Here is a 72,089-nt window from a genome sequence, read left to right as displayed (position 1 = left end):
ACCACTGCACCCAGGACCTTCAAACTTCACGTGCTGATAGTACTTATTGAGTATACCACCCCTACTGACTTTGGGGTCACCAGGTCAAAGGTCAAGGTCACAGGGGCCAACGTTAACTTTTTGCATGAAGGCACTTTACTCACGAACCACTGCACCCAGGACCTTCAAACTTCACATGCTGATAGTACTTATTGAGTACACCACCCGTACTGACTTTGGGCTCACCAGGTCAAAGGTCAAGGTCACAGGGGCCAATGTTAACTTTTTGCATGAAGGCACTTTACTCGTGAACCACTGCACCTAGGACCTTCAAACTTCACATGCTGATAGTACTTATTGAGTACACCACCCCTACTGACTTTGGGGTCACCAGGTCCAAGGTCAAGGTCACAGGGGCCAACATTAACTTTTTGCATGAAGGCACTTTACTCGTGAACCACTGCACCCAGGACCTTCAAACTTCATTTGCTGATAGTACTTACTGAGTACACCACCCCTACTGACTTTGGGGTCACCAGGTCAAAGGTCAAGGTCACAGGGACCAACGTTAACTTTTTGCATGAAGGTACTTTACTCGCGAACCACTGCACCCAGGACCTTCAAACTTCACATGCTGATACTACTTATTGAGTACACCACCCCTACTGACTTTGGGGTCACCAGGTCAAAGGTCAAGGTCACAGGGGCCAACGTTAACTTTTTGCATGAAGGCACTTTACTCTCGAACCACTGCACCCAGGACCTTTAAACTTCACATGCTGATAGTACTTATTGAGTACACTACTCGTACTGACTTTGGGGTCACCAGGTCAAAGGTCAAGGTGCTGCGGGGGGCATTTGTCACCATTAGTGACAGCTCTTGTTTTTTGGATTTTTTTTTTTTTTTTTTTTTTTTTTTTTTTTTTAAGATTACCTTCCCTTAGTTGTTACTATAAATAACTTATATTGTAACTTTTTTTATAATTGACCGTAGGGAAAAAACAAGACCACTTTTCTGTGGTACAACATAGATGTTACTTTCAAATTTTAGGTGTATTTTAAGATATCTCTACCTGATAAGAGTTTTTTTGTGGACTTAGAAAAACAAAAGACTTACGATGATTTAAGTAAACAACCACAAAATTAAAATTCCATTTGCAAATACAGGTGCTAGAGTAAAGAAATTTGCTGTGACGGGCGTATATTGTGACATTCTGGCACTCTTGTTTTTATTTGAAATATTTTAAAAATTGCTTTAAAGGTATTCTATTTCTAGACAACTTATGCATTCCGTCTTTAACCTCTCGTTGTATTGCATTGTTACAGTAATTCATTTCCATAGAAAAATGTAAAAGAGGTACTTAAGAAATTACAACATGTATTGAGAGTCTGACTACTAAGTAATTAAATGTAAATTCAGGGTAATTTTTTGTGTAATCACTGTTTCATTATGACACATTTGGTGGGATTTTGTATATGATTTGATAATAAAAGAATTAATTACCAATAATTGTTAGCTAGATGAAAGATCAAGACAGAAGTAAAAGTGGTAGTTGAAGCAAGGGCCATTAAGTTAATAGTCCTTAACCATGTTATTGTTAACGCTTAAAACAAAAGTAACCTCAATATTTTGTTTGACACAAATGTTTTTCTTTAGTAGTTGACCCAGGTTTTTTTTAGGCAGTCTGCAGTGCACAATCAGGCACAGATCTCTATATATAATACATATTTTATGAAATCTGTGTGCAACCAGTTTTGATATGTATCTTACGACTTACTTTTGTTTTGAGCCTTATGAAAATCATCAAATTAGGATTAAGAAGCAAAGGTAATGGCGCCTTCTATTCTTTTTCCCCCTTGGAAGACTGTATTTCTCAGTGTAAGTGTTCACGTAGGATATTTCTAATTATGAGCCTGTCACTCATACTCATAGGTGAAGTCAGGTTGCAATTGGTTTGTGCAAAAAAACAACAACAACAAAAAAAAAAAAAAAAAAAATCACACATAGAAGTATTACATGTACAGGTTGAGAATAATATTGAAAAGAGAAGAATTAACTTTCACATGTTGGTCAGTTGGTTGAAGTGAACTTTGAGGTTGTAGGTCTAATATAGGAAAGGCACAAGGTATAACTACTAAGATAAGACACAATTTCTAAAACCATTCCTTAACAACTGATTATACTCCCAGAAATAAGTATATGGTGGCTATGTTGGAGTCATGCCAGGCCATTGGCCAGTCCAGCCTTGTGTCATGTCAGCTCTGTATTGTCTAAACCACTTGAAAGATTTTCATAAAACTAGCATCGATTGTTTACCTCACCAAGACTACTTGCATAGCGCAAAACCAAGGTTACTAAGGTCCAAGGTCAAGGCCAGACTTGGAGGGCAAATATCAAATAGCTTAACTTCCAGTCTGCCCCATATATCTTTTCAACTGTCTGAAAGATTTTCACAAAGCTAGCATCATTGGCAAACATCTTTAAGAATACATGCAGAGCGCACAACCTAGGTCACAAGGTTCTAGGTCAAGGTCACACTTAGACGTCAAAGTTCTGATAGCTTAACTTTGTGTCTGTTCCATATTGTCCAAACTGCTAAAGCTTTTCATACAAGCGATGTTAGTTATTTACAACATCTAGATGACCTACAGAGTCCATGATGCAACTAAGTTTAAGGTCAAGGTCACACATAGAGGTTAAAATCAAATAGCTTAAATTGTATACATTTTATATCTCCTGATTAAATTCCAATTTAGCAACAGTTGTAAACCTCATTTAGAAGACATGCAGAGCGTAAAACCCAGCATTAGGTTCAAGGTCAAGGTCACACTTAGAGGTAAAAACTCAGATAGCTTATAAGTATATCTCTGCTCCATATCTTTTGAACTGCTGGAAGAACTTTCATCAAACTAGCATCAGTTGCCTATGTCATCAAGACAACCTGCAAAGTGCACAAACAAGGTCACTAGGGTCAAGGTCAACTTTACACTCGAAACATCATGTTCACAACATGTTATCTTCCCTGTATCAAAGTGGGCTCTGGGGGTATTAGTTACCTTAGTAATTGCTCTAGTTATGTGTGAAAGTTACCAGTTACTGTCAGAGAATTGGTTAATACTGGTCCTTAAAGAACCCCAGAACACTAAATACTAAGTAAATAGGTTAAATGTTCATGGTAAACAGCTAGAACTTTTGGTCCTGACAATCCACCTTTACTACATATATACCTACTCATCAGGATATATGGTGACTGACATTTTATAAGTTCTGTACTTTGTTTTGGTGAAGTTTTCGTTTTGAAGAATATTACTTCTTACAGTGAATTTCTCTCTGTGGACCTCCATATGACCTGTTGCTGACCAATGAGATAAACAGAATTTATGAGTCGTAAAATAATAGTTTTTATAATAGTTTTTAAATGTTCTCACCCACCTATCTTTGAAAGCACTATAACCAATCAAGTGAAATTACCATTGACTGTAATACTGTACAGCCTGTTCCAACATTGTTACTGTTGAAAGTAAATCAAATGAACCAATTTTGCCAGTACAGCCTCTTGCTTCCGATATTGTATTTTTCTAGTGGACTTGTTCCTTATGAAGTAGCAGTTACCATGGTTACTATTGTCAGGACACTGTGACAACTGTGAATGACAATTTAGTCACAGACTTTAATGCCGGGAAAATAAACAGAATCATTAATGTCTTGTGACTTGAAGTATTGGGAAAAAATAATATACTTAAAAGGTAGTGTTTAAACCGGAAACTATAAAACTCTGAAGAAAGCTCTTTTTTGAAAAGTCAGACTGCGGTGTAATTACAGATAATACCATTTGTTTAGAGTCTTTTAATGGTTCAGAATCAAACAGTGAGCTGCACCATGAGAAAACCAACATATTGCAATTGCGACCAGCATGGATCCAGACCAGCCTGCGCATCCCTGCACTGCCAGTCTGGTCAAAATCCATGCTGTTCGCTTTCAAAACCGTTAGCGCGCAGTCTAGTCAGGATCCATGCTGGTCGCAAATGCACTATGTTGGTTTTCTCATGGCATGGCTCAGCCTGTTTTCAAGACTTTTTAGGCCAAGTCCTTATGTCAATATTAACAAAAAGGAACATAAAATTGGGAAAGTGATTATTCAAATACGATTCTTTTGTTATGTTTTTAAAACTATACTAGATTGTATGCAGTGTTTTTAGAAGCTCTTAACTAATACACTATCTAATTCTTTAGTTGTAGTGAAAGTAGTTTAAAACTTTTGGAGTTAACCTTTTAATGTAGAAGTATAAGTTTGGAAATTATGATGAGTGAAGGTAAAGTTTGAAATTTAGGTATCGTTTAGTGAAGTTGATTGGTCATTTTTATTTATACAATTTTAGCTCTATAACTTTGTTGTTTAAAGATGAATTTCGAAAAATGTCTGCATGATATGACAATGTGTCACAAGACCCTTAAGTCCGTCCCACTTACTTCTTGAATTATCTCTCTTTATTGAGTGTCCTACCATCCTGGGCAGCAGGACATGATGATTTGTCATGGGAAAAACCATAACTGAACTCTTCTGTTTTGAGTTATCTCCCTTTATTAAATGCTCTTGCCCATGTCATAACTCTGAAACTACTTAAAGGAATGTAAGGAAACTATCAGACATTTATACTGGAAACGCAATTTACTTTGACCATAATCTACCCATCTTACCTTTTAAAATATCTCCCTTTATTTTATGTCTGGTTTGTAACATTGTTTTTTCATTGATGAACTTGACCAAACATTTACCCAGATATTGCATATCAGTTACCACTTCCTTCCAAATGAAGCAGTTTGAGGGTCATGCACGTTTTCAGTTGTAGTCTGTTGTTTGAAAAAATTTGCATAATTTTGAATTTAAGTTTTTTTTCTACAATTTCAGGAATAAAGATGGAGAGTCCCTATGCATGCAATATTTGAGTTCAAGAGACTGGAAACAGCGAAAGTGTGAGCTTCATTCAGAATGTCTGATTCTGAGCATACCAGTCTCATGCCTGAAACACAGGGAACCGGAGCTGGTCAAGGGGGAACCAGTCGCAAGAAGCCACCACCTCCTGATTGGGGAAAGTATGGATTGAGCCAGGAACCAGCAAAAGTTCCATACAGTGCAAATGTTGACACTGGAGGGTACCAGCACACAGATCTGGGAAATAAAAATGAACTCTTCCAGGAAGATCAGGTAATAGATGTAACTGCAGGGTAACAGTGATTGATTGGATTGTCATAAATATCATAATTATGCATAACTATGCAGGAGGTCTTGGGTTCAATTCCAAATTCATGACAAATGATATCAGTAGCTCCCTTGCTTGGCACTCAGCAGTAAAAGGGAAACTGGCTTCTTTTCTCTCATACCCTCGTAGCGATGGATTCCATCAGGAATGAGGTCGCCAGAGTGATTAATATAAGTTGTAGAACTTACTTCGAAATTGACCAAAAAAAAATTAGTATAAACTAAGAGATTTCTATGAAGTGTACATTTTGAAGAATATGTTACATTTCACAAAAAACGGGGAATGACAAAGTAGAACTCTGAAAAAAAAAATTTTAGTAACCTGTGTTTTGTAATACGGTAGTGACTACTACCAATATTTATGGACAGCAAAGTGGACAGATTCTAGTCAAATAATGTCTAGATTAATTGTAAATTTGTGTTCAAGTAAACTTAGTTTCAAATGGTACTTACCTCTAAATGCATGTTAGAGAAAAGATTTCAATAAGATTTTAAGGATCTTACATGCCTGCCTGTTAAAAACAGGGTTTCCTCTTCCAAAGGGACAGTGGGGAGTCAAGAACATTTTCACACTGTCCCGAGTGTTTGGAAAACATCTGTCCTTCACAGGCAGACATGTTAATGGTAAATCTTTTTTCATGCTGTACTAAATATATTAAATTGTAAATTGTGAGGACAAGTAGATTTTGATAGTTTCTTGACATCATGCATAATTATAGTTGACATCACAATATGATGGTGATAATCATATTACTTAAGTTAACATATTTTTTAAAAAGTGTTTCCCTAGAACCCTCCTCCCCCCCATCCACCCCCTGCATTAATCAGAAAATTATATAGAAACAAAGAAGGTGAGTTATAAGCCATGTTTTATCAGTTAAAGATCCGTATTTTTTGAGAAGAATATATAGAAAAGATGGATGATTGTATAGTCATAACATGTGTTCTATCATGTAACAGCAAGCAGATCTATGCTTAAATAAGCAAATTTACAGTTCTGTGTTGATGCTATTTCAGAATCTAACACAGAAGATGTGGTGGAAAGCGCATTTCTTCATCAGTGAGCCAGTATTATTTGGCACATGGGACGGGGTGTTCACATCGTGCATGATCAACTTGTTGGGTGTCGTCATCTTCCTTAGAATGGGCTGGATTGTGGTAATTAATTAGTTTTTGGTTAAGAAATTTAATATCCCAAACAGTGATTTTATCTTGGAATAAAACCGTCATTTGAAGATCAGATGCTTAGAAATCATATTGTAAGGCTGCATCTGAAGAACAGTGATTTTATTTTAGAAAAAAAATCACTGTTCAAGATATATTATTTTTGTTTCTAACAAGACATCCTCCAATGTCCAATGTCATATTCATTTTCAGTTTGTGTTTATGACGTTTTATGTTATAATATACAATTATTTTATTGCATAACGTCACATTTTCGGCTTCCATTGTTAAAAATATTAGGAGAACAAATTTAGTCACGTTAGAATATCAATTATTTATTATCAGTTTTATTGAATAGAACAAAGCAAGTATCTCCAAAATATTCCTGTTTTAGATGTAAATTGTTTGAACTCGAGTTTTATTGTTTATACCAAACGTTTTCTCTTTCAAGGTATTTTGAAAAACCATCAAAACATAAGTAGAAAATTAAAATAGTCTTTCTTGTTATAAAAGGTAAAACATGTTAGTTTGAGAAATGAAATCTTGGCCATAGTTTGCTGCGTACATAATAATTTACAGAATTTAATTTTGAAATTCATGGAAATCATAAAATAAGATATGATAAGGTAAGGTAAGATAAGGTTAGGTAAGTTTTATTTGTATCATGTAAGATATTGTCTACATGATTTTATTTTGAAACATTCTTTTAGTCTAAGATTCTACATTGCAATGCTTTTTACTTAACAGGGAAATGCTGGGATCAGCTTAACCATCCTGACAATCATTCTGGCTGTACTTGTGGTTCTTATAGTGGCCCTGAGTGGTATAGGGGTGTGTGAGAGGTGTAAGGTGGAGAGTGGAGGGGTATACTTTCTCATATCTCATGTGCTGGGGTCCAGAATAGGGGGCAGTGTTGGAGTGGTCTACTGTTTTGCTCAGGTAGTTTTATATTATTTATATTAAAAGATATAATAAGTGTAAAAACATAAAATTTTCCTTAATATATACCTAACTATAGTCACAAAATTACTAAGACAGAATCCAATAAACGAGGTCATTAACAGGAAGTTTGAATAGTTACTGGTTGTTGGACCTCCATGGACATCTGACATCAGTTTTGATACCATTGTACTCTGTGTTTTTGTATTAAAAAGTTTGTTAACATTGATTTTTTTATACAATTTAATGAGTTGAACAATTAGTACTCATTATATTATTGTGTTTTTTTTGTGTATAATATAGTACTCGTTGAATGGCTATTACTGTATTACATGCCTTACATGGTTAGTAGCAGTTTTAAGCATATATTGGCACTCAGGCTATGCTGTCATTCAAATTCAGGTGTACACTCAACAAAATTCCTAATCGGTCAATTTTTATCAGATTACTATTTTGTTAATAATGCAAGTATTTACACGAAATTTCACATACAGACATTTAAATAGATACTGCAGCTAATTAATTATCAAAATATAATTTTGACCGACTAATCGCCAAAGTAACCGCTTTAGGCGTTTTGGCCAATTTAGCATATTTTGCACGTGCATGGCATGTGCACCAATATGCACGTGTTAATGAACACTTTTGGCATTACTGACGAAAGTCCTACCAGAAAAACACATATCATCGATAAATTGACACCAGAGCAACGCGCCTGGTCTGTCGGAATTATACAACAAAATTCAAAATTGGTCATTTCAACGAATTGTACTTTGGTTAAATTTAGAAAAAAGTGCACGGATGGTAGATAACCAATGGGCGAAGGTTCTTGTAAAAGGAAATAAGGTTACAAAGGAAATAACTATCAAAGTAACAGTTACAAACAAATAACATCAAAATTCTATTGAAATTGTAAAAACAATAACACACATGCCGTAAATGTGTCGCAGCAAGCAACATTCCGACAGCTCGATCCCATTGCTCTTGTGTCAATTTCACCATAATAAGTGTTTTTCTAGTTAGACTTTCGTCAGTTATGCCAAAATTGTAAACGAACACGTACATGTTGGTGCACATGCACTGCACGTGCAAGATATCCAAAATTAGGCAAAACGCCTAATGCGGTTACTTTGGCCATGAGTCACCAAAAATAAATTAATAATTAGCTGCAATACCTATTCAAATGTCGGCATGTGAAATTTCGTGTAAATACATGCATTATTGACAATTAGTAGAGCAGCAAAACCTAATAAATGGCTTAGTTAATGAGTAACCTAGCCACAAAAAGTTACAAAACATGTCATATACCAAAATGTTTGGCAGGGTCTGAAGTTTATCGGACTGCCGGCATAAATTGCGAATTTTTGGTGCGGACCGAGAAATCCAAGATGGCGTCCAAGATGGCCGCCATTTTAAGAGTTTATAGGTAAATTTAAAAATAAGGATGTAAATAATTTATGAAGAAAAACCATGTAACTTAGCTGTATACAAATATTTAAACTAACAATGTGTAAAAACATATTATATTTTTGAGGTCACTCAAGGTCAGTTTAAGGCCGTAGGCAAGGTCAAAAGGTCAAAAATGTCTAAAATTACTATTTTATCTGCAATTGTTTTACATTCTCTCCAAATTCTATGACATAACTGGCCATTTTTCATTTTAGAACAAGTTTGTGTGCATGACAATTTCGTTTGTAATATTTTTAGAGGAGTACATTTGGCTAACATGGTTACCATGGTGAAACAAAATTGGTTCTAATATATCTGTTAATATGATCTAGTTGGTGGAATCACATACAAATGTGAAAAAAAAACAAACACATTTTACAAACTGCTTTTAATTGTTTGTAGTGAAAGGTTCTTTTATATGTTATATTGTTGGGAGTGATTGAGGTCATTCAAGGATAGTTGGTCAAAATAACAAAACAGGATACATAAAAAAACACTTTTTAATATACCATTGTCACAGGGTGAGATAAATGTGCAGTCAATCCGAGGCTCGAACCCGGGACCCACCACTTACAGGGCGAGAGCTCTACCGACCGAGCTAACCGGCTACCTGAAACATCTTCTCCCCTAACGTGACCAAGTTCGTACCTTGACATACATCCCCACAAATTGGAAATTCGTCCTCGAATTCCGGAGGTATATAATATTGCAAGCGTCGTAAGACTGACCAAGCAAGCATGCCACGGTCCAATGTTGGGCGCCATATGTCACAGGGTGAGATAAATATGCAGTCAGTCTGGGGCTCGAACCCGGGACCCCCCGCTTACAGGGCGAGTGCTCTACCAACCGAGCTAACAGGCTGCTGGAAACATCTTCTCCCCTAACGTGACCAAGTACCGTGACAATTTCACACGTTTTCATTTTTTTTCAAATGGTACAAATTTTCATTTCAGAATAAACCTATGGTTTTACAATTTCATTTGCAATCTTAATTAAGATATATTTGCAATATACTCAAATGTTTAAAATATGTTATAGTTTAGGTTTATCAAGATAATTTTTAAGGTCCTACATATAAAGGTTAAAATGTTAAAATAACCATGATATCATTTTTAACTATACAAAATGACATTTATATCATTTTTTTATCTATTAAATTGTTTCGATTCCAAAAAGACATATTCGTATTTATTACCTACATTAACAAATAAACTTATTCTAATATGAATTCAGTGACAAGATCAATATTAATACCTGTATTTAAATCATCTTTTCTTTGTAGTTATAAAATACTTAAACAGCACTTGCATGAACATCTTAATTACAGTCGCTGCATGTTTCATATTGAAGCTTTATCTAAGTTCCAACGCTTAAAATTGACGTAAACATTTTTTTTCTGAATTTTGAAAAACTACTGCCAGTAGCGAGACAAAAAATAAGCTAACCAAGGACTGGGTTTATGCGAGATATAAAGAAATAAAGCTGTTTTGTAACGTAACTCTGAAAATATTTCTACGCTATTTTCTATCTCTGTGGTAATGCCAAAGTTTCTTTCAGACATTAGTTATGGGTCTAACATCAGATATAAAGTGAGAATGTGAAATAACTACAATTAAAAGATAAAAACATTGCTTACAATGCAGTGTTTTTTTTAATTTAATTTTTCTATTTTTCAAACAACATGTTGTTTTTCCTTTAAGAAAGTATAGCAGGAAAATACTCCAAATGGGGATGTGGGGCAATTTCAATTTTGTGTGGTTTGACTTGAGTGTATGGATGCAGATGGTAGGTGTATATTCCAGCTATGTCATGTATGGATGGATAAGAGTTTTATATGGTAGAGTTTTGACATTTTCACTGGCTGTTGTGATGTTCTTTTATGAAGCCTAAAGTTAAATTTGCATTAGAAGCTATTCTAATTATAAGTCAATGTTTTCTAACAACTATTTGACATTTGGCTTTAAAACTTTGAACGCTTGTTTATATATATTAGTCTCTACCTGTAGGCAAGAGTACATAACTCTGTCAAGTAATTTGGCTGAATTATGACTCCTTTTGGATTTTAAAATTGGTTCAGACTTCGTACAAGTCCATGTTTTGTAAAAGCTATTTGAAATGTGGCTTTTAAACTTTGAACACTTGTTTATTATAACAGTATCTACCAGTAAGCAAGAGTAAGTAACTCTGTCAAGTATTTTGGCTGAATTATGGCCCGTTTTGATCTTTGAAATTGGTTCAGACTACGTATAAGTCTATGTTTTGCATCATCTATTTGACATATGGGTTTGAAACTTTGAACACTTGTTTATTATATTAGTCTCTATCTGTAGGCAAGAGTACTTAACTCTATTACGTATTTTGGCTGAATTATTCCCCTTTTTGGATTTGAATATTGGTTCGGTTTTCGTACATCGTACATGTTTCGTCGAAACTATTTGTATTTGACATGTGGCTTTGAAACTTTGAACACTTGCTTTTCATCATGATTTCCATCTTTAGGCAATAGTTCAACTATTTTGGCTGAATTATGACCCTTTATGGACTTGGAAATCAGTTAAATTTTTCATACCGGTCCATATTTTGTCAAACATGTTTGTCAAATGGCATTGACCACTTGTTTACCATCATAGCTACAAATGTAGGCAAGACTACATAACTAGGATAAGTACTGTAGCTCAGTTATGGCCCTTTTTGACACAGAAATTAGTTAACTTTTGCAAACCATTCCATATTTTGTCTAAACTTTTTAATATATAGCTTTGGTGGATTCATGTACAAGTTTTTGAAAAGAACAAATGTTACAAACTTATTTCTATTGTGTGAAGTAAGAGAATCTATTGAGTAGGAATGCCACAGGCCACTCGAGAAATTGTAGGCAAACGCCTTTAGAAGAAGTTTGAGTGGTTTACCTTTTCAAAAACTAAACTTAGGTCTAGCAAGATCAAGTTAGTTTGTTTATAAATCGTTATGTTTCTAGTCATTTCATCTGTTAAATTAAATACAATCAGCTGAGTCAGACAAGACTTTATCATGAAAGCCATGTTGGAGGTCATGTGGAATGTTGTGTTACGTAAGGTGAGCTAAAGCTTAACCAAAACATAGGCATAAGCCAATAGTCTGCCAAGTTACTTGGGTCTCCCTCTTTGAGCAGCGGGACTAATCTGCTAGGCTAGTAACCAAAGGAGATAGGTTTGGAAAATTATTACCAGAACATCAACAATTTCTACCCAAAGCGCCTAAGGACAACTGGGTGAATACAGTCTTATTCTGAAGCTTTGTCTGATTTAAGGTTAGCTAGCACTTTTAGACCATGCAATTCTCCCAATTAGGATTTAAGAAATATTGGGATACTGGCAATGTTACAATAGAAAGATATAGACCCTCTGTTTTTGAAAACCTTTTCTTGTTTGAAAGTTTATGGTGATTTGTTGGCCAATACAAATTGAAACTTGGTATCTAATAAATTTGCTTTAATGTCTGATTTCATGGTTCCTGCAAATTTAAGTTAGATGTAAATATCTACCAGAGTTTAACTATAAATATATAATAAGTTTATATAGAAAAAGTGGCAATTTGAAGGTGAAAAACCATTAGCAGTGTCATTTTCCAGTGACTTTCAAAACATTTTGTGCTGGTGGCATCCGTTACCACAAAAGATCTGCCTTTGTACAACCATTTTACATGTGTAGATGTTAAAGCCGACGGAAATTGATAGATATCAAAAAGATTTGAAGATAATGTTTATTCTGAGATAAAATATTAACTAACTGTACAAAGAAATACTTCCTTTGGATTGGAAACGTTCTTTTATAATATGTGGTTAAAATGCTAAAGGAAGCGTTATATCTGCAATATTTTGTAATATATTTTAATGATTAAGACATTTGAAGAAGACATGATAACAATAACAATCGGATGTAGATTATTTACCATACCAATTACAAAATCAAATGTTGCACACGTAACTAAAGTAATTATGTAATTTCTGTTATACAATTTCCAACTTTGAAATGGAACATCTGTCAATATTGTTGTTAACTCAGGCGTGTGACGTCACTAATGACAGCCGTGGTGTTAAAACGTATTACATGTATATACTTAGTATGAATAGTACCAAATTTACGTTAAAAGTTTACAAAAACTTTTTGGTACATTTGTCGATAACATGATATTGTCAATAAACATATTAGGTGTGCGTTCTGCTCTAAGTTGCAGTGGTTTATGGTGAAGGTATCAACCGCTCAACCCGGGGTCTCTGAGTACAAGCCCTACTGAGGTCATGACCATGCAAACTCATATGGCATCGGTACTAGTTTTTCCAGGAGACGGACTCCAGATTGGTTCAAACTTTCATCATAATCAAGCTGAAAAAAGGACATCCTAATGGCACATCTAGTTTTACAATGGCCCTCGGGTCATTATAGCCAGAACGCCCACCAAAACCATATATTAACTTCGTGATCTGGACGTCTACAATTGTCTTCTACACAGCCAACCAAGCAAAATATGTATCATTATATATGTTTAAACAAATATACAATCTTTAATATGAAAATTCGTGCAATTTAAAATATTGAAAATGTGTATAGGGTTTAGGTGATTTTAGGCTATTTTCACCCTTTGACTTTGAATATGACCTTGAAAATGGCCGTGACCGGTTTCCACTAACTAGATCTAAACTAGTGGCTATATTGAAACGCATTTGGTTTCACCATGGTAACTGTTTGTCATACACACAAGCCTAGTCTGATATATGAAAAATAAAAAGTAATGATATTCATTTTGGAGTCTCAGAATGAAGAAAAGTTGCAGCTGAAACGGTGATTTTAGACCGTATTTGACCTTGTGTATGACCATGAAATGACTATTGGTGATATAACATTTATTTTAAACTTTATTTAGTTCGAATACCTGTATGCCATTAGGCCACATGTGTTTTCTTCATTGATATTTAATAGCCTTACTTTTGACGCGACCTAAAAGGACCGTAATAGCAGTCATTTTAAAACACTGCAATGACATTGAACATGGACCAGAATATTTTGTATGTTAAAAACTGTCTTTCAGAAAAAAACAGGTTTTCTGTTACATGCGTTTTCTTCATAAGTATATCTAAATCTGCCTAATAGAGATAAAATTCCGGCCATAGTAAAGAACATTTAGGTATTACTATAGTTACTAGATCTATCCTCTCAATTTGTCAGTGAAAAAGTCATTTTGGTCTATTTTGACCTTGACCTTGACCTTGAAATGACATTGACCAGTACCAAAATTATATCACTTCTTTTTACTACACACAACAGAAGTAAATTTGTAACATTTGTTCTTTTCAAAAACTTGTACATGAATCCACCAAATAGATCTGAAATAATGGCTATATTGAAACGTTTTTAGTTCAGCTATGGTAACCATAGTAACCAAATTGTACTCCTGTAAAATAGTGCAAATGAAACTACAGTACACACAGATCTACTCTGATATGAGAAATGACAGATTACCTTATTCAGTTTGGAGAAAATAAAAAAGAGTGTAGCTAAAACAGTGATTTTAGACCGTTTTTGACCTTTTGACCTTAAGTATGACCTTGACATGACCTTGAGTGACCTCGAGAATATAACAATTATTTAACACTTTCTTAGTTTAGATACTTGTATGTGGTTAAGTCACTTGTGTTTTCTTTATAAATATTTACTAGCGTTATTTTCAAATCTACGTATAAAGACTAAAATGGCGGCCATCTTGGACGCCATCTTGGATTTCTTGGTCCGCACCAAAAATTTGCAATTTATGCCGGCAGTCCAATAAACTTCAGACCCTCCCAAACATTTTGGTATATGACATATTTTGTAACTTTTGGTGGCCAGGTTGAATGCTAAAACTGGGGGTTTGCTGCTCTACTAAATATAGTAATACAAATATAAACTGACCGATTAGGAATTTTGTTGAGTGTAGTCATGCTATTAACCACTAAAGGCCTGCCATTACTGTTTTATTATGAGTGTACATTATGACACTAGATTTAAGTGTTTCAGAAGTAACAAGTTTGATCCATGTTAAATAAGTTAAAATTTCAGTGAAAAATAAATTGTTGAAATATATTTTTATAGATAAACAGAAACAAAGGACTATCATAGGGCTTTCTAATTTTCAGTATTTTGCATAAAACAGAACTTAAATTTTGCTCTTTATCGGATATTTTGGAATTCTTAACAAAAGTTTTTACTAACGATTACTCTTAGAAAATACTGTTTTTTTTGTTGTTGTTTTTTTAATTTGAGAGATTTTTGTTCTTATAATTTTTGAAAATTTTTGAAAGTTTCATTTTTATGAAAACTGAAATAATCCAATTAATAGAAATTGAATCTTAACTGCAGTGCCTTTATGTATATGAATAAAATAAGAAAATAAAAGATATGTGTTCAACTATGTTTTGCCATTTGTAGCATTAAAAAACAAAAAGGAATTGTCATAGGATATTTTTCATGTGCAGTCAACATTACCATATATTTTTTACTCACAAATTAAGAAATATAGAGCTTAATGCCTATATCTTATGGCTTAAAACTCTTGTGCTGGTAATTTTTCATACAAATTTTATATGTATATCTTTTATCCTAACAAGGCATGTATCTCAAAATTTAGGCAGTTACCTGTTCCCTGTCAGTGATGGGTTTTGGAGAATCAATCATGGGTCTTACTGGCATAGACAATCCTTGGATTGCTAAAGGTGTTGCCATTGCACTTGTCATTCTTCTTCTCGGTAAGTCTTGGTTCTTTGATTGCTAAAATTGTTCTTACTGCAGTTACCGAACCTCTTGGGGTAAGTCTTGGTGCTTAGATTGCTGAAGGTGTCACCATTGCACTTGTCATACTTCTTCTAGGTAACTGTTGGTGCTTGGATATTTTATGGTATCACCTTGCACGAATCATACTTTTAGGTAAATCTTGGTGCCTGGATTGCTAAACCAGTCGGCTTCACACTTCTCATACTTCTCTTGGTAAGTCTTGGTTATACTAAAACCTAAGGCCATGATTTGGATCTTGCAATCTAAATACCGATAAGGGGAATGGAACAAAGGATAACAAAACTAGACATAAAACAGTTTTGTATCTTTGAGCTAGGTGTAGACTTTTTTCCTTGTATTTCTTGGTAGTTGCAGTTTGCTTATATTCACACAGAATTGTTGAGACATGGGAATATTAAGCAGCATAGAGTAGGTAGAGACTAGTATTTTTACAATACATTAAAGGAACATATCTATTTTCTTTTTAAATAGGGAATAAAAATTACGAACCTCAAAGTAAGGCGTAAAAAAAATATTGTTTGTTTCCGGTATCCCGACCTACCCTAAATTTTTGGCCCGACCCTAAATGTTTTTATGGCCTTAGAGAACTTTTTTTTCAACTTTTTGAGAAAAAGTTGCAAAACTGCACTTTTTATGCTTTTAACATGGTCAGTGATGTTATAAATCAACTTACTGATGCTCTAGAGGCATAACCCCCCTATTTGTATTCATTTTTTGACACAAAAATAATTTTCGAAATGTCTCCTTTAATAATAATAAAAAAAAATCCAAAAAAAAATTTTCCGACCCACCTACCCTAAATTTTTTTGAGCATGTTATCGGAAACAAAGAATTATTTTTTTAGGCCTAAGCATATCTGTTTTGTATCATCCTAGATCAACAAAATCCTTTTAGAGGCAGTAGAAAATTTATAGGAGACTTCCACAGTTTTATTTAACTTAACAGACATATTTTGTAAATGCTGATGTGTATTTTCAGGTATCAATATAGCGGGAGTGAAATGGGTGATCCGGCTCCAGTTAGTTCTTTTGTTCATTTTGTTTCTGTCTGTCATGGATTTCTTTGTTGGTTCCTTTGTTCATACAGACTATGGTAAGTATATAGTATGATTTGTTCACTAAAAGATTGGCATTTTTAGCAGACATTTAGCACATAGTGCCAGGGGGAGCTAGTATGATCACCTATGCTTGTCCAGACTAAATACTATGAAACCATCAATATTTGTAGGGGACTTCTAAGTAGAAAATATGGTATAAAGTTTGTGGGTTTAGTAGCTGTAACAGTGTCTATTGAATTAAATACTTACAAACCAATCAAATTCTCATTTATTTTATCTTAAGAGTTGAAACCTGTATTTTTATCACCGTGAAAATAGTTGTTTTAACCAATACCCAGAAATTTCTTACGGGTCTAAAAAGTCAGTGACAACATTGCAAGACTTAATGTCTGAAACCACTTGCCAGATTTCATCTAGACTGCCTATAAGCTTGACTGAGAAAAAAGGGTAGAAATAAAATTTTTGAAAGCCATTACAATTTTTAAAAAAGAATTAGTTTCCTAGACAGTTTGTTTTCCAAATGAACTCTTCTCAGCAACAGCTAGTTAAACAGTTGTAAAGTGTTTTTTTTAATCAGTGCTTCCTATTACAGTTGACGGATTATAGGTACATATAAATAATATTTTTTCTTCAGAAAGCAGGTTTACAGCTTTAATATGATAGTAAAATTATTTCCCTATTTTACCCTTTACATTGCTTCAGAGCATGGTGTGACAGGATACCAAGAATTCAACCTACACAACAACTCTGGTCCAGCCTACCTACCTGGCGAGACATTTTTCTCCATATTTGGACTTTTCTTCTCCACGGTTACCGGAATTCTTGCAGGCATCAACATGAGTGGAGATTTGAGGGAACCATTTGTCAATATACCAAGAGGAACTTTATCAGCTCTTGGTGTATCGTAAGTGTTGCAAATACTTCAGTTCTAAAGTAATACTGTAAAATCATTTTATTTCGTGGGCATGAAATTTCGTGGTTTTGGTCAAGACGGCAATTTCATGGGGATATGAATTCGTGGATTTCAACTTTTGAACATAAAATGAATGGGAATTTTACTTGTTCATTGGGATTAAATTTCGTGGATTGAATCAACCATGAAATCCACGAAAATTAGTCCCCCACGAATATTAATGATTTCACAGTAGGCCTGTGTGGTTGAGTGATTAAGGTCACTGACTTTGGATCACTTGGCTATCACTGGGCACTGTGGGTTCAAAACCTTGTTTGGGATGTAGAACACTTTCATGTGAAGACGTTATCCGGCTGGCTTGTTATAGGTCTGTGGTTCTACCCAGGTGCCTGAAATAAAGCCGAAAGGGGCACCAGGGGTCTTCTTCAACCATCAGAAGCTTGAAAGTCACCATATGACCTATTATTGTGTCAGTGTGGTGTTAAACCAAACAAGAACAGAATAGTTTTAATGTATATTTTTACATTGTTTCTGAAGAGAAAATGGAAATAATTACTGGTATTATTGTCTTAACCTTAAGTTTTACAGTCTAAGTTATCTACTGTGAGGAAGTCATCCGGCTGGATTATGGAAGGTTGAGGTTCTCCTACCAAGGTACCTGTAACAAAACCCAAAATGGCACCTTGGGTTGTCCTTCACCATCAACATATGACCTAAAATTGTTTCAGTCTGATATTGATATCAAATCCTGACCCCCCCCCACCCCCACTATCCCTTCATAAAAAAATATTAATAGATTTGTTATAAAAAATCTTTCTTTGATTGTCATATTTTGTGAAAATGTTAGTATTTGTGAGGGATTGTTTTTTGTAGTTTTTTTTTTTTAAATCTCATCAAACAAGTAAAGCTATCATTCTGTCTAGGTGAAAATTTTGAAATCCATGAATTCATATTCCTTCAAAATAGTTGTCTTTGACCAGTAGATTTCACCGTATAATTATAGTTTACGCAATTTGTATCTACTTTCAGGACATTTCTCTATATATCATTTACCTTGGTGATAGGCGCCACTTGTTCACGAAGTTATTTACAGAAGGACTACATGATAGCAGAACAGGTCAGTGAGCTGGTCTTTGATTCATCGGATTTTATAATCTTTAGACAGTTGTCGGAAAGTGATTCTGCCTTTGTGACCAAAGCAGACCAAGATCAGCCTTCACATCCATGCAGGCTAATCATGGTGTGCACTGTTAGCTATCCAGTCAATTAATTTTCATTGAACAACCCTTCAAAATAATAAATGGTACTTCTGAAATTGAATGATTCATAATGTTGTTAAGAATTTGAAAATGGGAGTGTGTTTTGGTACATAATGCAAATTAAAGAAGGTGCATTAAATACTATAGTATTTTTGTCGACTATAAGAGGCTTTTTAGGGTACCTAATGACATGGGATTATGGATAAGTTTCTCATCACTTGTCCTTCACCCCTGACAACCTAAAGGTTAGAAGAGGTAGGGTTGTTAAACATGAGGAAGCCAAACATCTAGGTTGCAGCAGATCAGCTAGTAATGTTACTTCCGCCGTTACATTACTGAAATACTGTTGAAAAATGGCATAAACCCAAAACAAACAAGTAAGTAATGATACTCTTGGCACCTAGGTATTGCCTCACAACCCAACAGTGCAAAAATTAAATGCCATTGGGCTGGACACTATTTATTAAATTTGATAGTATGGCAGACAGAATAATATGTTTAGTAACTGTTAGGTGTGTTAAGTCAGTGACAGGGTCCACGCTGTCGTTCGCCACTCGAGCCATTTGGCGAATCTGCGATGAAAGTGGCGAAGAAAAATCGCAAGTGGCGAAAATGAAAAAATGTTCGTAATTTTGGACGGCCATTTTGTTTCAGACGTTCTAAATCGTAACCTCCAAGAAATTATGTTAAAAAACAGTCGACTGGTTCCGATAATTTTACCTTATAGAATTAACTTATTTCATGATAGTACTACCCAGTCTACTTTACATATAACAATGTGTAATAAACATCTTGACACACGAGAAGATGCAATTTGCAATCAATTAGCAACCGATTATCGGGTTAAAATAATCTTTTTGTTTTGTTGTCATTACGGCAGATTAAATGATTGATGCCTTTAATTTCCATGGATCAAATAATTAATAAATAAATCGGCAAAATAATGAATGGTTTGATGAATTTTTAACGTTGTCGCCACCGTCAGACAGTTTCTTAGTCACAGGCACGGGTCCAGTGTATTTTTTGTTTAATATAAAAATCCTTTTTTCACACAGATATACTTTTTATATGTTAGTCAAATGAAAAAAAAAAATGATGACAAAAAAAAACAAAAAAAAAACACTGGACCCGTGTCTGTGATCTTAGTAAGTAATTAGTAAAGGTGTTTGCCAAGTTTTTTTTTTTTTTAATGTCTTTAAAAAGTAGGAATGGATTTGAATTGTAATCCGGTATCAGAGTAGATTTCTCGGAAGCACAGAGCACCAAAAACACAGCCCCCCGGCCATGCATTACATAGTAGGCCCACAACAAAAAGAAGCTGTAATGGAAAAATATTTCAGACAGGTTGCTTCAAACATCCAACAACATTTTAAAATACAAAACTTGCTTTAGAGGTATACCCACTTTCATTCAAAAGTCCCCCTATATTAGCTAGAATATCACCATTTGCTTATGGGAAGTAACAAAAATTTTCAGCACGCCACGGGAAGGGAAACCTCTCCAGCACCCTCCCTACCATTCCCGAGAAAAAAGGTGGCTCCAACTTTTTTCAGCCCAGTGTGGGCCCTGAGTGACTGTATTTCATCAATGTTAGCACTGATACGTGGTTGTCATAACAGTAGTTTGTGTGCTGTGGCTGGCCAGGTTATGGTGTATGTATCATCTGTATGTAAGTGTGTATAATTTGTTTTCAGATATCAGTAGTTGGTGTGCTGTGGTTGGCGGGGTTGTATATATCACCAGTATATCAGTGTGTATGTTGTGTTTTCAGATATCAGTAGTGGGTGTGCTGTGGCTGGCAGGGTTGTATATATAACCAGTATATCAGTGTGTATGTTTTGTTTTCAGATATCAGTAGTGGGTGTGCTGTGGCTGGCAAGGTTGTATATATCACCAGTATATCAGTGTGTATGTTTTGTTTTCAGATATCAGTAGTGGGTGTGCTGTGGCTGGCTGGGTTGTATATATCATCTGTATCAGCGTGTATGGGAAGTTTGTATGGACCGCCGAGAATACTTCAAACCATTGCTAATGAAAACGTTATACCTATCATTAGAGTTCTAGGACATGGTGTAAGTATTAACAATATGAGCCGCGCCATGAGAAAATCAACATAGTGGCTTTGCGACCAGCATGGATCCAGACCAGCCTGCGCATCAGCGCAGTCTGGTCAGGATCCATGGTGTTCACTAACAGTTTCTCTAATTGCAAAAGGCTTTGAAAGCGAACAGCATGGATCCTGACCAGACTCCACTATGTTGGTTTTCTCATGGTGCGGCTCATATGATGATTTAACATGAACATTGTTTTAGTTACAAGTAGGCAATGTGTAGGTTTATGATAGATGGATACTTTATGGTGTCAGTTTCAATGAACATGACATGATTTGAGTGTCATGGTGACATATAGCAGAGACATTATATGATTGATATTGTCAGGTTAGGGCTAAGAGTTGCATCATTGGCATAATAATATGATGTCTAGTCCAGTCTTAGAGTAATTTTTTAGCAGCATAGGATGCAACCGAGCAAAATGATACCAGACTCAATTTTGATTGAATCCATTCACGAGAGTAAGTGGAATGTTCAAAACCCATCAAAGGTCATAAAACAACTTCTGTAGGCAGAAAACACATATAATAATTAAAAATTTGCACAGCAGATTCAAGGGCTGTGTCTTTAAAAGGCAAAACATGTGATCAGAGTTCTTTATCAACTTCTTCTTATTTATGTGGTACTTGCAGATAACTGGTTAGTACTAGTATCCAAAGACTAGTTCAGTTAAATGACTGTGGCTATGTGGCTATACAAAAATTTGTCACCATATGACCTATCATGTGTCGGTGCGACGTTAAATCCAAAAAAAAGAAGAATATAATGTAAAAAAAGTCAGTTAATCCGTGTCTTTTATGGGTACCCTTTTTTATGTTTCTTATGTTTTTTTTTATTCTTTTAAAGGTTCCTTTTCTTTTTATTATTTTCAGAGAGGCCCTAACAAAGTACCAATATATTCCCTAGTGCTTATAACACTGGTTGTTCTGCTGTTCGTTCTAGTTGGAGATGTGAACACGTTAGCTCCTATTGTTACCACAGCATTCATGATGTCATACGCTGCTGTTAATTATGCTTATTTTGCTCTTGCCATGAGTTATGATCGTCGACAAGCGCGTGATTTAAGATTTGGTGTTCAGGATAAATCTCGTAGTAAAAGTGCAGACATTAGCGGCTATGGTGCCACAAGTGTGTCAGAAAAGACTTATAAAGATTCTTTCCAGACTATACGAACTGATTTAGATAAATTATTTCCTGAGAGATTAACCCACAGGGGTCAACATCATTTAGTGCACCAACAGGGTAAAGAGTCTGGAGGTCAGATGTCGCCAACGGAGCCGGATTTTGATGCCACCAAGAGGTCTAAATCTCTAGATAATGTATCAGAGGTCAGTGATGCCTCACAAGTGCTCCTAGGAAAGGAAGGAGGTAAGAATTTGGATGATTGCAGATTATGGATGAGACAAACACACCTACCTGACTTTAAAAATTGTACTGTTGTTAACATTTTATGCTGATATTATAATATTGGGAGAGCGCATTAAGATTTGCCTTTGTCTATCTTGTCTGTCTGAAAAAAAAAATTGTGTCATGCATATCTCAATCAACCTGTGTATAGTAATGTTATTTATGATGTGAAGATAGCACCCAAGTTTTTGTTTCAGATTTAATTTTGTAAGACCAGACTTGCAGGCTTACAGCCCTTGACTTAGAAAAGAAAAAAAAGCATATACATGTATATAAAAGACTTCTGAGTTTGTGTTTTACTAATATCAAAAAGTATTTGACCTAAAGTCTGCAAATTGTATAAAAATGTTATTCATCATGTGATGTTGTGCACTTGGCATTTTGTTAGGGATATCGTTCCATAAGAGGAGAGTTATGGCCCTTGAATTAGTATTTTCTAGGGATGGGAACGAATGTTCGAATATTCGAATATTCGAAAATCGGTCGAATATTCGAATATGAAAATCAAATTCGAATATTCGTAAATTATTGTATTTTTTTTTCAAAATAAGTTTCATTGATTTTGGGCAATATGAACCAGACATACAGAATAAAACCATGTCATGTTAGTTTATCACGTATCAAAAGATGTCCAATTAACAAGAAAATAGCAATGCATAATTGGCAGGGGCCATCGTTACTTATTAACAGTTTGCAACAGGCGTCAATGTGTCAGATGCATGTCAAAAGATGTCCAATTAACAAGAAAATTGCAAAGCATAATTACCTGGGGACATCGCTACGGGTTAACAGTTTGTATTGGGCGTAAATGTGATATCTTTTTATCTTTTGTTCATTTTTATTGGCGCCTGTTTTATGTAACAAGTTGTAGATTTTTTTTTTCGAAAACACTACCAAACTTGTAGATATTGTCGATCTTTTCACAATATTTTCTACGACATTTCAGACCATCCGCAGAATCGGTTTTCATACGCAATCGGCTGTATTCGAATTAAATTTTGAAGTAGTTAATAATGAAATCAAGAAAAACGTATGATTGATGCAAAAGTTCATGTTGAAGGAGGTTTAAGTCTGCCTTACTTGCATTTTACACGACGATTGAAATTTTTCAAAATGGCGGCGGTGATATAACAGCGCGTCACGTGTTTAAATGGGACGACCTGCTATTTTTAGATAAAATTGCGACGGTCTAAATTATAATCGTTTTGATTTTTTGTATCATTTTGAAGCTAAAACACTGAATTAGTTAAACATGTTCATGATTATACTGACAGAATCGTGAAATAAAACGCTAGGATCGGCGGGTTTCGCTATGTAGGATCGGGTTACCCGAAACAAACATTCTTTTGGCCTTATTTACGATGATCCACGCTTTAAACAAATGAATACGTTGTGTATATGCCAATCACTTAATAAGAATTTAAAGCTTCCATTAAAACTAACCGAATATTCAAATATATTCGAATATGGCAAACCGAATATTCGAATATCGATTTCAGTATTCGTTCCCATCCCTAGTATTTTCTAATTGAGTCATATGCTGCTAAATGTCCTAGAGACATAAAACCGCAGAAATGTTAATCAGCCTTTAAAGTTGTGCTCCTTAGGTTTAAGGTCAAGGTCACCATTATTAAAATAGAACATTGTTATAATTAGAAAGACAAGTGACTGCACATTCACTGTAGTCTGGGTCAGTATGTTATATTGAAATTTAGCCTCTATGTATAGTATAGAAAAACTAAGGTAGCGTATGTGGCCAGATGGGTCATGGCTAAGGACAGTATTTCTGAATTTTGAAGTAACATATGGCTATAATAGTGTCTCTAAGTGGTAGCACCTATATCCTTTGAGAACACATCTAATTCAGTAATGATTTCATAAAACATTATACAGTTATAAAGGCATTTAGGATAATTGAACATTAGTTATGACACATTTTTAAAGCCCTCTTTCTGCTTATAATAACATTACTTTGTGTTCTTTGTCAACATAAAGGTTCAATGATGTATATTTCTTATTTTCTTACCTCATATATACTCAGATCCTAGACAACCACCTAATATGGAGATAACCAAACAGCCAAGGTCCTGGTACTCATTCTTCTGTAACAGATGGCTCTCTTTATTTGGGGTAAGTGTGTGTAGGTCCTTTTAACAGATTGTTGGCTTTATTTGGGGAAAGCTTTTTGGCACAAGTACTCATTATCCTGTAACAGATGGCTCTCTTTATTTGGGGTAAGTGTGTGTAGGTCCTTTTAACAGATTGTTGGCTTTATTTGGGGAAAGCTTTTTGGCACAAGTACTCATTATCCTGTAACAGATGGCTCTCTTTATTTGGGGTAAGTGTGTGTAGGTCCTTTTAACAGATTGTTGGCTTTATTTGGGGAAAGCATTTTGGCACAAGTACTCATTATCCTGTAACAGATGGCTCTCTTTATTTGGGATAAGTGTGTGTAGGTCCTTTTAACAGATTGTTGGCTTTATTTGGGGAAAGCATTTTGGCACAAGTACTCATTATCCTGTAACAGATGGCTCTCTTTATTTGGGGTAAGTGTGTGTAGGTCCTTTTAACAGATTGTTGGCTTTATTTGGGGAAAGCATTTTGGCACAAGTACTCATTATCCTGTAACAGATGGCTCTCTTTATTGGGGTAAGTGTGTGTAGGTCCTTTTAACAGATTGTTGGCTTTATTTGGGGAAAGCTTTTTGGCACAAGTACTTATTATCCTCTCCCAGATGGCTCTTCGTTTGAGTTAAGATTTGAGGTTGTGGTATTTGAAGTTTTTTGGGATAGATGACTGGGGCAAGTTTTTAGATCCAAATCTATTCTATTAAAGTTTAAAAAATGTTTCTCTATTTGGGCAAGTTTTGAGGTTGTGATATGTATATCTCTAATAGATAGTAATACACAGCATATTTCTTTCAGACCCTGGTGTGTGGTGTTATAATGTTTGGAACACAGTGGATATATGCTCTTGTTGAAGTAATAGCAGCTGTCATTGTATACATCTACATAGGACAGGCTAATCCAGGCTATTTTCCAGGTAAATTATATATTTACATACTACCTTTGTTAAATGGTCTCCTGTCTAAAGTAGCCAATTTGGTCTTCCTTGATTGGTTTGACTGTATATACATACGTGACCATTATTAGAATGAAGCTGTAACTAAAATCCTGATGTTGCCATTATTAGAATGAAGTTGTAATTAAAATCCTAATGCGATCATTATTAGAATGAAGCTGTAACTAAAATCCTGATGTGGCCATTATGAGAATGTAGTTGTAACTAAAATCTTGATGTGGCCATTATTAGAATGAAGTTGTAACTAAAATCCTAATGTGATCATTATTAGAATGAAGCTGTAACTAAAATCCTGATGTGGCCATTGTGAGAATGAAGCTGTAACTAAAATCCTGATGTGGCCATTATTAGAATGAAGCTGTAACTAAAATCCTGATGTGGCCATTATTAGAATGAAGTTATAACTAAAATCTTGATATGGCCATTATTAGAATGAAGCTGTAACTAAAATCCTGATGTGGCCATTATTAGAATGAAGTTGTAACTAAAATATTGATGTGACCATTATTAGAATGAAATTGTAACTAAAATCTTGATGTGACCATTATTAGAATGAAGTTGTAACTAAAATCCTGATATGACCATTATTAGAATGAAGCTGCAACTAAAACATTTTTATGTGACCATGAGCCTGTAACTAAAATCCTGATGTGACCATTATAAGAAAAAGTCTGTAGCTAAAATCCTGATGTAGCCATTATTATAATAACCCTGTAGCTAAAATCCATATGTGACCATTATAAGAGTAACTTTGTAACTAAAATCCTTATCTGACCATTATAAGAATAACCCTGTAACTAAAATCCATATCTGACCATTATAACAGTAACACTGTAACTAAAATCCATATGTAACTATTGTAAGAATAGCCCTGTAATTAAAATCCTGATGTGACCGTTATAAGAATAACCATGTAACTAAAATCCTTATGTGACCATTGTAAGAATAACCCTATAACTAATGTCACAAGTGACCATTATTAGAATAAGTCTTTAACTAATATCCTTCATTTATTTCAGGGATAGCAGAGTTTAATTTCTATAATTGGGTGAAATCAGGGTTACAGAGATGTATTAGGTAAGATTTTATGTATTGCTGAAATAGTTATAGATGAAATGGTGTTTTTGTCTAATTAACCTTATTCTTTTACATTAACATTTTTACTAAAAAAGATGAGCAATAGATGAATGTTGTGATTGCCCAGTGTCTGTCTTTGTACATGGCATGTAGAGATAGACCCTAACATTTTCATTGATAGAAATACATTAAATAAAGTCTAGAAATTGATTTCCAAGTCCTTGAAATTAACAAAAATGATTTCACAAATGTGCAATGTATGATAGTTTTGCTAATATCAATAACAGAAATTTTAATATTTAATTCAAAGTTGTGATCCGCAAAGAATGTCAACTCTTGCCTTGGGCTAGTACTTTAAAGCAGAGATATTTATTAGTTTATTTCCCTTGCAATTACACAATAGAGTAGAAAACGAAAACGGTTTAAAACACAATAATATACATTTTCGCACAACAAAATCGTTTAGGATTTATTAATATGTGTTTGGTTTAACCCTGAACCACTGGTTCCTATGATTTTGTCAACTTCCTTATGGTAAAAATTAACTTTTAACAAGCCGATAATAAAATGAAATACATTGATCTCTTTTTCCTATGCCTATACATGGTAAACACATTTAATGCTAACACCCTAGAGATCACAGTTTTTGCTCAGTCTTAATGGACTTGGCCAGAATGATTTATCAGTAAAGTCTCAGAGAAGTTCTATACTGGGTCATATAGGGTCAAAAACTATGTGACTAGTATTAGTAAGTGTTGCATAAAATCTAGGCAACGGGATAAAACCACAGAAACGCATCAGTACACTAGATTGACTAGAAACCAAATTTTGTTTGGATCTTCATGTAATATGGAACTTCATGAAATATTTCTTTTCCATATAGTTTCAGACTAAACGCAATTGCTGCCTTTCTTTAGACAGGATTCCATGTATATAAAGTTCAGTTCAAATGTGTGAATTACAGCCAATCATTGACCTTCTGTTTATTCCTTTGACTTTAATGGTAAATATTCTTTCAGCGGACAAGGAAGCCATGAGGAAGTTGTTGTTGCACCAACAACTCCTGCAGTTACCACCCTTGCAGCACAACTTACAGAGGACAATGAAGATTTTGCTGGTAGAGGGCGCTATCATCAGTCTGAAGTTGTCCAGGGAGAGAACTTTGATGATTATGATGATGACAGTGAGAGCTAGTGTTCCTAATCCACTATATATTTTATCGTGTTCGTTTAGTCTGGCAATTTAAAAGTTGATTTTATTCCAAGCAAAAGTAGTTTTTATCAAATTTTAGATAGAATCATTGTTGTAAGGCCAGTTAATTTAGTATGTGTGTTTAGATAGATATAAAAACAATGAGGCATATAAGTAAATGCCTGTTTAGCATCTTAGTACAAAATACATGAGAGAGAGTAAGTTGTTAAGCCCATTGAAATGAATAAGGAATATGTGGTTTTGCTGATCTTGGTCAGTAGATGGTAGACCAGTGGGTCTCTAGTCAATAGCTAGGGAACACTACGACTTTCAGTGATTGGACTTCTTAGGATGATTGCCAAGAAAACCATACTATTTTAAGGGGTCTGTAGATCAAAGGGCAATGCATCTATGAGACTGGATATGGTTTCTGATCATTGAATGTCTGGGCCTAGGACTGTCAATTAGTAGATGACCTCTATTGTTTTAGGGATCAGCATATAAAAGGTCAGCATTACCAAAAATTGATGGCTGGCAAACTGTCAGGCTTACAACAGTCAGGCTTCATAACATGTCTGTCAGTGGTCAGTAAATGTCCTTATATTTTAGTGGTTATTATGCCAAAGGTCAAGGTCACAGCATACTTCATACTTCAGACTTAAAGTTACACACCCTGTTACATGTACCTTCAACAGGCTATCATGGGAGGGGGGACGGCATACGTATTTAACAAACATCTTTTGTTTATATTTAAGACTTTTCCTACTGTGAGAAATCATATTAAATAAGATTGGTGTGGTTATTTCTGTACATATTTTTTAAAATATCAGAATCAGACTCTTGAACCTTCATTCAAATGAAAAGAAACTAGTCGAAAGTATAAAATCAGAAAAAATGTCATGTAATACATTGTAAAGAAATGAACTGTTGTAGAAAATATTGTTACTTCACACTTAGATAAAGACTGTGGTTATATAACCTTTATATACTAAAAGCATCACATATAAAATTGTTTTTATACCCTCACGAAATGAAGTTTGTGGTGGGGGAGGGTGTGGTGTATATGGGAATGAGCTTGTCGGTCGGTCAGCCTGGTGGTCTTCATGGTTTCCGGACAATAACTCAGATTTAAAACGTTTCTGGTACACAGGTGTAACATCATAAAATACAGGTCAAGTTTGTCTTTGAGGTCAGTAGGTCAAAGGTCAAGGTCACAAGGACCCAGTTCAGTTAAGCTGTTTCCAGATGATAACTTGGGAACGCTTGAACCTGGGTTGATTAAAGTTCATAGGGAGGTTGGTCATGACCAGCGGATAATCCCTAATGATTTTGAGGTCAGTAGGTCAAAGGCCAAGGTCCGTTTGGTGGGGTGTATAATTTGTCACTCTAGTTTATTTTTGTCAAAGTAGAATACCAGTTTTCCTTTATTTAAATGTTTCTTTCTCACAAATCTTATTGGATTAACATTCCACAGTTAACATGTTGTTATTGCGGTCATAAAACTGGTGTATTGAAAGCAAAATTTACACATTGTGCAACGAAGAGTGCAATATTGTGTGTATAGCTTTTAGTCTTTGTTTTGAATGGTAAAATCTGATACTCCATTAGCCCTCCTTATTAGATGCCAACCCACACCCAATAAATTTATAAAAAAGTGATTTGCAGAGTTATTTTGTTAAAGTCATTAAAGTTTCTTTTTATGGGAGTTAGTATATTTACATTAAATATAATTTTTTTTTGAATTGAGGCCCCCTCATGGGTCATTTATTTGGGCTGTTTACACGCATTGATATATGGTATAATTTTAAATTGTAAAGATGTTGTCTGCTGAAACAGGCAAAATGACTTAATTTTGTTTGCTAGAAGTAAAATTTGTTGTTGTCTGTTTAAGTAAACAGTTTTTGTCTTTGCAGATCAGTTTGGTCTGTTGCACAGGTGACATATTTTCTTACTTTTATTAAGTTGCAACCACTTGACAGTAATGGAATGTGATTGAATAATTGTAGTAGTAGTAAGCCCAGATACATGCATGATGAAAAAGTATCTCTGTTCTATAAAATGTATTACAGTGGAATAAAGTCCCCCCAATGACAAACAGACATTGAACACTGGCTGGTAAGTTACAAATGGTCTAGATTTGTTTGTACAATGTTTCTTTAGCATTTAAGTGACAATAATTGTGATAATAATGTTATATGTATTGAGTTTTATTTATGTTCTTTTTGCCACATGGAAATAAATGGATAATTGTATTATTTTCCATGTATTATGGAACACATTTTAAACAGCAATTCTTTTTATGCATTTTTTAGTGATTTAAATAATAACATGCAAAGAAAGCATTTATATATATTTTGAGAATTTCACTGTTTAAGCGAAAGGCTGTTACAGTTTAGTAAATGACTTTTGACGGTTTGTGGTTTCTGCTGCCCACTTGAAAAGTAACGGCTGTTATCAGTGATTACTGATATTAGTACATACATTTTTGAGTATAAGGAACTAAATGTGAATATTGAAAGTATTTATAGGTTTAATGTAAGTTTGTGTCGTGGTCAGTGTCGATCATTTTGATTTCTTACATACATTACTGTTTTTCTCTTGCAATATACACAGAGATTTTTGGGATACAAGGGGAACTTTCCAGATTAAACTTTTCAATTTTATATTTTTTTTTGGACCACAGGTAATTGTTTTCCTTTATATTGTATGAGAACTTATGGTTGTAGAAGGAACTAGGTTTTATTGTCATTGACCCTGTGTTGTAAATAAAAATTTTTTGTTTTCTATCTCTTTGAATAGATTGTTACTTAAGATTAAAAGTCATTATCTATAATCACAGATGAAAAGAAAGTTTTTACTCAGATTTCAGTAAATTCTTGATGACTGCTTGCAAATTTTCGTCATCATTCCTAAGATTGTAACGAAGCACAGTTATTTGCCACCGCCACCTGCCCATACACCTTTTCCATGCTTTTAGGCAATTGTTTGGGTGATCGTCGATGTCACGGCGGCTGTCTGTCGTCTGTCAAACCCCACTTTAGCTTGTGTAAGAATAGAGGCTGAATTTTTCAACTGATCTTCATGATAGATTTGGTCAGATTGATTACCTTGATGCAATGTAGACCAGATTCGATAACTGGGTCATTGGGGTCAAAAACTTGGTCAATCAAAGAAATAACATTGTGTATGCGATGAGGATGTTTTTTTTTTTGTCAATAGTATCTTCTTGAATTTGGTCAGAATGTTTACCCTTGATTGAAATCTAGGCCAGTTCGAAAAATGGGTTATCTGGGTTCAAGAAAGTAATTCACTAGGTCAATCAAAGAAAAACCATTTGTGGATGGGGATTGAGGCTGTATTTTTAGCTCGGACTATTCGAAGAATAGTCGATCTATTCTACTCACGTCGGCGTCGGGTCACACTTGGTTAGTTTTGTGCACTGCAATTCCATACAGCCATACATTTAAAGGCATTATAGCTTGAAACTTATTTTTTCTTTTTTAGGTCAATTACCAACCTCTCTGGGTCAAGTCCTTTCTCTGGACATGTATTTTGAGCAAATTATGCCCATTTTGGACTTAGAAAATTTTGGTTAAGTTTTACATGCAAGTTATTATCTCCAAAACTAATGCGATATTGATTTGATATTCTATGTGTCTTAGGGGTTATAAAACAGTTGATAGCAGCAAGTTCCATAACTCTGACCTTCATTTGGCCTATTTATGCACCTGTTGGACATAGAAAATTCTGGTTAAAGTTTTGCGTGCAAGTAATACATCTATTTCTAAAATGGCATATAGATGGAAACCTGATTTTTTCTTTTTTTACTCGATCAATTTATCACCCTCATGGGTCAAGGTCCCATACTTCTGACAGGTATTTGTGGCAAATTTTGCCCCCTTTAGACTTAGAAAATTTTGTTAATGTTTTACATGCAATTTATTATCTCCCAAAACTAATCAGATATTGATTTGAAACTTACATGTCGTCTTCGAGGTTATAAAAATAGTTGATAGCAGCAGTCCCATAACTCTGACCTTCATCTTTGGCCAAATATTATGCCCCCTTGTGGACATTAGATATTCTGGTTAATGTTTTGCGTGCAAGTACCATACAGCTATTTCTAAAAGGCATAACAGATTTGAAATTATTTTTGTTCTTTTTCTTGATCAATTAATATCCTCACTGGATCAAAGTCCCATAAATCTTACATGTATTTTGAGAAAATTATTCCCCTTTTTGGATTAGTAATCCTGGTTAAAAGTTTTGCGATGCAAGTTACATACGGCTATTAACTAAAAGGCATATAGATTTGAACTTATTTTTTCTTTTCTAGATCCAATTACCAACCTCACTGGTTAAGTCCCAAAACTATGGCATGAATTTTGGAGCAAATTATGCCCCATTTTGACTTTGAAAATTTCTGGTTAAAGTTTTACATGCGTGTTTCATATTCCAAAACTAAGCAGATATTGAATTGAAACTTCACATGTGCTTCGGGGTTATAAAAACTAGTTGTTAGCTGTTGTCCAATAATATGATATGCATTTGGTCAATTATGCCCTTTTGAACTTAAAAACTCTTTTGAGATTTACCTTTTTGGGTAATATGTTCTGCTTCTGGGAAAAATATTTCGAATTAGTCGTGCTTGGCGTCTTACGGACAGCTCTTGTTACCACTGATTCTTCATGAAATTTTTTCAGAAAGATTTCCGATGATGAAATCTAGGTAAGTTCTAAAATGGGTCATCTTGGTCAAAACAACTAGTCAACCAAAGAAAAACCTTGTGTATGCAATAGAGGCTGTATTTTTCCAATTGATCTTCATGATGTTTGTTCTGGATGATTGCCTTGATGAAATCTAGTTCAAGTTTTGAATTTGGTCACCTTGTAGGCTAAAAAATCTGTTACTTGGTCAAATCAAAGATAATATCTTGTGTATGCATTGAAACTGTATTTTTCATTTGACTAATTCATGACATTTTGTCGAATGAATTTCCTTGATGAAATCTAGAGTCAGATCGGACTATGGGTCATCTGGGGGTCAAAAAAAATTTGGTCACTCAGGTTAAGAAAGAAAAACCTTGTGTATGCGATAGAGACTGTATTTTTCAACTGTTCTTCAAGAAATTTTATCAGATGATTACCTTGATGAAATCTAGGCTAGATCGAAAAATGGGTCATCTAGGGTCATATAACTAAGTCACAGGTCAAATCAAGGAAACCTTGTGTACACCGATAGAGGCTGTAATATTCATCATCTTCATGTAATTTGTCAGAATGATTGACATTATGAAATTCTGGTTCGAATTACGAACTGGGTCATTGGGTCCAAAAGTAGGTCAATAGGTTCATTTACAAAGAAAAACTTGTGTATGCGATAGAGGTGTATTTTTCTATTGATCTTCATGAAATTTGCTCAGTTGTTTGTCTTGATGAAATCTAGGTCTAGTTTGAAATAAGGGGTCATCTGGGGTCAATATTGTAGGTCCCTAGATCATTTCAAGAAAAATACTTAGTGTAAACTCTAGAGACACTTTTTTGGTCCAATCCCTAATTAAAATTAGCCAGTAGATTTGTTTCATGTAATCACTAGGTCAAAAAACATGTTTACACATGTTATGGGGTGTTTCTCAGGTGAGTGGACCTAGGGCCATGTTGGCCATCTTGTTTCGTTTGGGTTGGGGAGATTTCGATTTGCACTTGTTTTTACATCTGTCCATCTGACTGAATTTGTGTCATGCATATTTCAGAAAGTACTTGGCATAAAGTCATCAGAACAACATTGGATTGTTATTCAGCAGTTTATGGTGTACACCTTGGGTTTGTTTGAGAATTCGCTCAGACCAGAATTAAGGCCCTTGTTATTGTAAAAAAAGTATGTATTAAAGCCAAAAGGCCTTAAAGTTTGTGTCTCGAGTATCTCTCGAAGTAGTCCTAGAGTCATGCAACTTTATAGGTTTTATCGCTTAACACGTGTAAGTTCGTGCACTTAGGGACTTAATTTGGAATTAGCTCACATTAGAAGTTTTACTATAGCGTTTTATTGTCTTGTGGTTTCTTGAATTATTTGTGTATGTCCTTACCTGCCACCAACCTCCTTCTAATGCGTTTTTGGCGCTGTGGGCTGTGTGGTTTAGGAATATCATACAGTTTTAAAAGACAGTTGTCTCCCCTGTGTCGCTGTGCTCGCTTTTGCAGTGTAGTGTCAAGGATTCTTCCTGAGCATAATATCTTACTTTATATAATTTTATCTTGGATTATTTACTGAGTTTAAAACTCACTTTTTTCATTGATAATTTCATTTGTGTAGTTATTTATCATGGTATTCTTACATTTATTGCCATTATGTATTTGATGGATATTTTCATTTTTTATGTCCGTAAGTTATTATGGACTATGTTGGCTAAGTGTGTCCCTATACAACTTGCTTTTGTTGCTAGGTTACTGGAAAGTGTACCTTTTTTTTCGTGGTTGGATAATAAGTAGAAATATTTGTTACTTAAAAGAAGTTTAGCTGTGTTGTCTTCTTGGTGAATGGACCAAAAAGATAATATTTTTAAATTTTATATTTACACCCATTTTTGTCTTAGTGTTAGGATCATGTATAGAAAGTGTCATAAATAACCATCCCAGTTCCTTAATGTACATGGTTTGCAGTTTTCTGTAAGAGTTGGGACATTGTGACGGTAGGTTAGAGACACTGATCTCAACAGTATTTTAGAGAAACTGGCTAAACTGATCTTTCTTCAGAATTGAAGTTTAGCCATAAATGAACATAAGAACAAGAATTTTTGTTTCTAAGACTATCCCTGAAATGTCAAATCAAGTATAAATTTGGGGAATGGATACTGGGCTGCCATGGGCAATAGATTATCTTGACATCAATACACCACGGGGAATAAAGTACTAATGGATGTTGTGTTAATATAAAGCTTTATATTTATGACATTTCAAAGCCTTTAATATTCAATGGATAAAGTAATGAGAACAGATCGTTGATTCACATCAGGAATGATGTGTAGAGAGTGATAACATACGTTTGTAGAACATACCTCACAATCGACCTAAAATAAATAATGTATAATACTTAATTCTTATGTGTTACATTTGGATTTTCTTGCCAAGTATCAATGCGTGCTGAAGAATATAACACTAAAAGTTTCTTTTCTTTTGTTGTCATATGATCTTTAAATATATACATTTAGTAAAATTCTACATTCTTTATGTATGCATACCAATGGTTGTATAAACTTACCCAAAGCAGATGTTTCATTGAAACAATGGTTAGTGATAGTATAGTATTTTAGTAATGTTTGAATACTTTAATCTCATCTACCGCTCTGTTATATTGTACGTCTGTTGTACCGTTCTGAAAGGTTGGTGTTTTTTACTTTTGTTTATTGTTAAAGTTATATTGTAAATTCTGAAAGTTTAAATACCTTTCATAACACATTTATGCTATCATTACATTGAATATAAATGAGCCGCGCATAAGAAAACCTACATAGAGTGTTGGTTTGCGGACCAGCATGGATCATACCAGCCTGCGCATCTGTGGCAGAAGCGTCCAGGATCCATGCTATTCGCTTTCCAATGCCTTTTAATTAGCCCCCTGAAACCCGGGGCTAGCGAACAGCTTGGATCCTGAAAAAGACTGCTGCGGATGCGCACAGGATGGTCTGGAATCCATGCTGGTCGCTTAAGCAAACTATGTTGGTTTTCTCGTGGCATGGCTCAAATATTAAAAGCAAAAAAAGAATGAAAGGAAAATATAATTCTCTGTTTTTAATATCGTAAATTTTCCTTGATAGACTATGCTTAGTAAGAGACCACTTACATTAAGAAACCAACTTTTCGGTTCCTTTTTGTGTTGTTTTTAAAGAACAAAATACTTTGTATCAGGAGACCATTTTGTTGAAAGACCACATTTTGCTCTTAAGGTGGCCTTTAATACAAGTTGTACTGTATATATTAACCATAAACTTGAATATGTGATGTGGGCCAATTCCTTTCTTTGGACTTTTGTTTGGTCAACAATCCTGTCTTCAATAATATTAAAAACAGACTATAATGGGTATAAATGATGGTTAAAAATTCCAGACCGAAAGAAGTTACTATTTGTGATCACTTTCAAGTAAGTTTTCCCCAAGAAACTTGTATTAGGCTTCCGTGGCAGACTGGTACTTATTGCTAATCAGGAACATATACTCTACTCCAGTGTTCAAAATCTCTCGTTAATTCGGTCGTTAAACTATTTCATGTAAAACTCAGGTTACAAACACATTTTGTGGTTCAACTCAGATTGCATTTAAAATGATACCCAGAGTGTCATTTGGTGCTCTCTCCATTATCAAAAAACTGTCAAGTAAATGTGAAATTGTGACTCTAACCCAGACTTCCCAGACTATAGATTGTTTGGTAGTTTCCAAAATTATTAGGAGGGAATGTCAGAATCTCAGAAAAAATGGACTCTATCTTGTTTTCTTAGAATTTATTTGTAAAATCCATGTTCATTACAAGATGTTAATGTAGTCACCTTTATATATGGATATTATTGTACGCATTATTTATAGTCTTTAAAACTGTTATATACATTTATTTGATATGTTGATGGACTAATTTTTTGATAAAAATACATGAAAATTTACTTTTGGTTTTTCAGTGTTTGTAGTTAATGTAGCAGAGACATTGAAGTGGGAATAGGGAGTTGGGGGCAAATCTCCAACTTTGAAAATAGGGGGCCACAAAATGCTTTGAGTAAAGCTCATTTTTAGCCTCAAAAGTTAATTTTTGCAGGGAAATAGTTAAAAATAAGCTTATTAAGATAGACTTACGGTAAATAATGTTGACCATAATAGGCTGTTGGCAGCAGTGGGAAGAACAGGGTTTTTAGCAAAAAAAAAAAAAAAATGGAAAAAATGGGGTGAGCTGATATACCTGTGGATGTTGTCTGTCGTGTGTGGTTATACTGCTAACAGTCTAGTGGTCATAATTTCAATATAGGATTGAGTAAACTTTGTCAGGAGGCCCCGACCTATGAAACAAGGCTATCTCATTAAAAATTAGGTAACTAGATCAATCATACCAAGGGGCTATGATGCACTGAAATCGCTCACCTGAGTACCAATGCTCAAAATGAATTGATCAGTTTTGGGACATTAGGCACCAAATTTTAAAATGGGCTACACATTATATAACCATAAGAATAACTTTTTCGTGTAATAGTCCCTTTTGACCTATTAAGGGTGAATTTCCGTACCAAGTTTGAGGGTCCTAGGCTCAATGCTGCTTTTTTTGCATCGACTTTAAGAAGTATAAGGAGACAGCTATTTCTACTCACCACAGCGTCGTCGTCGGCGTCTTTCGCGTTCAAACCTTGGTTAATGTTTTTGTGTGCACTTTCTATTTTTCATTTATCTCTGTTTAATTACTTGATGGATGTGATTCAAACTTGAAATACTTATTCATATCATTCATTCCTCATCTCTGACATCAATATTTCATGAATTACCCCCATTTTCACTTCTGATTTTCAGGTTAAAGTTTTGATGCACTTTCACTCTATCTCTGTTATTTATGAATGGATTTGATTAATAAACTTAAATAGTTGTTCAAAATCATCCACCCACATCAGTATGACATATAGGTGATAACTCTGCGCCTTTTTTTCTTGAATTATTCCCCTTTTTACTTAGAATTCCGGTTAAAGTTTTTGGTGCACTTTCATCTACCTCTGTTATTACTGAATGGATTTGATCAAACTTAAAATAGTTGTTCAGCATCATCACCCACTCTTATGACAACAGATGCATAGACTTGGCAAATTTTTACATGAATTATTCCCTTTTTATTAGTATTCAGGTTAAAGTTTTATGCACATTTCACTCTGTCTTGTTATGATGAATGGCTTTGATTAAACTTAAAATAGTGTTAAACATCACCACACCATAACACTTTATGGTCACAAGCTAAATACTTGGCACCAATATTTAATTGAATTATGCCCCTTTTTGCTTAGGATTATACTTTATATAGTGTTTTGATTTTTTTTTTAACCCATTTTTTTTAATTATTTATTTTTTACCCTCTCTTATTACTTTAAGTTGATATTTTTGTCACATAGACTTCAGGTATTGTTGCCTTATCTCATCCACAATTGGGGAGTATTAAACACTCCAGTGACAGCTCTAGTTTCCTCAGATGTGCAGTTTCACGATCCAGCTCGAAATAGTAGAGCGCGCGTCTCTGTGGAAGTCTTGTTGTACTAACATGATTTTTTTCTTACCTGGAAAGACTTAAATTAATTAAAAAATTCATGATGCTGCTGATATATAATTCGTCATTAATTCAGTCAGAAGTTATCTACCCTGATTGTGCAAGTCCATCTGATGACACAGATGACATTTCAAATTGGTAACTGAGACCCATTCTATTTTGGAAACAAAAGGGAGGTAATTTGACATAAAATCAGTCCGTAACTATCTACCCTGATTGAACTCAGTCCAACTAAAGAAATAATGAAATTTCAAATGCGTTCTTTAAATATTTAACGAGATAAATGCACATTTTTATTTAAAATATGGGGCAGAGGTAATCATGCAATGGTATATGCATGTAGAAGTTAGAGTACAAGCTATACAACTCTGTATTAGTATAGATTCATATCGATAAATATTTCATCAAGAGTTATCTTATATGGTCTATTTCTACCAAGAAAGACATAAATAACGTTTTAAATCATCTCAAAGTGTTAGGGGTATAGTTTAGATTAAAGTAAAATAAAGGGAGGTAAGTTGTCATAAATTAGTCAAATATGTACATTTATGATTGTCGAAGTCCATCTGTTTGACATTATTGAAATTTCAGATCAGTATACCTAATTAGTTACGGAGATATATCCATTTCAATTGGCATGAAAGGGTGGTATTTTGACATAAATCATTTCATAGTTACATACCCTGATTGTTGAGTCAAACTAATAACAATTAATGAATTTCAATTAAGTCCTATAAGTACTTGCTGATATAAATCCATTTTGATTACAATCAGGGGAGGTAATCAGATATAAAATAACTCTCTGGAACCTACGATTGAATCTAACAGATCCAAGGTTTATTGTTACTGAAGACATTCCGGAACTTGTATCAAATCAAACCATAAATGAAGTCTCTATATGGCTGCAAAATGCAAAATAGCCAATTTTGGACCTTTAAGGGGCCATATCTCTGGAACCCTTGCTGGATCTGGGCCGTTCAAGCAGGACCAAGATATTATGGTGATACAGTTGTGTGCAGTTGGTTAAAATCAGATCATAAATGATCGGCTGACTGAATATGCAGCAAGGTCAAAATAGCTATTTTCGGCCCTTTCATGGGCATAACTCTGGTTTCCATAATGGGATATGGACAGATCTACACAGGAACTAGATCTTATGGTGAATAAAGTTTTGTGCAAGTTTGATCAAATTCAATTCATAAATGGGGAAGCTGCTATTGTGCAGGACAAGGTCATAATAGCTTAATTATTGCCCTTTTCAGATGACATCACTCGGAACCCATTAATGAATCTGGCCGTTCAAGAAAGGACCGGATCTATGTGATACAAGTTGTGTGCAAGTTTTAAATTCATAAATGAAACGCTATGTGCAGACAAGAAATTGTTGAGCACGGATCGAACTACGTCGGATCACGGACGAAGGGTGATCATACAAAAGTCACTTGTCAATGTGACAGGTGAGCTAAAAAAAACCCTAACATATAGTGGCCATATTTTGTGTTGGTATATATCTAATTAGAAGTTTGTCTTTATGATATCTAGGCCAAAGTTTGAAACTGGGTCATCTGAGGTGATAAATTAGGAGTCACTTGGACAAAGCATGGAAATCTTCGTGAAACATAGAGGAATTACTTTCTCACTTTCTGTTATTAATGAAAACCTCAGATGATGGAATTATGTTGTCATATGTCAGAAGACTCCTGCTGCTTTGGGTTCAGTAGATCAAAGATCAGCAATTCAAATCAATGTCAATTAGAAATACTTTATTGCAAAAGAGTGCTTAACACTATTTATGCACGATGGGTGGTCATACGTCGGGCGTATAAGTTCCACGAGGCGCAGCCCGAGTGAAATAATTTGAACGTAGTATCACCACCCGCGTGTTATAAATAGTGTTTTAAAACACGCTTGTGCTTTTCTATTATTTCGATTCTAATATACCTTAATTTATAAGAAGTCATTGAAAACAATGTACAAGATAGTTTCCAACATTTTTAGCTTAAAATTCCAATGTATTCATAGATATCAGGCGTATTATAATATTCTGAAAATCGTGTTTTAGATACAGTGTTTCCAGATTTTTTGACAATAACATCATAATTTGCATGCTTAGATTTTGGTAGATTTTGTCTACTTTTGACTCGGCACATGTTGTAGAATATGAAAACTACAAAAAACAATTTCCTGGTGAAATTTTTTCGTTATTTGCATTTTTGACACTAGATTTACTGGACTAAATCTAAAACAGTAGACAGAATCGCTCTTTCTTGGTCGCAACAAAAATTTGACGTCACTGCACGTTAATGGGACGTCATTCTAGCGTAAGAGTGTTATAACAGAGGCAAGAATATCAGAATATGACATTGAGAACAGCTGGAAAATTGTTATCTCCACCACCACCACCAACAACAACAAATTACATTTAATTTTTCGGTCGGGATTCAGCATAGGTAAACAATGTGACTTTTGACTGAAAATAATCGAAAAGTAGCTTGAAACGACTTAGGACGTCCATGATTGTCTATGCTCAGTAGATGTTACCTTTTGCTCGTAAGGGTATTAGGTCACAGGTCAATGTCACAGGATGCTTGGGCCTGTTCAATAACACTTTAGTTACAGAAACGGCCATCATGGGCATTAGGTAGACTAGCTTGTGATCCCGGCCGCGTCCTATCAAAGACGGAAAATATGGTACCAGTAGCTGCCTTGCTTGGGCTCTGCATTAATAAGGTAAACTGGTCTTACTTCATATCGTCGTGGCGATGGTTCCATCAGGTATGAGGTGTCGAGAGTTATTTATATAGTTGTAGAACTTCCTTCGCAATCGGCCTAAAATAAATTATGTTTAGGCTAAACTAAATTGTCTTTTTTTTTATCTTAACTTGTGAAATGCAACATGTTTCTATAGTTTTCACAGAAGATGTTATGTGGTATATAGGACCATTATTTGGTGTGGGCATACGCTAGATGGTGTTGAATAAATTATGACGGACCTCTCATGACTTGAAGTAGCTATTTCTTGGACTGTCACGGCGGCAAAGCACCTGGTTGAAGTCACCAGATTGCGATTAACAATCCGCCTTCAAATTAAGTCGCCTAGCTTGTGACATAGCGTATCTTTGCTGCGCCTTTGGATAAAGAAGTGTTATGAGCGGGAACTTCATATCAGTTGCCTCCTTGATTACATGTTTTATCTAATAGCAAAAAGCTGTTTTCACCGATGTACATTATTAAAAGGTCAAATGCACGCTTTTACGCCTAATGGCGTCGGTAAATCATGTTTTAGCATGTCCTATATAGTTGTGGCTCGTTGCCGTTTTTAACGGCTGTTTATTTTATTTTTCAAAGACGGTTGAAGTAATTTTAATATTTATGTTCTTCGGCTATCGCCGGCTGGGAATAGGTTACTTTATGCAAAAATCATGCCAAAATCTTTTTACGAAAAATTATTGTTTTCGAGCGGAATGTCTAAGTTGTTTATAAAATAAATGTCCCATAGATTAAAAATATCACTTAAGTTATCATATGAAATTTATTTTACTGTTAAAACGAGCGAAAAAAAATACAGGGGTCTTCCGACTTCGTTTTCACTGTATGGTTTTAATTTTCCCTAATCCATTTTCACACGCAGATTTTGTGCATCAAAAATTTCACAAAGAACTGTTGTACTTTAGGGAATAATAAGTTAAATCCAAATGAGTTTTCAAAACAATTTAATTTCATTTAAGTTATTCTTAATTTGTAATAGTCGAATCTGTCTATTCCGGTTCCAAATTTAGATTGTACACTTTTTTACATGAATGCATGTTTTGCACAAAACAAGAGTGCCTGTCTGCCACAAATATACGCCAGTCATAGAACTTGGCCTAATCCAAAGGGCATCCAAGAGTGCTTGGGGGCGAATTTGGTTGGTTATTATAACTTGGCCGAGATTTTTGACACACATTGTCAGCAAGTCTCGTGAAGGATCGGATGAAAACCGACTTAGAGAGCGACAGGCTAAATTCACAGTTTTTTTTTCGAGTAATTCAAGGGCAATAATCTAAGATTGCATGGGGCGATTTGTGCGGATATCGAATGACGAGATATTATGCCACACACATTGTCAGCAGTTTGGTGAATATGGTATGAAAACTGTTCGGCTAAGAGAGCAGACAAGGCTAAATTTCGCAGTTTTTTCGAGTAATTCAAGAGCCACACTCAAGAGTTCATTGGGCAATTGGGGTGGTTATCGAAATGGCCGTGATATTATGCCCACTTACATTGTCAGCAAGTTTGATTAAGGTCGGATAAAAAATGTTCGATTTGAGAGCTGACTTGCTTTGGACGCCGACCGCCCCGCGCGCGGGTGTTCACATAATTCGCCCCGCCTCTTTCCGAAATGGGCGATAATACGTAATGAAAAACAGATACATTCTATTAAACAAATTTTAATGCTCTGTTCTCTCCTCCTCATATATATTTTTAAATTTTTCTGAAATGCTTCTGTATTGTTATTTAATAAATATAAGTTTTTAAATGTCCTTGGACTATCGAGTTCATTTTCACGCTTCGATGATATGTAAATTTGGGTAGTTTAAGCCCAATTAATACGTTACGTCTTTTCCCGGCGTTTTTCAACCATGTTCACATTGTCTTTTTGTAGAATTTATTTGCAGCTTTATTTGAAACGGCGTGTTGCAGTATCAAATCTAGTTTCTATCCGTTTCAAATGTTTCTAACTGTTAATACATTTTTTCCCGGAAATCGGAGTGTTTGTCGAGCCCGACTTGATACAGGTTCATGATTGGGGAAAAACTGGCAATTTTAGGGCCAATGGTTAGAACTATAAAGACAGGTTGCCGTGATAATAATTGAAAGTTGTTGAGGAAACGGCGTAAACACAACACAATAAATGGTTATCATATGCATTTAGTACACTAACTTATTTTTTTCATGTCCGTTCCTTTTAAAGTCTGACATTAACTTCATGTCGGGTATGACTGCATATTTCGACCAACTTAAAAGTCAGAATTAGCCGGGAATAAGCATTGTTTGTTTTTTGGTTTTACATCTCCATTTAGTATTTCCTAAGTTAAGGTTCTTTTTTTTGTGTGTGCGAACAAAATGTCTTGTCTTCTGGATGCACCCGTCGATGTCGTTGTAGAAGGCCGTCCGTCGGGAAACGTCCATGCCTCTTCCCATTATGATGACACCCTATGGGTCCCCGGATTGCTGTGTCTTCTTCACTGTCTGATGAACTGCTGTCGGCCAAATCTCTCAAAAATTACTGGGGAAGTTAATACGGTTAAGACGATGGAGAGATTACGGTCCACCTAGCTACTGTTGTGCGCTGTATCGGCCTTTGAACGCCGATACAGAATCCGAACGATAATACATCGGCAAGATGCAGTTCCTGTTGACAGATTTTTCCCATTTTTACTGCCATTGTTCTGGTTTTGCGTCATGTGACGTTTACTACTTAATCTAACATGTCCTTCATTTGTTACGGCTCTCGCCCAATTAGCGGCCCATATGTGCCCTCTTCCGTAGACGGTGTACAAGTGCATGAGAGCTCGGATAAATTGTGACTAGTAAAATTATCGTTTTCTTAGATGTATAGGTGCTAATATGATAAAAAAAGCATACAACTAATATTTTTTTTAAAACATTTTAATACATACTCTTGTACGACATTAACTTTCTCGCAACACCAAACATAAGGCGATGTAAGGAGGCGAAAACAAATTAATATTTCAACATGACATTTTTTAACAAATACCATAAAATCATTTTTTTTTGTCGTATACATTTAACAGTCAAGTCACAGATTGTTTTTTTTACTTTGCCAGTTTTAAAACCGTAATTTATATTCATTACCGCTGCTACCCAAGACTGCATTATTTCTTTATCAAAAACACAATGTTTTGTCAATTATATGTAATCAGATCTGGTGCTATGATTCCCAGTTTCTTCGTACCATCAGAACTAAGCATTTAGTATCTTGGTCTGAGGAAAGTAGGTACTATGACTTGACTTCACCATTACACAAAACTACACCGGTCTACGAGTTCTGAATCAGTAATTGTGTACAGGTGGTTTACTGAGCTGTCAATGGTAACATGTCCACATTTAGAGTTTGAGATGTATATACAAATCCCATCATTTCCCCATTTTTAGTGCATTTTACTACTGTACAAAATTAGGATGATGAGTATATAAAAATACGTTGCTTATACCATCTTTACTGTATATATAGACGGTGGTTTCCATTATACAACATATAGTGATTTATTTACCATAGGCCAGTCAATCAAACCATATCTGTATCAAGGACCTGGTGAAGTCATACCGCCCCTAATATCCACAAATTCAGTTTGATCGAATGCGCTCTACAGCTACATTGTCACCGATATAACAAACATCACTGGGCGATAAAGCCATATTTAACAACTGATCTCCTTGTACAGGACTCAATTTTCTTCAGTCTTTTGTTTGTGTAGTCTGCTAACAGATTCTCTCCTAAAGGTAAAAGGCAACAACCAACGATTATTATCATCCATTTCTGTCACCTTTTAACCAGATTTTACGCTTATGTTTTCCTTGATTGCCCATACATGGGAACATGTTAATCCTGTGCACCTGGTATGTTTGCCGATTTTGATGTTACTCTAAAATGAATAATACAACAAAGTTATGTCAGACAAAAATATTCATTTGTTAAAGACTAAAAGATTTAATTTAAATGATTTTATACGATAAATACACCCCGGTAATGCATTTTTCATGTTCTCTTTCAATATATATTAATCATATTTAGGTATCCAAATTAATACTGAGTAGGTTCTGTACAGTCTTTATACGTAATCTTTCCTGTAGCATATGTTATATAAATTATTACTACAACTGTAAATAATGTACTTAACACGGGCTCTAGCTTTAGACTTGTGTTAGCACAATTTGTGGCTCAATTTCGAAACCTTTAAGTTTTTGGCATATTTCTTCTACACAGGACAGCTAGGTAGCTATCACGATAAATATTGTAAACTTTCCAAGATAATTGTGCATTTTTACTGAAAACATTTTAGCTAAAATAGGGGATGTAAAGTTTTCACTAGTCTCAGAATACAATTACATATCGTGAAACAGATGCAACGGATACGGCAGTACCGCGATACAAATTAAGAGGTATGTGACGATTAAAAAAAGAAAAAACAAAGTTCTACACTTGGAAAGTACTTGAAATTTTGTGTTAAAGTTAAAGAAAACTGTTATAAATATTAACATTTGTTTAGTTACAAGTCTTTTCACCATCTTATGAAAGTTTTCATTCAATGTTTTTCCTTTTCACTGTAGCGTTTATGTATCGTGAAACAGGTCTCTAAGATACAATATTGCGTATCGACCAGACCAGGGTATCGCGATACAGTTATTAATCGTTACACCCTTAGCAAAAACATACTATATTCTTTTTGATTCCTAAAATATTTTGCTAAAAAATTCGCGTTAGTGCTTGAAAACTTGTATCGAGATATTTGGTGCTTTCACGATAATACTCTTTTATCCTGTCTCTTGCAGTATTTTCGACCGGATACAGGTGCCGTATATCTTTTTGATATACCGTCAGTGATCATGTGTCCAGTGTTATACCGGTAGTTGTTAATGTGACCTTATGATCGTATTGTTGTCATAAGAAATTTTGCACGAAACCATCATCTTTGTGTTGGAAATGTCGAACTAAGAAAATGAGGGCCATATAATTGAGTTATTTATTCAAAAAGAAAAGTTATTGCGATTTTTGACGGTAATACGGTCATTATTAAGTGACGTTCATTACGAATATGACGTCATTAAAGCGGTTGTCGAACACTTATTTTGTAAAATAAATTGCAAATATACGGAAAAAAGAAAGTAATGACAGATATAATAAAGAATAGGGTTTAGTGTCCTAAGATGGAGGAAAGTTTTATCTGGACTCGGCTCCGGCGTTATCTGGTTCGCCTCGGCTCACCCGATAACTCTCACTCGCCAGATAAACTTCTCATCTACGGCACTAACCTATTATTCTCTATAAACTTTCCAGAAAAGTTTTGCATTTCTCTGAAAACATTATCAGAATGAATTATTGTTTTCAAGATATTTTGTTTTTTACTTCCAGGACACTCTAGGCTATGGAGATAAAGTTTCAAGAATAAGTTGGAAAATATCAAAATATTATAGATGAATACCTTCCAAAATAATCTTGTTTATATGGCTAAATTACAATTTTAAATAGTTTGTATCGTACGTTTGCACCGGTTGCCATATCGCTAATTAGTTGCTAAGGTATGTATGCGAGATTTCGTAGCAGACGTTAATTTGAAAGGGATAAGTCACCGTGTTTGCTTGCTCTTCCGATTTGCCATTCAGCACGAGGCTGTTTTAAGACAAGACATAAATTACCAAATAAGCCGGATAGTAAGCAACGTGACAAAAAAACAATAAGCGTTGGGTACCGGACAAGGTATAAGAGAAACGCCGCAGATGGGATGGTGGATGTTAGAGGTAATTTTATCGGAACTTCCAGCAAATTTTTAGTAGGTCTAATGTGTCAGCAGTTATTTCGTAATAGGAAGACAGAACATTCTGTCATTTATTGAATGTAGTATTGTTTGCCCTTATTTTTTTTAACTGTCAAATATGATACATTACATCGCTCTGTGCATTCGGAAATTTTAATATTCGGCCCAAATTCGGTGCTTTTCTTATGTTTTACGGAAAAGAAATTTTGGTAAAGTGTCTAAAATTTTTTATTAGTATTGTAAGTGAAATCGTCCACATCTACCGATCGTATCTGTGGCTCGTGGTTACACGCATTTGGCTCGAATGCGGGAAAATCGCTGGTTTCGAACCATTAGCGAGCCATTTTTTTTCATTTTAATTATTTATATGATTTCTATGACATCGCTGACAGCAGTACCGGACACGCGAATGAAAAACTGATGATGGAATTTAGCTTAGTTGTAATTTCTATTTATGAACTTTGTTTAGTCATTGAAATGAACTGTGAAAAAAATACTAAAAAAATATATTTATCACCATAGTGTGATATTTTCTACAGTTCCACTCAATCAGCAGCACTATAGCAACATAATCTAAATATCAAGCGTGACTCCCCCGTACACCAACCCTTTGTCTAAATATCATAATATACATGAAGAGACGACACATAACCTACTTAACTTACTCCACTAAGTACACTGTACAGAGTGTTTTCGTGAAATTTGTGAAATTATTACTGAACCGGTATCGATCTTACGAACTCAGGTTTCAAGGCTATTGACGATGTCCCATGAGCTTCGTGTTTGAGTATATACGTATACACGCTTTTAATAAAAAAAAAAACTATTTTAATTTGCTGGTTACTTTCGATTATACAAAACGGAAAATGTACCCTAAAATCAACGTAGATTTAAAATATTCTATGCACGCTAATTTAATCAATATGTTGACAGTTAATATAAAAATAGGGACAGCATTCAGGCTATTACCACGATGACAATTCGGCTTTCAAATTGCGGTACATAGGACAGCGTAATCTAAGGAAATGAGAATTCTGTATTTTTTACCAAGTCTTAATCGTCCCAAATTCTAGATGCAAATTATTAAATATTACATGTTTACTCTAGAATGTTAAAATACTTTGCATGTCATTCAAGCTTAAACACAACAAATGTATATAGTAGTGTGTCCTGAGACTCTAAAAGGGGCCATGGTGCTTCCCTTGAAAAATGGGAACTTTTAATGTGCGGTTTTGGCACTGAAGGGCAGTCGTCAGTACGCTTGCTGGCGTCATTTTCAGACACCATTTTTACCTTACTATTTTCACATTGACACTGAGAATTCTTTCATATCTCAGGATATGGGTAGATATTTAGTATTTATTTCTTAGTTAATGTTTACCACACTTTCAAACATTTTATTCTGTTACCCAACATGAAGTGCCATGGCTTTCATTTTCAGAGACTGTATATCAGGTGATAATTTATATAAGCAACAAGTTTTATTGATCAGGCTGGGTAACAATGCCGATCAGGCTTTTGAAAAAAAAACTATTATTTCTTGAAAAATAATGATAAATTTCTTACAAAACTGGGTCCATTTATTAAGCACGACATTATGGATGATTATCAAGATAGGAAATAACTTTGTTGCTTCGTTTTGTTAGAATTACTTCCCTTTTTAGAAATTTTATGATGCATAATTTTGAAGTCCAAAAACAGTATGTTTTAATGCATTGGTTTAAAACAGAAAAAGGTTCAATGGCTTTTCTATTGCTCCAACCTTGTACGCAATACTTTCATTCTAAATAATATAGGGTAAATCCTTTGTTTAAGTGCAGATGTATGAGCAATTTTTTTAGAACTATCATTTTTTTTAATGTTGATAAAGTAAAAGCAGAGTAAAATGTATAATTTACCATTCAGTACTAGGCAATAATTTAGAAGCATTAGACGCCATTGATCCTTTTGTGTTTAAAACTAAGCATTAGACTTATTTTTTGGACCTTCCCCCCCAAAGATTATAAATACGGTCATAAAAATCTGAAAAAGAACTAAATCTACCAAAACTGAAGGCAAACAAGTATTTTTTTTAATTTGTTATAATTGTTATGCTAAAGATATGGGCCCAGTTTGAAAGAATTTTTATTTATATTTCAAGAAATATTACTTTTATGTCGTAAAGCCCTATTGGGCAAATCTTACAGCCTGTTGAACAACTAACAATGCGCAAACTTTATTTTGACATCTCACATATCATTTCACCACTGAATTAAGTTAATAAGAGCTAAGGCAGTTCGTCAAATCTACATGTAATCAATGACTTGGTACCTATATCGCTGTGTAGAGTGTTAACAAGCTTTTCCTTTGATCTGACCTAGTGACCTGGATTTTTCACCCCAGATGACCAAATATCAAAGATTCTATTATGGGTAACATTCTGACCAAGTTTTATTAAGATTGGGCCAAAATTGTGAATAGTCAAATTGTTGACAACGTAACGACGATGGACACAGGGCGATTACAAAAGCTCACCTTGAGCACTTTGTGCTTGGGTGAGCTAGAAATGAGTGTTTCAATACACCCTTTTTATACCTTTGATGCCCATGAATCGGAGAAAGCGGATCTGTAACAACTGAAATAGAAACAATGTCTACATCAATTCCCTCTTGCAGACATACAATTTTCACGAATGAATTACGGATGGTACATTAATACGCACCACTTTTACTCAACAAATGTTTGTTAAAAGTTTTGAAAATTAAGCTGACATTATGTCTATAATTATGTGCCGAACATATTGCTCCAGGTACTCGCAGTGTTGAAAATGTTACAAAACACATGTGCATTAAAAATACATAGATAAATATGTTACACACACCACAAAATCAAAATTAAAGAAAAAAATAGTTTGAAAAAGAAGTTTGATATGTTCTAAAGAATAGAAACGTTATTCCCAAACAAGCTTACATTTGTATCCTACTTCCTCTGAACAATACAGTATATAAATTAAAGATCCATTATCAAATATATTAGATTATCATGCTGTTATGTATAATGATTTCTATGGAAGACCATTAGTGACAGAATTTATTGAATCACCATTGTATGCACATGTAACCACAACATGTACACTTTATGTTCATTTTGAGAGTACGTGTCAATTTGAAACGCATTTTGTTCAAAGTTAATTGATTTCATGTTTGCAACACATGATCACGTCCACATGTCAGCTGACACATAAAGACGTACAAACGTAGGGATTATTTTAGTGGAACCTCAAATTGACTTCGACCTGAACGAAGTCGAATCTAATTAAAATGGATTGAAAATATATATATAATAAGACTTTAACATTACTTTGAGGTAAATTAATAAATTGAAGATCATTTCAGTATTCAAAGTTCCTACTTACGTTCTGTATTTTGAAGTGTCTCTTGTTTAATGTCAATGGTACGTTCGGGCATGCTTACTCTGTGTTCAAGCACAGGGTGTGGTGAAACCTCGTCGCAACATTTGTCCAGCTTGCTTTTTTCGCACGTGATTATTACGTTCATCTGTCCTTCCGTAATGACATTATTCAAATGATCAAACATGTTGTACCATTTGCATACGTTTTTCTTATCGTAACAATGCTTTCCGGCAAACTCATCAATAATGATCAAGCATATGTTTTGAAGGTCAATTTTCTTAAAATCGCTTGGTTCTGTAAGAAGGGAACATTGTGAAGGCTGATAAGAAGACGCCAACGCAACTGCTACTGATGTTTTTCCGCATTTTCCCGGCCCAGTCACCACAATGGCTTTCTTTGCTTTAAATTTGTCTCTTGCCTCTTTAATTACGCTTTCATTTACTTGACTGCTAGATATACCATACTGCTTCAGGAAGTTGTTCGTCAGTACTTTTGTTAGAATAAAAATATATGTCAATTAAACGCTATCTAAAATTTCAATTATTAATTCAAAAAATTTACATATAAGGATTTTAGCCAAGTCATAAAAATGTTAATTTGATTCGATACTCCTTCGTGATATTGCTTTTCACTACTTTTACTGAAACAAAAGCGCACTGAATAGCTAAACGTGAATTAATTATTGGACCCGTAATAGAGTATCTCCCTTTTGAAGTGTATTCAATTCCTACCATAAACCTACTTTGACTGCAATTTCAGGGCGGCGTAGGTTCAAACCCCACTGAGACCAAATTTGTTTTCCATGTTTTCCTTTTTTCTAGTAAGTTTTTTTTTCTTTCAAGACTAATTATGGATGAATTGTACAAAAGTGGAAAATTTTCATTTTATAAGCGATTTTTGCTGTTCAATGTGGATTTACCTCTGAATCAGGAGGGGTAGAGTTAGACATCTTTAAAAATACTGAGTTGCGTGCGGTAAAAGTTCTCTATTTTGCCTTCATTCTTTAGATTACATATTTTGGAAGAAATGCAGGTAGGGTTTACTATTGCCCCAAGGTTATTTTTGAATGAAATGAGCAAAATTCAAAACAGACCCACTGGATTCGACCTTATTTTTTCAGTGTTGGAGTTAGAATTCTGTCTCATTAAATCTGTTTACTTGAGGCACCCTACATAAAAATGATGTTTAAAGTTTTATTTTGTGTTTTATAATTTTTAACAATAGTTTGATGTTTCTTTTATCAAAATTAATGTTGTAATGAATTCTCTGCAAACATTTTTGATAGTGGCCATAACATTGAATTTTGTCTCTTTTTTGAGCGTGAGGAAATACCATAAATTATACAAAATTTACAAAAAACGGCACGGTGAAAGTTGTTTAAAATTTGCAACACAGTGTGAAACATGGTCAACTTTAAGAATATACCAAGCAAATGCCATTTTTAAAACATTACTATTAGGGGTCCAATACCTTGAACCCCCCCCCCCCCCCCCCCCCGAAAAAAAAACAAAAAAAAACTAGAAATGTGTCCATGGGACACAGATGCCCCCACTACATGACATTAGTCAGGGGCCAGAACTCCTACAATACTGAATGAATCCGGATGCGAAACCCCAGGTGCACAACTACACATGCTGACCAACATTCCTGTAAACTTTGATGATTCTAGGTCAAATACTTTTGGGGCTATGCGCGACACAACATTAAAATGACCAATTTTTTACTAAGTCAGGGGCCATAACTCCTACATGACTGGATGAATCCGGACGCGAAACCCCAGGTGCACAACTACACATGCTGACCAACATGCCTGTAAAGTTTTGTGACTCTAGGTCATATACTTTTGGAGCTAGGCACGACACAACATTAAAATGACCAATTTTTACAAAGTCAGGGGCCATAACTTCTACATGACTGCATGAATCCGGACGTGAAACCCCAGGTGCACAACTACACATGCTGACCAACATTCCTGTAAACTTTGGTGATTCTAGGTCAAATACTTTTGGAGCTATGCGCGACACAACATTAAAATAACCAATTTTTTACTAAGTCAGGGGCCATAACTCCTACATGTCTGGATGAATCCGGACGCGAAACCCCAGGTGCACAACTACACATGCTGACCAACATGCCTGTAAAGTTTTGTGACTCTAGGTCATATACTTTTGGAGCTAGGCACGACACAACATTAAAATGACCAATTTTTACAAAGTCAGGGGCCATAACTTCTACATGACTGAATGAATCCGGACGCGAAACCCCAGGTGCACAACTACACATGCTGACCAACATTCCTGTAAAGTTTTGTGACTCTACGTCAAATACTTTCAGAGCTACGCGCGACACAACATTTTCGGAAGGACGGACGGACGGACGGAAGGACAAGAGCAAATCTATATGCCCCCCCCCCCCCCCCAAAGTGGGGGCATAAAAAAACGCTGATAAAAAAAATAAAGATACGTTTAAATATGACCAAATATAGTACTTGAAAACAGTTCGAGGTCATATTCTTATTTCTACACCCTGAAATATAACACCACATACAAATATATTGCAAATACTAGTAGACGCGTGTACATATTTCTCATAATATATGTTATTAATTTCATGAAAAATTGCATGGACAAGAAATCAAACATGGTATGGTCAGACACTAGGAGCCATCTTGTATTTTATCATGACTGAACATTCTAAACTGGTTTTATTAGATATTTGCTTTATTATGCGTTTAAATTATGCATATGTAATTACGTGAACGCTAAAAATTCATGAGATGTGAATATTTCCTCTCGTAGAGAGAGAGTAACGTAATGAAATTTCAAAGGCGCATAAAACAATATATAGTTCCGGATTATGTTATTATCTATAGCGTAACGATATGTATTTGTCTAAATATCTATATACTTTACGGACAATCATTTTATCAAGTTTCATGTACAAATGAACAATAAGTATACGAATCTACTAGCCTATAAGCCTAGAAACGTTAGATCGACGCTTTATTATTGAAATAGACACCCGCATGAATAATGGAAGGAAGTATAACATGGCAATGCAAGGACTGCTACTGTATAAAGCTATATAAAGTTTGTTATTAGTGATAAAAAGTTTCGTAGTCTTGTTGTGGTGATCTTTTGTCCTCAAATTATCTTAATATCAAACTATTTATTAAACAAGAAAAGACACCATAACTTTTTGACGTGTTACTGTGACGTTGGCATTTGAATTACGGATCTTGGTTTCTTGTTATCTGTATTATTCTTTGATGCATAACAAGAAAATTATTTTAAATCTTTGACCTGTACGTGTTGGCTTGACATTTTAGCTAGCGTTCTAAATATAGTCTTGTGATTGTAATTGTTTGTGATGTTTAAATATCAATCATGCGCAAAGAGTTATAAACTGGATAAAAATGTCCTTAAATCTTTGACCTCTTTCTCTGGCATGCGATACATCGTATTGTAGTAGTTGATGGTTTTATCCACCCGTGCCTCACAAACTTATTAAAAAGACGAAAATAAATAAAATATCAAACCGAGTGCAAGCTTACATCCTTCATAATTGGCTTTTAATCAATAGCGGACTAAAACGTAAATCATAATCGACTTTGTCATACCAAGGGTAAGGTCCGCCGGTCGTGATTCACTTGTATCATCAAAAACCTTCACTATTTCTTCCAGAATGTCATGATCGTGATATTTTTTGCATTCTGTCAGAATCTTCAGGTCTGTTACTATGACTAGGTCTATAGTTTTGTTCTCATCTCCTTTTGTTGTATGCATCATGCTGTTGAATATATCTGCCATAGCTTTAGCTTTGCTTTCATCATACGAAAAGTTCCCAAAAGGGTCTCTGCATAGGACGAAATCAACATCTTCAGGATCGATATGGCGCCAATCCGATGACTTGTGCATTTCGACACTTCGTTTGTAATTGTAATCCATTCCTTTTATGGCTGCAAGTGCTGTTTCAAAATAACGACTATTGTAACTTCCGGTTACAACCACGTAGTGATTATCTCTAAGTTTTGTTCGGATATCGTTTTCTTCCACAGGGGCATTGAAACTGTCTGGCAATTCCTTCATTGTTGTCTCAAAGCCAGCTGGTAGAAATAGGTGACAGATGATAAGTAATGTTTGATTCTATGATTTAGCATACTTGGTAATTAAATTTAGTTAATACAACTTTTGGACAAATCCTAGTCTACAATAAATTAAACGTAAGGTCATTTGATAATGCTTCTTGATCGAAAAGTTGACACTATAGTTTTCCTTTTAATTTATTTTGTAATACAAACGATAAGAAAACAGATAAGAAGATCCTTTGGAAGCATATTACGCAACCAAACAAAATAACCGCAGACTCGGTTTGATTAAATCTGTTCCAGAGAGGTAATTTAATGTGCAACATCCCTCACGTCCCCTACCACCGGCCTAAGTCCTGCTTACGTTAACACAATTAATGCACATGAAGGCCTTATAGAAATGATTACAGTGTTGTTATCTTTATATGAAATAATTGTAACTTATATAAAGAACACGTATTCTGAACACCATATTTTATATGTGCAATAAGTAGTCTGGAGATACTATTAATTGATACATGTATTACATGTACAAGATATCAATATTTGGCGTGCATCGTTCGATTATTGTGGAATTTGTTTGTTGGGTGGTAGTGCAAAATGCAGGTTATGATAGTAAGCTCAGGCACACACTAAATATAAATGCCAGTCTGCGGTTCGCAATATGTGGCGGGTTAGTTGTACCCAACATTTGATTTACATGCATAAAAGTTACAGAAAATATAATAATGGGTGTCATATTATTTCATAAGTTTGATGTTAATCTCTTTGCATAGCCTGGGAAGCCGTTGACAATATTTGTGCTTTGTCAGAAGAAATCATACCTAATATTTATGCATTAAATATATCATTTAATTTGCGCTGATTAGTGTTAATTGGCATTCATCGAGTTTCTGATATTATCAACTGTCAATTTGCAGGTAGAAAAAAAAGTTAGAAATTGTCAGACTGGATTCCCAGGCTACTCTTTGCACTATTATGCAGTTATATTATAATATAGTCATTTGTTTTTTAAATGACATGTTTCAATTCATTTGGTCGTTTTGTTTATGAAAATCTAACGGAGAAAAACTACCAACATGTATAGGCAGACATAATTGATTTTACATATACAAGATGTAGGCTCTAAACCTGAATGATTCATAACCGTAATACATGATTATTTTATTGCCCGCCTACGATAAGCTAATGCACGGAGGGGCACCTGGTGTCTTTCTCCACCATCAAAAGCTGGAAAGTCGCCATATGACCTATAATCCTGTCTGTGTGACGTTAAACCCAACAAAAATGGTTGTTTTGTATACTAGTATTCATCAAGTTTTCTAACACCACAATATGTTTTCTGTTGTTATCTTTGTCAAGTATAAAATATTTCAATCAAGAATGGATACATTATGAGTGCGAATTGGTGCTGATCGCTTTGTGCAAATATTCGCTTCTGCGAGGTTAAACAATTTGCAGCCAAACTTTCACTCGCGAAGGTTTAGAATCCGCCCTTAATTGGACATAGGATAACATTCTACAAGTGTGATTTAGTTGTATTGAGAAATATACACGAGTTCTGTAGACGAGATAATGCGCGACTTTAGCAGCTCAATATTAATCCGCGGAAAAACGAGATGTTAAGCTTATGGTCTGTTTACTGCATACACGGATTTTGAAATACTGACGACTGTTCATTACCATTATTTGGAATTGAAAAATGAGGAAACACACTGATTTGAATTTCTTCAATTCTATACGTTTAAAGTGTATTGCAGTCATATGGGATTTGCGGATTATATGACTTTTGATTTAAAGGGCCCCTATTTTTAAACGCAACAGTTAAATGATTTTACTTCCGACAATTTTCCTTGTGATGTTTTATGAAAATGAGATTATCATTTAACATTGTATCAGTTTTATGCAAATCTGTTCATATGTGGCAGAGAAGAAAACATGAAACCAGGTGTTGAGTTATAAAAGTCATTCACTGTATAATAGAGTAGCTGATTTACACATTCTTCGTAGCATAATAGTGACACAAATAAAAAGAAATGTAGAATTATGTACAAACCTTGAAGTTGAACCAGTATGTTATCTACAGTTTTGAATCGTTTGTGTTTGTCTCCTAAAAGAAATAAACGACATTATGGTGTAAATCAAAATAGTTTTAGATATTTTTGACGGGTAAGCGACAACTAGAAAGAACTCGAAATGAAAATTTCATACATCTTCGTTCTGATTACATTTTGCGTTAATTTGTCATTGCCAATGAACGTTCGAACTAACGAGTGCTCAATGGCATATCTTTATATGCGTTAGCAAACAAAAAATAAAAAAAAATACAACAGCGACAATATCAACCCGATTGTACCGAGTATCTAAATAAAGCGAGGCCATACCATAAAAATCGATCTAGATAATTACAGGTTATTAGCTTTGAAACGAGAAATATACACGAGTTCTGCAACGGAAATATTGCGCAAAATTAGGAGCGCAATAATCTTCCGCTAAAGAACGAGTGCATATTTCCTGATGCAAAGATGATAATCTTTTTATTACATACGTATCTACACTTAAATGTAACGTAAATATAATGAATTTGTTCAATGGCCAGAATAAGATAAACAATACTGAACTAAATAAAAGAATTAATGCAAAGACACACATTAAATTACGTCACGCACCCGATGTGAAATACTGGCGTCAGCGTATTGAAAAATATTGATGTTTCCTACCATTGTAATTTAACGGGGAATAGAAACGAGTGTGTAAAGTAACAACACACTCAAAAACTGTTCTTTTTAATTCTAGATAAAATTGACATATTTCCAATCGCTGATGCACACATCAGGATCCATGTCTGTAACTTACATTTTCTTGAATAATATTGTCAGTGCTGAATAAAAATCAAACGAAAAGTGGTGGTCATGTTTGGTCCAAGTCAAACGCACAAACTGCAAAATCAGCTAGAAATGTGTCACCAAATTTTAGTCGTGGTGTATAACCTAAGTTTCAATGACAGTTTCTGTCATGTTATCATTTCATTATGAAAATGCTACCTACATGACATAGATCTGTCATATGATCCCAGAAAAAAAATGCAAAGAAAACAATGAAAATAGCTATATTGAGCAAAAGAAATAAACTAAGGACAATTTGAAGCCGCCATTTTGCGACTACTACATTTTTCGCGCCATTTACCTATTTAGTGTCTGTATAAGAAATACATTCTTCTCTAAAATTATGCCAGTTTCATTTGAAATGTACAAGCAATCTAAAGGCATGAAAAAAGGTTTTAAGGCATTTTCAGTAACGTCAACAACACGTCAAATGTTGCCAAAAACAGCTGTTGCGACTTAATTTACAATCAGTTAACCTAATTGTTAACTAGTTTATTTTTACCTTTGACTGCTAGAAATGATCAATCTTTAGTCTACACATATGCAGCTTTTGAAAAAACAATTACACCCAAAGCAGTGAACATGTGACAGTTTTTAGCTTTAACCATTTTGACAGCAAAATTGCAATAAAATCATCATTTTCTATCCAATTCTTATCAAAATAGTCCATTTCCACGCTCATCTGGCCAGATTTCAATTTTTGCCAATGGTTCCATATAGGTTATATAGCTGTTATTCTTTATTCTATATAAGATTGACATATTTCCAATGGCTGAAGCACACATCAGGATCCATTTAGATGTCTGTAGCCTACTTTTTCTTGAAGAATATTGTCAGTGCTGAATAAAATCAAACGAAAAGTGGGGGCCATGTTTGACGCAAGAAAAGTATTTCAGTCAAACACACAAGCTGCAAGATCAGCTAAAATGAGACACCAAATTTTAGTGATAGTGTATAATCTAAGTTTCAATGACAGTTTCTGTCATGTTATCATTTAATTATAAAAATGCTACCTAAATGTCAAACATAGATCTGTCATGTGATTTCAGCAAAAAAAAATTGCAAAGAAAAAAAAGGAAAATTGCTCTACAGAGCAAAGAGAGAGAGAGAGAGAGAGAGAGAGAGAGAGAGAGAGAGAGAGAGAGAGGGGACTATTTGAATCCAACATGATGCGTATTCAGTGTCTGTATGCTTTAATAAGTATACATATTATCAGGAAAACTGATAAGGCAGAACTCAGAATTAAGACAATCGCTAAATTAAGACCATATCATTGTCAATACTTAAGTTTTGGAAAACGGAATCATTTCTTTAATGTTTTAATGGTAATTATATTACTGAACTTAGTAAGAAAAACATATTTTCTACTACGAGATTAGAACGAGAGTTAAATGCATTATTTACGAAATAATATATCCCAAACAGTGTTATGTCGTTAAATAAATCATTGTTTGGAGTTAAAATACAACGGAATTATATCAAGAGAACGACAAAACATTGATTTTATTCAAAAGCAAAGCACTGTATGCGATATATCATTTCGATTCTAATACGTTATTAAATATAATTATCTAAATCTTTGAAGATATTCACCAAATATTTGCCTTCTTTGTTCAATAGGGAAATAAATTGGGTCGTGTCAGAATTATGTATAATGCTTTGGTAAATTGATAATACGTTTCCAATCAGGAAAATTGTATTCCTTGGCCGGTACTGTGCGAAGGGTTTCCTGGAAAAAATATATAACTTACTCAGATACTTACCTGCATGTCCTGACTTCGCGACAGTTACTTGTCTTAGGATTGACGTATTTTCCCTTGTATCTGACTCAACTTTATCTAATTTGTGTTTCATATCATTAATTGTGTCAGCCATTTCATTAATAGTGTCTGCCATTTCTCGAATAGTTTCCTCATACCATAGACGTAATGCATCCCCCAGATCAGGTAGGTGGCTAGTGTTAGCATTGTCAATTTTCTTACGAAACTCAGCTTCAGATGTGACGCTGAATGTATGTTTGGCTAGAGTCATTGTCGCACTGTCGAGACGATCCCAATAGCTATCAAAGTCTTTATCAGACATATTTGAAGTGTTCGAAAGATGCTGCAACTGGTTTCTTATCGCGCGAATTTCATCGATAGAAAACTTTTCAATAGGCTTAAGGCTCGCAGGAAACATTTCCGTAATTAATGTAATAAGCAGAGTAACATCCCACTTGTTTACATCAGCGATGCCCTGACCAGGATACAGTAAATTGAACTGGTCATCCCTAATTTTTCTCCTCCTTTTAAGTTCTATCACGTCTCGATGTCGTTGGGAAAGATATGAGCAAATGTTCGAATAAGATGTACCAGCATCACACTTAGCAAGCTTGATGAAAAATTCTCTTAAAGGTTCTGGACATATGTTCACCACAAAACACACAAGTCTGAAGTATTTATCCGCCATCTGTTCAGAATAAACAAAACAGAGATAACATATTGAGCATCTTTCTCTCACAACTAACTCTAAATATTGATATAAATTTTTTTATTAATTTTATTTCAAAACTGAACAACGGGCATTAGGAAATACACCCATAGACTTTAAAAACGCACAGGTTAAATGTTTAAATTGACAATGATTACACCCTTCACATTTACTGAAATTTCAGACACATCAATAACGCTCTATCCTAAACAAATGATACAAAATGTCATCGAAAATTATGAATATTTATAGGCGTTAAGTTGGTCTGCAGTTTGCAGTTTGCAGTTCACAATTCGAATTGCAAACCGCAAACTAGTTTGCATTTTGCAGTTCGAATTGCAAACTGCAAACTGTTTAGCAGATTGCGATTCAAATTGAAAACCACCAACTGTTTTGCAGTTTGCAATTCAAATTGCAAAATGAATCTTTATTTTGCAATTCAAGATTTGTATGAACCGCGTTGCTTTCCGAGAAAGCAAGCTGTTATTGTTTTGAGCTTTTTAGGATTGAAACTTTAACAATTTAATCTAATTTGTACATTGTAATATGAATTGCAAACTGCAAAACATTTTACATTTTGCAGTTCGAATTGCAAAATGAATTTTTATTTTGCGATTCACGATACATATGAAGCGCATTCTTTTGGCTTTGAAATTTAACATTTCAATCTAATTTGCACTTTCTAATATGAATTGCAAACCTTAAAACATTTTGCCTTTTACAGTTCGAATTGAAAAATGAATTTTTATTTTGCGGTTCAAGATATATATGAACGGCAATTCTCTTTCTAAGAAATAGTCTATTATTTTTTGCCTTTCAGGCCTTATTATTAAAGATTTCAATCTAATTTGCACTGTGTAATTTGAATTGCAAACTGTAAAATATTTTGCATTTTGCACTTTGCAGTTCGAATGCAAAATGAATTTTATTTTGCAGTTCGAGAGATATATATAATCCGCGATTCGCTTTCCATGAAAAATGTTACTATTTTGAGCAACTCGGGCTTTAACATTGAATATTTCAGTCACGTCGTTTTTCTTTTCTGCGATTTGAATGGCAAAATGAAGTTTTACTTATTATTCATTATATATATGAATTGTGATGTTTTGAGCTTTTCAGTATTTAAAAATGAATATATATCAGGCTTTAAAATCGAACTTTTCAGTCACCTTTGCGCTTTGCATTTTTAATTACTAACTGCAAAATATTTTGCGCTTTGCTTTTCAAATTGAAAAATGATTTTTTCGCTGTTTAAGAAATTGATCGCGATTCACTTTCTGAGAAAGATGTTAATATTTTTAACTTTTCAGAATTTTTAATTAAACATTTCATTCTCATTTGCGCTTTGCATTTCAAAATGAATGTATGGATAACACACGTTTTTTTTCTTGTTATAACATCTGGCGAATCCCGAGGGATCGGTTGGTGCCAAAGCTCGGTAGGGCGAGAGTACCAACGTATCCCGACGGATATCTGATGATGTTATAACACGAAATGAACATGCGTTAACGCAATTTTGCATAAAACGCGCATATATAAAAAGAACTGTTTTAATAGAGCACATGAACACGAGAACACGTTTACTCTCCTGTTAAAACATCCTCGAAAAGTGTCAAGAACAGCAGTTTTATGCTAGATTTTAATTTTGCGGTTCAAGAAATATATACCGCGATTTGCTTTCCGAGAAAATGATTTTCAGGCTTTAAAATCATTCCTGTACTTGTAATTTCAATTGCAAACCGCGAAATATTTTCTATTTTGCATTTTGCAGTTCGAATTTCAAATGCGTTTTTTTTCCAATTCTGGTAAAGATTCAACAAGTTGTCTTTTTGGCGATGCTAGGGAAAGAATATGGGCTGAGTACACTGACCTCAGATCACAATTAAGGCCAGTCGGTAAGGTTAGTTTAGTTTACCCGGCAAAGAGCAGTATGAACGTAAAAATTGTGAAAAAAGTATTTCCACTTTGGGACTATAATTATTATGTGCAGAAACACAAGCATCAAGAGTTTCTAATAACAATGTACCCCAGTATGCTAGGAACCGTATAAATGAATCAGTTGCATAAAGCTATGCCATTTCTGATTCCCCTTAAATACCAAGGCAACAGAAATCAAGATCCCCGCCATCAAACTGTGGTTAGCGCCAACGAGCTCCCACTTGGTACGATCAAAAAAGAATGTCTGGATACGAAATCAAGCGTCCGAGGTCTCACGAAAAACAATCTCAGTCGATGTAGCAGACTTCAGCAAAACCCTAATTGGACAATAGGGATGGGGGATGTCTTAAGTATTACGAATGACTGTAATTTGACATTTGCCTCACTGAATGCCAGTTACTTGAAACGGAATTTTTGTAACGTCAGATCTGTTATAATATTATCGCATCCCCCACTTACGTCAAAAACAGCTTATTTAACATGATGATGTTCAACATTCAAGCTTAACATAAAAATGCTGTTCAAAAGAAAGAAAAAAAAACAACAACAAAAACAACACTATATTCGAATTACTTTAAATGTGTTGAGAAATTTAAAAAAATAGAATTTTAATTTAAACAAAATTATTGTTTAATTTGGATATGAAAGTACTGTTATCAAAGATATCTAATGACCATCGCTCCTTAAAATGCAGAAACTCCTCATCAAATATATTTAACATTCCTAAAATATGAATAAATTGTGTGTGTAAAGCTACATTCATAATTAAATGCCGTGCAGTAACAGTCGACTGTTAACAAAAAAAAATCCAGTTTTTAGTGACTCTATACATTTATACTGTGTTTTGCTTTACCTGTAAGAAATTATTATTTGCTTACAAAAAAATGTTTAAATGTTTACATAAAAAGGCAACTAAATTTTCATACACGTGTTACTTAGATCTTTGAACGAATCAGACAGTTTCAATTTATAATTTAAGTTTGGTAAAAATTATATGAAGCTACAGGTAGTGGTTAAATGAGATTGTTAAACTAATGTTCTAATACAAAGCAAACGAAAAAGATATCACACTTACATATATGCATTTCAAATTTAATAGCAGTGCTCATTGTCATTGTAAATTTCTAATATTATTCTCATGATTTCTTTAGGAAAGGGTACACATATGTTGTGAAACACATAACACATTTGAAAAAAATGCACATGCTTTTCAATTGAAGTTAAAAACAAAATATAACGAAAAATAGAATAATTTGAAAAATGTTATCTTACCAAAAATGTATGCCACTCTCTATTTCCTTCCTTTATTTATTGTTTAAGTACATTGTAAAAATTTAAAATTAATCGTGCATAAATAAAATATTTTAAGTTATAAACTGAATATTACGATGAATGAAAATGAGACTGGTAAGGCAGGTTTTGGATACCTGTCTTGACTTAATTTCAGTACTTACAGCAGTACTTGAAGTAACATTGCTTATGCGCCAACAATAATAACACTATATAGTATATAGGTCGGAAACAACACAAAGTTGAACCCAAATTAAATACGTTTCTTTTGTATAAATAGAAATTACGAAAACGGTATCTTTGAAACAAAACATTTATTAAATATGCAAAAGAAAGCTCTGTTGTAAAGTAAAATGAATATTTCGAAATGTGTAAACAACAACAAGAACCCTAATGCACAAAAACTAGGCATATCCTGTTAAATGATAATAAAATATGTACACGACTTTCATTTCAAGAAAAGAACATAAGAAAATATTACCTTTTGCATGTACTATGTAAATTAACACAACTTATCCATGCAGTTATCCATCCTCTTTCCATTTATAATCCATTTACATATCAAAATATATTGAAAATATATAAAGGAAATTCCTACCCTAAATTTAACACTGTTGGTACTATTTAAAGTAACATTTGATATCATAAACACTATGATCGGTACTTATTAATAACGTGTGTCATGTTTTTAGGTTTACCGTGAATTCTCTTAAGATTTAAGACGATAACATTTATATTATACACTATTCTAAGACCTTCAATGGTGGTGACAGGAGATTTTTAATTTAAAATTATCAAAGCCGATAAGCCACTTTGAACATCTTTTATTTTTCTTCGATTACATTTGCTTATGGATTGTTAAACATAAAACTTACAATTCCCTGTTAGAAACTGTTCAGTTTCGAAACCAAATTGAAATATTTAAGGGCTCCTTTTCATTTTTGTGTACAAGTTTTAATCTTTCATTTTAAGGAAAAGAAACCAAAGGTCATTTTGTTTAGAAAACAGTTTTGCTTTCAAGAACTTCTTTTTTCGCAGTTTGGTCTAGTACAAGAGTTAATGTGCTTTCCTAATAAAAGTAATATAGGCTGTCAAAGATATTATTCCAGTACAGTGACTATCTATAAAATAAACATTAGCTTCCTGCAAGAGGATATAAATTATGTGAGTTTACACATCTATCACATACATAATTCTCTACTGTATGTACTTTACTATAACGCCGAAAGTAACAAAATGTTCAGAAATTTCTTCCACTGTATATATTAGTGAAAGTAATAATTGTCATCTAGTCTTTCGAATATGTAAAACGCTCTCTACTGCGTTAATCATACAGAAAAATGCATAACATAAGAAAGAAGTCATTATCAGTAGTATATACTTCACAATATTATGAAATATCAACGAACATAACATTGATATAAAGTTTTCAATATTTTATATGGATTATTTAAAACAGTTTTTAACTTGTGTTGTACATTAGGAGGTTTAATCTATTAATTCAATAAGTGTCTTGTATGTTCATCTTAACAAACATTAAACTTTATAGTCATATCTGTATTTTCTTTGCTTAATTCTTGGTAAATCAATCTTGCTGCGACATGGCGCCCATTTTCTTGGTTATGCTTGAACACATCAACACTACTATCATTATCATCGATGCCATTATTACTATTGTTATTATTATCATCATCATCATAATCATCATCATCATCATCATCGTCAGCAGCAACAGCAGCAGCAACAACATGTGTAGTAGAGATAACCTTTTGAGAAAACTAATGTTGTACTCGTCTGGATGATTAAGTTACATATAATGTAATCTAATGTAGATATTTTGTACACGTCAAGTATACACCGGATTTGCAGAAACACACCACAATGATATTAATGTGCTAAACATGTTCACGTACATACATAAGATAATTGTCGTGGATGACGGGTAAGTGAGAGAGAGGTTTCCCACGTTTACTAAATTTTCTCATACAGATTTTATTAAGGCAACTTTATAGCGGTTGTTATGATATCACAGGAATTAAATTGCTTTGCCTTTATATCTATATCAATTAAAAAGCAGAAATAAGAAATGATAGTTGATAAATGAAAAATCTATCAAGTAATAAAACTTAATTTCTTACTGAAACTGAACTTGAAACTGAATAATTTGATTAAACGCTTATTTCTATCCAATGATATATTCAATGGCGTTGTACATAATAATAATAATAATAATAATAATAGTTATTATAACAATATTAATAATGACAATAACAATAATAACAGTCTTATTGTAATAAACAGTCATGACCGCACCCCTCCCCTTGAGGTAATTTTACCCCTATTGCCAATACCATTGCTTTAAGCATCTGGTACGCCCAGAAGAGCTGCATATAGGGGTTCAAAACCCCCGGTTAATGGTGCCATCATATACTATTTAAGAATGAAATACTACACACTACCCTACCCATAGAGCCTTACCAACAAGTGCGTTTATTAAACAAACCTTGGAGATATAAATGTTGAAATGTAAAACCTTTTACAAAAATTTAAGAACTATCACCTGCTGTTTTCGCATGATAAACATTTATCAAAAATTTAAAACAATCCCGCAAAATCTCTGAAATACAGTGTCTTAAGATATTTTTTTAATGTGTCAAGTGATCTACTTTTGCGTAGTTTTAACGGCGGTTCATTCCAAAGTTTTGGACCAATAGTACAGAAACTTCTATCATTGATTGTTTTGCACTTGTTGTATGGAACAACATAACGACATTCAGAATTTTCAGACGATCTCAAACCTTGTCTACTAGGAATATACTCTGTAAACAATTCTGTTAAAATCTTCAATTCTTCAATTCTACATCTATTTTCTATATGCATTTCTATAGATATTATTTCAACATTTTTACCTTAAGGTAGTTCTGCATGTCTGATAACCAAATATAGTGGCGTAAGGTCATTTATCCAAATAACTTAGAATAAAGTCAGGACTCGGTATACATGAATGAAAATCGTTTTATGAATTAAAGGCTACCTGTGAGTAAATTTAATTAAACAGATACGTTACTATTTTTCTAAAGATAAGATATGACTTTAAAAGGTTTGAATCGTTAAATAATTCCAAATAATAATCAAATTCAGCGTGTAATATGCAGATCTCTTTAATCGTGGACAAATATCTCAAAAACAAGCATACATACCTATCAATTTCATTTTATCACTTTATAGACCATATATTACATTTTATTTGCGACTATGAGATTTTTCATAAAATTCTACAATGTTGCATTGAAAAAAGCAATATTCGCAAAATTATTATCGAAATTGTGATTTTCGCATAAACATATATTATGAAAACTTGTGTGAGGTCCAAATTTCTCCACCAATTTAGCAAAAAATTAAGCCCACAACCCTATTTACTGTTTAACTACCGGGTAATCAAAACTTGATATTGTGTCCCAGGAAAAAGGTAGTCTGAGATATTAAAAGAAAAAGAAAGAAAAACTTCCATGGTATTGACCATTTTTAAACATATTTTCACTATAGAATAACATTTTGATCATCTTGCAGAAAATGTAATACATTCATAACTGAAGCATCTATGTGGCGTACCATAAACCTAACACATCATGGCAATAGACTACTTTTTAAGTGAAATTACTCTGGCCTAGATAGATTTTTAACTTTCAAAACTTATTTTATTATCAAAGAAATATTGATACGTCTGATAATGTCTAGCATAAAAAATGTTATTTTATTCTGTTCTTTCTACGCAAAAGAATTTAATGCAATTATTTGTTTCCTTCATTTCAGGACTATTATTTTATCTTAGATATTTGTTTCGTGTACAAAGTTCATTCAAATGTTGTACATGTGTATTAAAAGAAATAATATAGTTTCTTTAGTGAATATTAATAGAATGATTATGGGACCAACTTTATCACAGTATATGAATTAGCACTAGAATAACTTACTCCTTTATGAAAGCAAAACCCTTAACAAGTTCACAAAATAAGGATTTGTTTTCAAATATTCAATTTAAAAACGAAAGAAACAGCAGTTATACTGTTTTGTGCCAAACACTTAATAAATGGAGATAAAACATTTTTATACTATTTTTTTTCAATAAATTGTTTGAATGCAAAAGAAAATAATATTTTAATATCTGTAAACACATTATTATATCTTATACAAATTTATACCAGTCCATTATGTTTCATATGAAGACATTCCAAAATGCAGTTATCTTGTACTCAGACGAAACATTATGCATGGTAATTTCTGATCACAGAAGATATGGTGGTGATTATATTGATTGTATACTTATGTAGGGAATTTGTCAGCCACTGTGTTAAAACAGGTAGGAAATGAAACAACAGCGACAAGCCATGTCTATTGTGTAACTGATAATTTAAAGGCAGAATAAATTATTTCTCATCTGCCGGCAATCTGTCACACTATTTTGCATTATGCATACTTTGATTTAAAATCATCTTTCAATTTAGGTTTTACAAATATATTATTAGAATCATGCGGATCTATTTAAAATGCGTTTCGTATACCTTATTGCAAGATGAATATTTAGATTTAAAAAAGTTATCCTTTTTTTTGATACTTATAAATAAGATGGATAGAAAATAGCGCATGTATTCTGCCTTTTAAAAAATAAAGGCCATAATATATAAACATTTCTGTACAGTATTAAAATTTGTGCATATCATTTACTGTATATGTCAATTTAAGAAGTAGGCCGTAAAGACATGTTGAAAGAAGGTATTTTCAGATTGTATTTTTTTTAAATATAACGATGAAACTAGCTCTAAAATATGGTAGAAACCCTTCATATATGAGACAGAGGTATATAATTTAAACTCATTTCAAATTACCAGTAGGTAGAGCGCAGGGCTATGAATCAAGGGGTTGCATGTTTGGTTTGACTTCATCCTACACTGTTGATGGACTTTGAAAAGTTGTCAGTTACTTGCAGTGAGCAAATAAGCAATCCAGGAATACTGGTAAGGTAAAATGATTATTATTGAATAACAAAATTATTGTTGAAAAACAACATTAAACACATAAAACAAACTATACACTGAAATTTTGTTTCATACAAAGGTGAATTTATACTTTTTACAAAAATGCATAATATTTATTGAAATGAATATGTTTACTTCTTTTGAATGTTATCTCTAAAATTTGTTATTTGAAGATACTCTTATTACTATTTTACAAAACCCCTACATAAGAAAGAAAGATATCCTGCAAGCAAATCCAATGGGCCCTTCATCTGGAATGACAGCAGCTCCTGAACGAAAAGAAATCAGCAACTAACTGTAATGTACAACTGCAGAGACTATCTGCTAAGTAATAAATCAGATTGTCAAAACGATTCTAGTAAAAATGGACTCTGCTGGCTGTTCTTTCATCATTTTATATAGTTTTAGGGCATCATTTTATTGATATTTATATAGATCAACCAACCTTACCACAATCTTCTGTATCTCATTCTTCTACATAAACAATAAAAATATGACATAAAAATATTTTAGATCAAGTGAGAATGTGTGATAATGTGTGTAGAAACATAAGTATTGAAGAAGTATCATTTTTGAATGTGAAAGTTTTTAAAAACAAAAGTATTCATGTTATTTTTTTATATATTTCTTTTCTGTGTTGCTTTTAATATGTTTCAGTAAAATCCAGAACAGTTAAAGTTTTTTTAAGTTTTTTATTGAAAAAAAAAACCGCAGAAGTCTACTGCTGTTTTTTCTCGGAAATTTAACTTTTATATATATTAGACCTGCACAAGGATTTTACTGACTTTATATATATGTAAAACTGGGGACATGGGGACCCTGGGACCTAACAGCGATGTACTTGCAGCTGAGAAAGCAGACATGAACGCTTTACTTTGATGAGGACGTGGGGACCTTAAATACAGAAACACAAGAATTGTTACTAAAAATGAAATGAAAAGAAAATTTCACTCATGATCAGAATTGATGATCTGGAGACCTAAATCTAGGATATACAAAGATATTCATGTAAAATATGCATGTATAGTAAACCATATAATTTAGATAATATTTCAATGTTAGATACAGAAATACTTTATTGTGAAAAGAATAGATAAATATAATTAAGTAAAAAAGTATAAAGGAAGTATTATTGAAATATATTCTATAAGACATCTATATAATGAAGGTCGGGTGGGAATGATAATATATAAGGTAAGTTTAAATTTCGTATAGTCTTACATGACATTCTAGCCGTATTTTACGTAAATCTTGCCGGTGAACTAATAAAATGTTGGTCATGTTATTAACTAAAAGTACATCTTTAAATTTTTGATTATTTATATTTAATTAATCTTCATTTATGTCTCCAACAATTATTAACTGTTGCCTTAATTCTAATGCCATTTCAAGACAACTGTTCAGTTTATCCCAATAATCTACCTTATAATGGGGTGTTCTATGTACTGAACATAATAAATAAGATTTTTATCTTTAATTTCCAACCAAACTGATTCTGGACTGGAAGTATACTTTCTAAGTTACATGATCTTTTAGGCCTTAAGAATTTGGATATATAAACTAGAAAGCTCCCTGAATGACAAGAATTAACCTTCCTGAGCATATATTAAAAGCCCGATAACTGTAATTCTGTGTCTTGTATATTTGAATCCAGTTTAGTTTCTATGAAGCATAGGACATCCATTTCTAGTTTTCTGTGATGAAGTCAAATCTATTCCGTATACTCCGAATATTCTGATGGAATATTGAAAGGCAGTGTTCTTTATTAATAAGAGGACCCGGCTTAATTTCAACATCACCAGACATACTTATCAAGTACACAATAAATAACAAATAGTTCATATTTAAGAGATCATTTAACATTAAAGACAGATTATTTATGTAACTGAAAGGAGTGATTCTGTTTATTGAATTGTGTGCGTTGCCTATAAGTAACTACAAATTTGAAATTTATATATGCTCGACACAGATAATTCATTCTGAAAATAAGTTCGCGAACAAAATAGGGTCATTGTGTCATTAGTATTGAAAACGGAGCGGGGCGGCGGCAACAATAAAAACAGTGCAACAAGAATTTGGAAAGAAGACATCAAAAAGAAATACAAATGTAAAACAATAAACTACATAGCTGAAACATCACAACAGAGTACCCTAAAAGGTCTATATCTTGATTCATGATTTATATAAAATTCGTCTGTTATCATATAATTTAAAAGATAATGATTTATCGACCGCGTTTTCACACAATTACGTTATGGATTAACCTCCTCTCGTAGTTGCGATACCTCTTCACGTAATTCTTTAGTTCTGGCTTCTACTTTAAGCTTAAATTCAGCTTTTAGATCGTGTATTAGATCAATTTTGAGCCAGGCTACAAACTCTCCAAATATTGTTTAGAACATATACTGGTGGTACTGTGAGTTTTGCTTTCTGATTCAGATTCTGAGTCTGAGTCTAAGTCTGATATTTCAGAGGTGACCGGTGTATAGAATGAATCACTGCAAGCTTTTGGTTGGGTTTTATGTCGCTTTAAGAATATACTTAAACTTTAACTTAAAGGAGTAATACTGTTTTATTGTAGTTAGTGTTATTTCATTCATGTTACCTTTTTCCAGTCAGTTATTGGTATTTCTGTGCCCCCATCCCCGCCCCGCCTGTCCGGATTTGTGTCGTGCATATCTCAAAAAGTATTTCACCTGGAGTCATCAAACCTCACAGAATTGTTATTCAGATTGAGAAATTGTGCACCTGATGTTTTTCACAATAAAATCATATCTAATAAAGTAAGCGGAATACAAAACACATCTGAAATTTGAATAAGAAAAGTGCAATATAAATCAACATAAAATATTACCTTTTGATATTAAAGAGAAAACAAAATTTAAAACGTTCGCAGGGTTCTCCCTCCTCTTTTCTTTGATGATTTATTCACTTGTTTAAACACATCTTTACTTGAAATTATATTATTTATAAATAAAATGTCAATAATTATAATGTTTACTGTTTAATGCAATATATTATCTCTTTTAACAACGTTGTATTCGAATACCCGTTTAACTATAAATAGAAACAAGTGTGAAATTCCTGATCTAAATTTAGTACATGTAACTCTGTTTATAGTAACACCTTTAATTTAAGCCAATATTAGTAACAATATGATCTGTATTTATGAATAAAACGTTTTCTCAATAAACTATTTTTAAATCCCCAGATTTAAAGTATAAGATGGCTATATTGGAGACACGCATGTTCGGCTTACATTTGCATACTTAGGTGGCTATAACTACTTTTTCATTCCGTAAGCTTTTATGTGCCTGTTTTTCGTTTACGTGGCTAAAGGAACAAAATAGAGAACAAAAGAGTAAACAAATAAATACCCTCATTCAGGCGGCATACAAAGTGTTCAACCTAGGTCATTAATTAGGTCCAAGGTCAAAGTCACATTTAGAGGACAAAGTTAAAATAGCTTGAATTTATGTCTGCTCTATATCTTCTTTGCCAGTGAAAGGATATTCATAAAACTAGCACCAATCGTAAACCTCATTAACACGACAGACAGAGATTATAATCCAGCAGATCATTAGGTTCGAGGTCAGGGTCACATTTGAAGGGCAAAGATCATTATCAAAATATTTTACTTTCCTTGTCTCAAAGTGGCATCTGAGGGTATTAATCGCCTTCACTGATTGCTCTAGTGTTCGGCTGATTTTCTCTTCTATGTATTTTGTTATATCTTTTATATATTACAATACGTAATTACGTAGAGTAGTGCAAGCCCGTTGGTATATTATAATTAGGATGATATAAAAACACTGACTTAAGATCAATTGTTATCTATAATAACAAATAGGTAAACATATATATCTGGACTTGTAATAAGGATATATAAGCTAGGTTAATTGCATACAGTTTCAGTTTGATAAGATACTCAGTACTTGTTTGTTAAAGATAAAATGAATATGATATTCTTCTTTTCGTCTTGCTAGTTCATGATTTCTATACTATACTTTTACTTACAGCTTGTTAGACTATTTAAAATATCAGCTGTTACGGGATTAGTACGACAGAGATTAGCGCCAGGTGTATGTCATTTATTAACACGAAATTTCAAGTTACTAACTCGAAATTTCAAGTTACTAAATTTGATGTACGTAACTCCAAATTTACTAAGTTGAAATTTCGAGTTAGCTAGTACCATAGTATACTGAAATGTATAGGCCCTTGGCAAGATAAGGAATCTTGCGTTGTCCTTGAGCAGACATAGAATGTCATACTAGATAACAGGGCGGCGTTCGCTCTTGAAATATTACTACTTTAACAGTGTTTAAGTCTAGTCGGTTTCCGACCAACGTTTAGTCCATTTTGAATGAAAATGTAGACAACATAAACGATATGAGTACTACCAAGATATGGAGCCTGGATAGTTCTAGATGTTGAAAAGAGGTCATGGAAGTAGACCGGATAGATTCCTAACTAAGAATA

At 33.9% G+C, this 72,089-nt stretch overlaps 2 protein-coding genes across 3 annotated transcripts; one reads left to right on the top strand and one right to left on the bottom strand.

Annotated features, from left to right (window-relative positions):
• The first annotated feature begins 4,866 nt into the window (after positions 1–4,866).
• On the top strand, positions 4,867–29,132 carry LOC128553861 (solute carrier family 12 member 8-like). Its single transcript, XM_053535051.1, has 13 exons — positions 4,867–5,186; positions 6,258–6,398; positions 7,152–7,343; positions 15,435–15,552; positions 16,577–16,690; positions 17,358–17,559; positions 18,598–18,685; positions 20,753–20,899; positions 21,811–22,306; positions 24,387–24,475; positions 25,270–25,387; positions 26,446–26,503; positions 27,523–29,132. Exons 1-13 carry the CDS (start codon positions 4,971–4,973, stop codon positions 27,695–27,697), a joined length of 2,154 nt encoding a protein of 717 aa, XP_053391026.1. The 5' UTR covers positions 4,867–4,970; the 3' UTR covers positions 27,698–29,132.
• A 19,663-nt stretch (positions 29,133–48,795) lies between these two features.
• LOC128553862 (uncharacterized) lies at positions 48,796–70,639 on the bottom strand. 2 transcript variants are annotated; one of them, XM_053535052.1, is made up of 6 exons: positions 63,053–63,149; positions 58,638–59,322; positions 56,046–56,099; positions 53,522–54,007; positions 49,906–50,391; positions 48,796–49,125 (listed from the first exon to the last, which is right to left on the bottom strand). In XM_053535052.1, the coding sequence occupies exons 1-6, from the start codon at positions 63,059–63,061 to the stop codon at positions 49,022–49,024; spliced, it is 1,824 nt and encodes a 607-aa protein (XP_053391027.1). In that variant the 5' UTR covers positions 63,062–63,149; the 3' UTR covers positions 48,796–49,021. The 2 variants fall into 2 exon arrangements, with proteins under 2 accessions (XP_053391027.1, XP_053391028.1); XM_053535053.1 differs by lacking the exon at positions 63,053–63,149 and adding an exon at positions 70,462–70,639 and having other exon boundaries at positions 48,798–49,125.
• Between the last annotated feature and the right edge of the window lie 1,450 nt (positions 70,640–72,089).

The sequence above is a fragment of the Mercenaria mercenaria genome, unplaced genomic scaffold (assembly GCF_021730395.1).
Source record: "Mercenaria mercenaria strain notata unplaced genomic scaffold, MADL_Memer_1 contig_4409, whole genome shotgun sequence".
Taxonomy (NCBI): domain Eukaryota; kingdom Metazoa; phylum Mollusca; class Bivalvia; order Venerida; family Veneridae; genus Mercenaria; species Mercenaria mercenaria.
This window is presented reverse-complemented; position numbering and strand designations above follow the sequence as displayed.

Coding starts and splice junctions, on each gene's coding strand:
- LOC128553861 (XM_053535051.1), top strand. CDS start 4,971: ATGTCTGATTCTGAGCATACCAGTCTCATGCCTGAAACACAGGGAACC. Junction 5,187..6,257: donor AACTCTTCCAGGAAGATCAG/GTAATAGATGTA, acceptor ATGCTATTTCAG/AATCTAACACAGAAGATGTG. Junction 22,307..24,386: donor GCTCCTAGGAAAGGAAGGAG/GTAAGAATTTGG, acceptor ATATATACTCAG/ATCCTAGACAACCACCTAAT.
- LOC128553862 (XM_053535052.1), bottom strand. Junction 50,392..53,521: donor ACCGGCGGACCTTACCCTTG/GTATGACAAAGT, acceptor TTCTAACAAAAG/TACTGACGAACAACTTCCTG. Junction 49,126..49,905: donor GACACTTCAAAATACAGAAC/GTAAGTAGGAAC, acceptor TTTCTATTTCAG/TTGTTACAGATCCGCTTTCT.